Source organism: Arvicola amphibius, chromosome 10 (genome assembly GCF_903992535.2).
Source record: "Arvicola amphibius chromosome 10, mArvAmp1.2, whole genome shotgun sequence".
Classification (NCBI taxonomy): Eukaryota; Metazoa; Chordata; class Mammalia; order Rodentia; family Cricetidae; genus Arvicola; species Arvicola amphibius.
The window spans coordinates 9491458-9563546 of record NC_052056.1 but is presented as its reverse complement, the minus strand read 5'-3'; the positions used below and the strand labels follow the sequence as shown (position 1 = coordinate 9563546).

General features: G+C 38.1%; 3 protein-coding genes and 1 non-coding gene across 4 annotated transcripts; all 4 read right to left on the bottom strand.

Moving 5' to 3' along the window:
- Positions 1 to 32778: 32778 nt before the first annotated feature.
- On the bottom strand, positions 32779 to 33537 carry LOC119824560 (keratin-associated protein 24-1-like). The gene has a single exon (XM_038344752.1). The coding sequence runs from the start codon at positions 33526 to 33528 to the stop codon at positions 32779 to 32781; it is 750 nt and encodes a 249-aa protein (XP_038200680.1). The 5' UTR covers positions 33529 to 33537.
- Positions 33538 to 35402: 1865 nt separating this feature from the next.
- Positions 35403 to 35510, bottom strand: LOC119825789. Its single transcript, XR_005287264.1, has one exon. It is a non-coding gene; the product is annotated as a U6 spliceosomal RNA (small nuclear RNA).
- Positions 35511 to 48761: 13251 nt separating this feature from the next.
- On the bottom strand, positions 48762 to 49343 carry LOC119824586 (keratin-associated protein 26-1-like). Its single transcript, XM_038344809.1, has one exon. The coding sequence runs from the start codon at positions 49341 to 49343 to the stop codon at positions 48762 to 48764; it is 582 nt and encodes a 193-aa protein (XP_038200737.1).
- A 20677-nt stretch (positions 49344 to 70020) lies between these two features.
- Positions 70021 to 70692, bottom strand: LOC119825032 (keratin-associated protein 26-1). Its single transcript, XM_038345638.1, is given in 1 exon segment — positions 70021 to 70692. A coding segment is annotated over 1 exon segment (672 nt).
- Between the last annotated feature and the right edge of the window lie 1397 nt (positions 70693 to 72089).

Here is a 72089-nt window from a genome sequence, read left to right as displayed (position 1 = left end):
CTTAGTTCTCAGTGTAATATTTTTGAACAAGTGCTGTGAGCTTCTTTCATATGGAGAGTTAACTAAGTAGACTCTGATCATAGGACTCTTTGGCCTGTAACTATTAGCAGTTCAGCTGTGAGCGTGAAAATACACAGACACTATTGGTGGACAAATCCATTAGGACCCATCAAAAAAGATGCAAAACTTTGTTATGGAGAAATTTGATAAATTAAAGCTTCTTGGTCTTGGTAACACTACTAAGAGCCTTTTCATTGCATTATGTTTTCTCTAAGGTAAGACAAAATGTGACTGAACACAATGCATCGGAAAAGGACAGCACTCAGAAGGAATCTCACACAATGTTAACACACAAGCTGCTGAATCATGTAGAAAGAAGGTAAATGCAGTCGTTGTTGGGAATGCAATCTAACCTGGGTACATGAGATAGAAGTAAGAAGAGATAAAGAAACACACAGGAAACAATCAACAAATAGCCAAATAGAATGAGAGCACAGTCTCCCATGACAAGTTCACTAAGCTAGAAATGTACAAAGGGATCTGATACATTCCCCATGTCGACCAGCATTTTCTCATTGAGACATATAAGAAGGACTGCGTGCAAATTCACAAAACTCAAATGACTAACCGTGAAGTCAACATGCTTTTCTCCTGTGCTTTTTGAGAGGATAGAGCCTTCTGCCACATTCAAAGTCACAGGTGTTTAGAAGAAGTAGCAACTCCAGTTATTTAGTCACTGCATAGACAAGAAACAGACTAGATCTCAAATGGAAAAAAAAAAAAACAAGATGGTGCTAAGGTCAGCTGGGTTTTTGGTGTTCTGAACCTGTAATTGACTTGTGATGAGGTGTGATATTTACAGTGGGAAGCAGTAAGCAATACCATAGGGAAAAAAAAACTTACTCTTTCTTTGAACTGATACAGAACCTTCCGGAAAGGGGCAATAACTCTCAAAAGTAGGTTAATATGCCACAGGGTTTTGTTTTATGGTTTTGATGGAGTGGGAACACCTTTAAATCAGAGGGAGAAGTTGCTGGTGGTAGGAGGAAAAGGAATGGGGAAATAACATGAATTTTTTTTTTAAAAAGGCACACCTCATGGTTTAACAGTCTTTAATAAACAAGTTATGGCTTTGAACATAGATTTCCTTAGGTATAGTAAAATACTAACACTATATTTTTATGTCCATAATACTATCTAACTGGAGTCTAATAATAAGATTCAAATCATACCCTTTAAAATCACATCAAAATTATTTTCTCTTCCTAACGAATAGGAATCTTTTCTGGCACAGGGATTATTATGGCCACATCCTTTTCCTCGGTCTCTATCGCAGACCAGATGAACAGTGACACCGGTGGGTTCTCTGGAAACATTGGGTATGACTGAGATGACCCAAGGGTTAGCTATAGCAACTCCTGGACAAGGAAGGGCTTTTCCATATATTAGAGAAAGAGATAGTTTTCATCTTCCACCTCCCAATGGTGAAGAGTGAACAAGCAGATGTGCCAGGGTCAAACTGAGATAGGAGTATCCCGGAGAACACTAGAGGAAGACACTAAGGGAGCCAAAGCGATGAGAATGACACAGAGTTATACATAAGAAAGCTTTAATCAGTTAAATTATTAATTCATTAATTCAATAAAAACACCTTTTAGACTCTTGCCACTATTTAAGGGAAGGGAGGCTGGAAAAGGTTCCAAGTTTCCCTAGGCCTATAAGGATAATTTACACAAACTTGTAAATAGTAGATAAGCTTTATTGAGCACAATAGAGGAAGTCATCATTTTATTGTGCTAAGAAGTAGTCAGGGCTCAGAATCCTTCCCATACCTCCCGAACTTTGTCAAAGTCTCTGCTACAAGTAGTTTTTGTGTGTTTTTTTCTAAAAAAGGTATTTACTCTCTTAAATATTGTTGTCTAAAGTGTACAGTTAGATGGATGTAGCAATGTCCCTTGCATATGACACTTCTGTGCCTTATTCAACATGATAGCAAGATATTCCTATCAGAACACTACAAATGCACCATTTCATCCCAACCATGTCTTCTGAAGAGTATATCGTTTTTTTTCTGAAACTCATGAGAAGGTAAATTAAAGTTTGAATGTAATGCATATTTGTCTAAAATCACACACTGGGATGGGAGGAGTGGATGAAGGACTTGCTGCTCAAGCTTGAGGGCCAGAGAAATGATTGCCAGAACCTTCACAAAGGAACCAGGCAGACATGGAGATGTCTATAATCTTAGCACTTAGGAGGTAAAGACGGGATTCTCCTGGGCAAGCTAGCTAGTTAGAGTAGGAGCATTCAGTGAACTCCAGGTTTAGAGAAACACCTTGCACAGCCAGTAAAGGGAAAAGAAGCTAAATACCAACTTTGGGTCTCTAGAGGCCTGTGCACATATGTGCATAGGCATGTACACACACATATGGATACATACATATCACATATACATACATGCAGAAATAAAATAAATAGAATCATATAGATACTAATTGTTAAATTTCAGTATACACACATTCCTCTTATTTTTTAACTGAAATATTTGACATAACACATGGCCACCTGCTTCAATTACTTTGGAATACATTAGCTAGTGTCAAACTAGAAAACATTCGTCTCCTGAAAAAGACTTTAAGACCTTTAAATGACAACGAAAAGATTGTCAGGCCATTCTTGATCACTATGCCTAAGACAATAAGCACATTAGAAAATAGAGTGTTAAGTGGTGGTGGCATATTCCATTAATCCTAGCCTTTGAGAGGCAGAGCAGGCAGATCTCTGTGAGTTCAAGACTGGCTTTGTCTACAGAGCTAGTTCCAGGACAGCCAGGGCTATATAGAGAAGCTCTGTCTCAGAGAGAGACAAAGAGAAAGAGAGAGAGAGAGAGAGAGGGAGAGAGAGAGAGAGAGAGAGAGAGAGAGAGAGAGAGAGAGAGAGACAGAAACACAGAGAGAGAAACACACAGAGAGAGACAGAGAGAGAGGCGTAAAGAAGTGGAAGGAAAGAAGAAAGAAAGAAAAGAAGAAAGAAAGAAAAAACAGTATTTCCAGTCTTTATTCATTCCCTGGGAAAATTGTCCTATCACATTTATCAAGAGATTATGGTCTGACCTTTACAACTCAAAGTCATTGATGAAATGGAGGATGTAATCACCAGGGAAATGTCTTGTAGTTTTCCTTCTCAATAGGAGTCTCTGCTTGTGCCACTCCAGAGGTACAGATTGGTGAGCTGGGGCAAAGGTGTGGAGCAAGGGTAATAGAATACTTGTGTGCTTATGACTTAAAGGAGACATATAAAAATTTTTATAGCATTGTCTACATTTGAAGAGACATGGAAAAATAAAATTTGATATCTTAAAATACTAGATAATAGGCTGCATATGTGGCTCAGTGAAGAAAATATTTGCTATGCAAGGGTAAGGACCAGAGCTTGGCTCTCTAAAAATCATAAGTTGAGTTGGTAGCTGCCTATAACACCAGCACTAAAGATATAGAGACAGGTATTGCCCTAGCATGTTGGCCAGGAGGCTGGCCTGAATCTGTGAGGTTTGGGTTCAGCATGAGACCCTGTGAAGAGCAATCTAGGATAACAGCCAACTTTGGGTCTCTATGCACATAAGCACACACATGTACATATGTGCCCACACCCATTTGAACACGCACACATGCATGCGCATGCACACACATCTTTAGTCTTCTAGGAGCATGCTTTCTCTCTGGGAAACTACCACTGGAAAACCAGTGAAGCCCAGATTTAGGAAAAATGAGCGAATTTCAACACAACCTAGACTGGAGCTTTCAGAGACTTTTCCATGAAGTCAGCGGGCCAGCACATAGAGAGCCTTGCTAAGTGTCTTGGATAAATTAAAATATTTTGCTGGTTAATCTTTTGTAGTTGATTGTTTTTTACTCTTTGGGGGGCTGCCCCCCAGGTCCCAAATAAATCACACACAGAATCTCATTCTTGCTTATGAACGCCCAGTCTTAGCTTGGTTTATTTCTTGCCCGTTTTTCGTAAATTATCCCATCTACTTTTTGTCTCTGTACTTTTATCTTATCATTTTCTATTTCTGCATGTCTTTTCTTTTTTTTTTATTCCACGTTTGGCTGTGTGGCTGGGTGACTGACCCCTTCTTTCCTCACTCCTTCATCTTCTCCTTCCAGATCTCTCCTACTTATTCTCTCTGCTTGCCAGCCCTGCCTATCTTTTCTCCTGTCTTGCTATTGACCACTCAGCTCTTTATTAGAACAACCAGGTGTTTTAGACAGGCAAACCAACACAGCTTTACAGAGTTAAACAAATACAACATAAAAGGATGCAGCATATCTTTACATCTGTAAACAAACATTCCACAACATAAATTAATGTAACACATCTTAAAATAATATTTCACAACACTCTCTTCTCTATGACCCAAATTAAAACTACTCTAAAATGTTTAAAATTTAAGTTAAAATCATAAAAAACTGATGACATAATATTAAAAATTTAAAAAAAAAACATTTAGAATGCTCTTTGCTGGCCTAATGGAGCTTTGCATTCATCTTCAGCTCAGCTTTAAGCAGCTAAAAGGAGTTCGTTGCTTTCTCAATTATTTTGTGGACCTAAACATCTCAATTTCAGGAAGATTCACTGTCTTTAATATATTCACCACCTAAGAGGCATGAAGTGGCCATATGAAACAGAGATGTGACTACATTGCTAAGGAAACTGAGCAGATGACAAGATTGATGAATAGGGTCAGAAAACACCTCAACTTTTTGAGGTGTGTGGTTGAATGTAAGAGAATCCTGAACCCGAAAGCCTTGTTTCCATTGTAGGTGGCCCTGTGAGCAAGCATTGTCTTTTTCTGGGACCTTTCTGCTGGAAAAAGTGAAAATACTTTTCCACATTGCATTTCTCCAGGGGAGTGAACTATACCCAAGCGGAGTGTACCCTAAGATGCTCTAGAATGACTGTGCTTACTAATTAACATCTCTGGCTTGATCGATGATAAACTGTGAGTAGAGGAGCCGCCCACATTTTGATATGAATGGAAATGGTAATATTTGTTTAGGGGAAGGCTGCCTTTCAAATTAGTTACAGGACTGAATGATAAAAGTAGCTATAGGATCTCAGGAAAATCAAGATTTCTCGTTATTGGAATCCACTGCTGACCCTAGTCAAGAACAATTTATTCTACATGAGATTCTTGTCTCTACCATTAATAAACTTTAATTATAAAGACCTTGTTATATGCTAAATACCGCCCCAAATGCTTCCTTCAACCAATTATCACATTTATGTCAAGCCCAAAATAGGAAAATTATCATTTAAAAGGTGAGAAAAATTAACTAAAGTTAAATGGCCTTTCTAAGTTATCACAGTTGGACAGTAACTCAAAATGAGATCGTTTAGATCCAACAGAGTTAACGTTATGATGCTGATTTTATAAAAGAGAGCATAAAATCCATTATGCTCAAAACATGAGTTCTGGACAAACCTTGATTTATTATTTACAGTCACTACCATGTTGTTTAAAAAAGGTACATCTAAAAACTCCATGCAATATGTAACTTTTTGTAACATTTAACATGAACAATTAATGAACATAGCAACACCTCTGGAAGCTTATTCTATTATTCTATATTTATATTCTAAGTATGAACATACATTTTATGTATGACTCCATGTAGGTTATTTTTATTTTATACATTTTTGTCTTGATATCCTCTCATATTAAGAAAGAGACAATGTTGTTGTGTAGGAATTTTGAGAGACACTAACATAATAGTGTTCTTAAAGTGCTATTAAAAAATACACATTGTCAAACTCAATGATAACATTCTGTTAACTATAAAGTAAACACCAAACTGATAACTATTCATTTCTAAGATTTCTGAGCCTCTATGTATATCTTTATACTTTATGTAATATAAAATTTTAGCGTTAAATTTAGCATATTATAAATTTACCATATTTCATTTTTATTCATCTTAATGTAAATTTACACAAATATAATGTTTGTACGAGAGGAAATCTTGTGAGGAAATAATAATAACAAAATACCTATAACCAGACACACAAGTGACATCTTAGTTCTAAAAGAAGTTTTGAGGTTGGCATGTGAAAAGAGTATGTGTGCAGAACACAGCTTCGATGAAGAATCAGTGATGGCTAAGACACTTCCATTCCTCTCTTCTCTTCCTGTCTACTGCAATATCATCTGCTTTCCTGTAATTAAGTAGTCTGTGTCTGTACCTTTTAATTATAGGGAGCTTTCTTTAATGATGGCACTTAATTTTTAGCCACATTAAAAAAAATATCTTTTCAGTTGGCTCTTTTATGGGTTGGCTACATAACACAGAAGTACATTTTTTAGTCATGTACTATTTTATGTTCAAAACACTAAATCATTCTTTCCTATCATGAAAACTGCAATACTTTGGAGGAGGGAAGGTCTAAAGAGAACATAAGGTTGACCTGAGGAGATGGCTCAGTCGGCAGAGCACTTGCAATGCAAGGATAAGAACCTGAGTTGGAATTCTGGGGTTCACATAAAGCTATCCCTGTAATGTGAGTCTGTAATTCTGGTAGTCCGCCTGGGAGATGGGAGATGGGGATAAGAATGTCTGGAAGCTTGTGGTCCAGATAGCTTGTGGTCCAGATAGCTTGTGGTCCAGATAGCTTGCTATACTGTGCTCAAGCAAATGGTCATTGTCTCAGACAAGACGGGAGATAAGGACTGACACCCAAGGTGCCATAAACACTCTGTAGCATTCACATGACTACGTTCATTCTCATACGTGTATACATGCACATGCATAAATACATATCACATACACATGTAAAGTTTAGAATTAAAGAATGCAATAAAATGAATTTATGCATTTGTTTAGTTAAATAAGAGGTAAATTTACTTCAGAGCTCTGTAAGGTCAATTTGAGACATACTCAGAGTTTAATATTCTAATTGTTCTACTACTAAGAATTAATTCATTGATTTTTTTTAACTGCTACCATCCAAGCAGACAGATTAATAATAATATAGATGAGCAGAGTGCACTATGAAAAAAATGAATGTCAGGTATCAGTACATACTTGCAAATTTGAAGACTGGAAAGAGCTTTGTATTTCATCTGTAACATACAGAGCTCTTTCTATTCTTATTATTTTATGTAAATAATTTGAAATGATTATTTTCACTTGGATAACTCTCCTCCCGAAGTGGTCTATTGCATTCAATAAAATTGTAATGCACTTTAGTCTTTGACCTTTCAGTTAGAGTGAAAAACGCAATAAACACTGTAATTATGCTGCTTATATGAACTGTTACAAAATTTGCTGTTTGCCAGTCCGCTTCAAAATACTATATAGTCATCTGCCACTTAGTCACAGAGAACATGATTTGAGCAATGTAAGAGTAGGCAATTTCATTGTTGGATAAATATCATTAGTGTACTAATAAAATACTAGATAGATGGCTGAGATCATTCACTTGAAGGGATCTTCTATTGCAATCAGAACACTTGGGGAAGACAAGATGTAAGAAGCTGCTGGCAGCATGATGCATAGTTCCATAAGAAACTGTGTTTGAAAGACAGCTCTTAATGATCCTTTAAAACAATGACAAAAGTACAGTACAATAAACACATAAACCCAAAACATCATTTGTTATCATCATGCGTTGTGTTTGATACATAATTATTTGTGCATTGTTTTTTTTTTTTTTTTTTTTTGGTTTTTCGAGACAGGGTTTCTCTGTAGCTTTGGAGCCTGTCCTGGAACTAGCTCTTGTAGACCAGGCTGGTCTCGAACTCACAGAGATCCGCCTGTCTCTGCCTCCCAAGTGCTGGGATTAAAGGCGTGCGCCACCACCGCCCGGCTTGTGCATTGTTCTTATACAGTTAGCAATGCAATGATGTGATTCATGCAAGTATCACCAAAAATGTATTTTCTTGGCTTCTCTTCCGCTGCTGTGATAAAACACACTGACAAAGACAGCTTTAGGGAGGAAGGGTTTACTTTGGCTCACAGTTCAAGGACAATCCATCACTGTGGACATTGTTAGCACACCAATCATTTGAACCAGAGAATTATTTTAAAAAATTACATAAACCAGTAACATAGTTTTAATTATTACTATGTGTAATTATTATCCTTAATAAAGTCTTAGTTTACCTCTTTGCATTATAGGAGATACGAAGTTTAATGGAAATGAAAAATTGCAAATCTCACTTGCTAGGAATAAAGACTGATTATTAATTTATAGGTCTTAATATTTTCTACCATGAGGATAGAACTCACCTACCAAGACAAATGCAATCTGTTGAACAAACAAAGTGTCCTTCAGTTTAGGTCACATAACCATGCTTAATTTGATATAGCTAAACACATTAAAACAAATCAAATAAGAAAGTATGAACATTAATCTATTCTTAATTAATATTAAAAATGAAATTTTATGAAGTCATGGTTCTATAATGTTGTTTCCAGAGCCCACTATGTTAAATGACATCTTCAAAACTAATGATAATTTATAGACTGAAGTTGTGTAGGAAACAGAGAAATATAAAGCAAAAAGATGTTAAATATGATTCTAGGAATTAAAGCAGCAGCTTTAGTGGTTGAGAGTGTAAGACTGCAGTTTTGTTCCCAACAACCATGCCAGGTGGCTCACAACTACCTGCAACTCCACCTCCAAAGAGATCAGATGCCTCCGGCCTCCAGGGCACCAGCACTCATGTGTTTGCACATGTCTGTGCACACGCACGCGCACGCATACATACACACACACACACACACACACGGCAGGAGGGGGAGATAGGTAAAAATGCAGTGTGTCCTTAAAATTGTTCTAAATTATAACCCATGGCTATTTTGCTTTCCTCATATTTCTTCACTTACAAAGAAAGGAGTTTTCCTGTAGTCAAAACCTTCTACACTAAAGGGATAAAGGCCATATCCTCTGAAAGAACATTACCAGAAAAGTTTTTTTTTTTCTACTTGTCAAGGGTAGATTACCCATGGGAGTCTCTATTTCCTCTTTCTTAAGTCAATTACTTAATTTTGTCCTTGTAATTGTTTGTCTTTGTCAATTCCCATCATAACAACATAGCTACAGGGAGTTATCCTTGGCTGTACAGCTTAATTAAGAGTCTTTGAGTAAAGAATCCTGTTGACAGGCTTTATCACGAAGCCCAATTACTGGCAAGCAAACGCTTCTCGACTAGATTGTGATTTTTGGTACACTGAATCAATCAAACTTTCCTGGAAACAGGTTAACAGTTTAAGGTGACTCAAAATGACTAGGCCATTATGGCCTTAGAACAGATGCTTTTCCGAGCAAATTCATTTGACTGGAAATTGGTCAAGGTTAATAACTGATATATGGTTAAAGAGCACATATTAATCTAAGCCCCTGTGGGGATAATTTCATATTGTAGAGGTTGAAAGCTTACATTCAAATATTGTCAATGTCTGTCATTTTGTGTGCATGACTGTGTGTAAGGTACTGTGAGCTTGCTTCTGTCTGAAGAAAGATGAGTTGGGCTTATAAAGATTTCTTAAGAAAAACTGACTTCTATACTGAAGATATTAGAGAAGTTGACAAAGATTAGTATTTCAAGAGTATAGCAGAACTTTCCAGTCATTGAATGTTTAAATTCAGGATTAAGAGAAATGTCTGAGTTTTCAAAGCTTAGTATAGTCTTATAAAAATTTAAAAAAATACTAGTGTGGAGATGAGGAAGAGACCACTAAGTTACAAAAGTAATCTTAAAACATAAATTACTAATTTTGATTTGATTATAGTGGGTTGGGTTTTAGAAGTGCAATACTCTCATCGAAAATACCTTGATCAGCTAAATTAATAAACTGAATCTGTTTAAAAACATTGAGGAATGACCGCAATTGCCAGGACTTGACAATGTCCCAGAGAATAAAGGTGATCATTAGAGTGAGCCATCTGTGCCATTTTTATATTCAAGATATTTGACAGTTCCAATATAAAAATGACAATTTGTCATTTTTACATCCAAGAGAGAACGAAAGAGCAAGAAAAACCTTTTGCTAAAAGATTAAGACCAATTCCCAAAGCTTTATCATTGAAAGTGATAGTTGAGTAGCTTGGTCTCTGTGGGACTCCTAGCATTGGGATCAGGGCCTGTCCCTAAGGCTTGAGCAGGATTCTGGAAACCTGTTCCTCATACTGAGTTGTCTCTTCAAGCCTTAATACAAGGGAGGAGGTTAGTCCTACCATAACATGATAAACCATGCTTTGACACCTATAGGAGACCTGCTCCTTTCTGAGCAGAAACAGAGAAGGAGTGGATGTGGGGGTCAGAAGGAAGGTGGGGAGAGAGAATGGGAGGAGATGACAGAGGACACAGATACTCAGGACTATGGAAATGGGCAGTTGGAAGCTGTGGCTAGTTGTAATTCTTACTAAACACAAACTAGAATTCCTTGGGAAGAGAGTCACAACGAGGGATTGTCAAGATCATGTTGGCCTATGGGAATATATGTATGGGATTATTTGAATGACCTTCATGATATGGGAAGATACACTCTAAAAGTGGACATCACCAACTCACTGGCTGAACCTTGACCTGTGGAAACTTCAGAAAAGCAAGCTGAGTTCAAGCAAGCTTTCCTACACTTATTTCCCTCGGCTCTTGCTTATGGCTGACATTACTAGTTGCTTAAAGTTCCAGCAGCCTTTACTTTCCTACAATAATGGGTCTGAACCCGAAATGGTGAGATAAGACAAACCCATTCTCCCTTGAGCTGTTATTTTTCAGAACATTTCATCAAAACAATGAAAATGACGCTGTGATGTTCAAAAGAGAAAAGCAACAGAAAAGTGACCTTCAGCATCGAGCCTCACTTCCCCACAGTGCATATGTGCATTTATGAGTGAATCTATATAACAGATGCAGTAACTTTAAAACACCTGCAAGAACACAATGCAGATGTTCAATATTGAGGTAAACTAGAGTCTCTGAATAGCAATCCAGGTGTTCAGTTGCTTCCTCTGAAGGATTACATTCCAGAAGTTACAATAGAGCTAAGTGTGTTAAACTTTATTAAGATTGGAACTCGCCTGCTGGAACAGTCAGAATAACAATGTGACTTCTACGAGTCTGCCTAACAGGAGCTAGGGGAATCATTCAAAAATAATCATGTTACAGAAAGCCTCAATTAATCTTGCTTGTAACAAAAAACTGGAACACTTGGAGGTGACAAAAGAAAAGTAACAGTGAGCATACAGTCGCAGATCGTCCATGTGGCCATTTGAACAGTGAGCATACAGTCGCAGATCGTCCATGTGGCCATTTGAACAGTGAGCATACAGTCGCAGATCGTCTATGTAGCCATTTGAACAACTTTAGAAGTGCAAAACTAAAAGAATTTCTGCCATTTAAATTGTTATGCAAATATTTTAAATTCAAGGTTAGTAAATTAAATCTTGAAAGTTCCAAAAAGGAAAACATGCCATAGTAAATTTCAATCTATTCTAGTAATACAAATTTTGTGTATAATTTAAAATTAATTTTCCCATACAAGAAATACAAAGGACATGGCCTAGAATTTTCTCATCTGACTTTGTAGAAGCATTTTACAAATATAAAGACCCATTTACACAATAGGACATCATTAATTAAAAGCGTAATCTTTAAACTGATAGATATCTGCAGAACACTTATTGCAATCCTCCTGCTCAGTGACAATGAATATAAGTTGTCCCCATCGCAGGATATCATCATTTTAGCTTTACTGTTCACCACAAATTATCAATTCTTTAATTTCTGTGAAAATTTGAAAAGACAGAAACAAAGCAACACAAAGCCAAATCAGTACTTTAAAATATAAGAACATCAACTTTGTATAAATTAAGAATATCTTAGCACTTGGCCCTGATGCAAGATTATGTGCACCATTAATAGAGAAGCAAGGAATTACATAAGAGACCCAGATATATAGTATGGCAGTTTGAATAAGAGGGACCCCACATGTTCCAAAAAAATCACATTATAGAGTATCACTTTTAGGTGCTGTGGCCTTGTTGAAAGAAGTGTATCATTCTGGAGGCAGGCATTGGGGTCTCACATGCTCAACCTATCAACAGTGTGGGACACAATTGCTTCTGTTGGCTGCAGATTAAGATATAGTTCTTTCAGCTCCTTTTCTCAACATCATTGTTACCTTCATGCCACCATGGAAATAATGGACCAAACCTCTGAAAATATGAACCGGGCACAAGAGTTGCTGTGGTTATGATATCTCTTCACAGCAATAAAAACTGTAGCCATGACAGAAGTTGCTGCATAGGATAAAGTATTGCTGGAATAGGCCTGTCCCATTGTGGAATATTAGTTGAAGATGTGTTACATTCATTTATGCTGTGGAATATTTGTTTAATGATGCGAAGATGTGTTGAATTCTTTTATGCTGCATTTGTTTCACTCTATAAAGTAAAAAAAAAAAAAAAAGAATTGGCAGGCTGGCACACAGAGATCCTAAAAGGAGAAAAAAGAATAGGGAGGAATGAGAAAGGAGGAGAAGAGGATGCCAGGAACCAGGGGCCAGTGACCCAGCCACACAGCCAACTACGGAGTAGGAAGGAAAGAAAGCTGAAAGGAGTTAGAAATCTGGAGACCGTTTGACATCAGCCATGGAGATGTAGGGTTTAGAATTTGTCCAGAGGGTGTTTGGTCTTGTTTTGATCTCTCATTTCCTCACTGTCCCCCTTTTCCTCCATTTTGGAACAGTAATGTATATCCTGTGCCATTATATGTATGTGATCTGCTTTTGGATTTCGGATTTTTGTCTTTACAGGAGATTACAATTAAGAGACTGCCCAGAGTCTCAAAAGAGACTTTGAATAGGGTTGAGACTGTTGTAAACTATGGGGATTTTTGAAGTTGGACTAAATTAATTTTGAATTATTTTATGGCTAAGAGCCTATGGGGGATGGAATGTGGTCGTTTGAATAGGTATGGCTCCCACAGCCTCATGTGTTTGATTACTTGGTCTTTATGGTGTGGCACTATTGGGAGGCGTGGCCTTATTGGAGGAAGAGTGTTACTGTGGAGGTGGGCTTTTAGGTCGCATACGCTCAAACTATGTCCAGTGTGGAACAGAATTGTTTCTTGCTGCCTGCAGATCAAGATATAGAACTTTCTTCTCCAATACCATGGCTGTGTTTATGCCATGAAGACAGTGTACTAAACCTCTGAAACTATAAGCCAGTTCTAATTAAATTTTATCCTTTATAAGAATTGGTAGGGTCATGATATCCTTCATATCAATAAAAATCGTAACTAAGACAAATGGACATTAAATTTAAGGAGGGTTTCACTGCAGAGAGTGGAGAAAGAACTGTTTTTCCTAAGTAACACAATCTTACACAATACAACACAAAGAAAGCTTATTGTAGAAGTTTGAGTGCAAAGATGGATACACTAAAATTTACAAAACACCGATTGAATGAATACCTTCCTGACCTTTGAGTTAAATGGCCGTTTCTTTGGTGAATCACAATAAGGACTAATATGAAATTCTAAAGCCGAAAAAAAGAAAATGAATTGCAATTAAAAATTCAATGCGAATGATAAAATTCATGCAAAGAAAACTTCAGAAATAGAGAGAAGATAATTGTAATGTAGGTATGTATACATCTTGTTTTTCAAGATAGGGTTTCTCTGTAGCTTTGGAGCCTGTCCTGGAACTAGTTCTTGTAGACCAGGCTGGTCTCAAGCTCACAGAGATGCACCTGCTTCTGCTTGTGTGTCAGAGAAAGACACCTTGGTGATGTTCCCCAAAAGTTGGTGAGTTCTTTATTTCAAGACAACAGCTGGTTATACTAGTTTATTTACTAGTTGACAATCCACCAATCTATAATATCACAAATTTTCACTGTTCTCATCTGTAGCACTTGGGTAAAGAACGGTACTAAAATTGGTTAAAGTCATAATGTGGCAAATATTGATTCCCTTCTGGGGGGAAGAGGTCAATAACTGCCATGGAATATTAGTTTAAGATGTGTTACATTCGTTTATACTACAAATATTTGTTTAATGATGCAAAGATGTGTTGCATTCTTTTATGTTGCATTTGTTTAACTCTGTAAAGCTGTGTTACTTTGCCTGTTTAAAACACCTGATTGGTCTAATAAAGATCTGAATGCCCAATAGCTTGGAAGGGGAGGGGTAAGTGTGGCAGCCAAGCAGAGAGAATAAGTAGTAAGAAAAATATAGGTTTGGGAAAAGACTGTAGAGGAAGGAAGGAGAAAAGGAGAAGGAGAGGAAGATGACAGGGGTCCGCCACCCAGTCACACAACCATCCACGGAGAAAGAAGCAAAGGTATATAGAACGGATAATGGTAAAAGCCCCGAGACAAAATGTAGGTAAAGAAAATTTGGATAATTTAAGTTAGAAAGGCAGGTTAGAAAGAAGCCAGGCTAAGGCTGGGCGTTCATATGTAAGAATAAACCTCCATATATTTATTTGAGAGCTGGGTAACAGATTCCCAAAGAGTAACAAAACCAAGTACAAATAACACCTTTGCAATATAAACTCCTGCAAAGACATGAGCATATGAAGCTAGCTATGCAGGAAGATGTCTGGATGAAACAAAGCTAAGAGTTGGATAAAATTGCACAGATAGAGGGACATTTTCTGGGCGCAGAGGGGACTTTGTAGACTGAAGTGTAGGTAAAGAAACTTCAGAATGGAAACTTCTGGGGTGGCATTGCCTTCCTGCATTTGCTAAATTAATGGCCAGTGTTTTGCCACCGGATGCTCTTGCTGCAGTTTATCACTCCATGGTGCAGAAGCCAATGAAAGATGCCTACTCTTCATGGGGTTGATCATCCATCACTCACCCCCTGCAGCCTACCCAGAAGACCTGTGGTTGCTCATTATCACCCGGGGAGAGAAAAGGGGGATGTATCAAATTAGTTAATTAAGCTGCCCTGGCCGAAGATTGGATGGTGGGAGGAACTTGATACTAATGGCTAAAATGAGCCTGTAAGATTTAATGAAACTCATAGTCTTGGCTTCTCCCTGACTCTGTGAAGCAATCAGAATTATGCTTTAATTGGCTTTTCAGTAGTGTCTCATCTGACATACCTCTTGTACACTTAATACATTCATTAAAAGTTTTAACATACAGACTATGCTAAGAAAGTTGCACCCGCTCAATCTTTAGGAATTGGTTTCTCCAAATTATGCAAAATATGAAAAATGAAAACTACTCCAAAAGATCTGTTTTAGACTGAAATCCAGAAAGCTACCACAAAGATGGAGTGAAAACTGACACTTGACTTCTCAGTTGTGCAGCTAATAGGACTAGAGGTTTACCCAAATTTTGTCAATTAAAAATTTTAAATTACTGTGTAGATACCAACTTAAAGTTTAATAATTAATAATATTAACAGCCAGCAAGATGACTCAACTGTTAAAATCACCCGCTGCGCTGAGTGTTTGATCCACAGATCCCACAAGGTGGAAGGACAGAATGGACTCTTCAGGTGTCCATATGCATGCAATGGAATGTGTGTCCCTCCTAATAGATATATAGTTATATATGTAAATAACCCTTGCTTATTTATTACCCTATGCGATTTGTTAGAATTCTCCCCTAGACCAGCAACCTTTAAAAAGCTCATTCTGGGGTGGAGATTGTATTCCCATGTCCACTTGTTCTGCTTATATTCACCAACTCAGCAAAACTCATTGCACCCTTAGTCTTCCTTCCTGGTAATTTTATGCCTGCTAGCAAAGCCATGCTTCTCAAAGTCATGTTAATACATCACAGCCTGCATCAAAATTATTTAGTTTTCTATCATCTACCAGAGAAAAACTAATTTGTTAAAATGAGGGATACTGGAAATCTTCCAAGAAGTAGAACTTAGAGAATATTGTCATTTGATTCCAGGGCTGTACCCTGAGACGTGAGTGCTAGGTAAGTTAATCATTTTATACTTGCCTAGCTATATTGTGTATGTCAATTACACGACCTCTTGATGTGAACAAAAGATGTTATAATCAAAAGATGCATGAGTCTGCTTCCAAAACTAAGCTGCCCTTTATTCTCCAGCAACTTATTTTCTTATACGCACAAGGGTACATTCCACAATAGGAAAAAAGATTTCAGTATTGAAAATATCTTAACTCATAATATTTTTATTTATTTTCACAATCGGCCATCACAAATTGTGCATGACTGGCTTGGTTACACTTTGTGTTTGTAGACAGTTGAGTAGCTTCTTAGTTTGATTGGTTTTTAGTTTCACCTTAGGTGGTGGTTTGGTTTGATTTGGTTTTCAGTACTGGGGATTAAACCCAGTCTTGTAGCACTGAGCTACATTCCAAGCTTGTAAATTCATATTTTAGAAGTTTTATAATTTAAAAACTAAATTACATTTTTATTCATTCATTAACTCATTTATTTTGTTTGTGTGTGTATGGGTGCATGCATGCCCACCCAGCTCGTGTGGAGGTCAAAGGATAAATCGAGGGAAGTCCTTCTCTTCTTCCAAGTTGAGTCCTGAGGATTCTAGTTAAGTCATCAGCTTTAACAATGAACATCTTTACACTGTGGTCCCTAAGTGTTTTTTTAATTTTATGCTAAAGCCAAGTTGTTGAATTTGTGAAAATTAAGTGTACCTATGGATATATGTTATTTAATACATGTATTAAGTCCATATACTCAATTATATTTATATTTTATTTCCAGAATTTGGTTAAGAGCTACTACTTAATTTTTTTGACATGGCATATATCGTGTGATCAGAAACAAATCTAATCTAATTATTTAGATATTAACGTTTTTCTCTAGGAGTCTTCTGTGTCCCAAAGCTAAAAAGCGCAGGCCTACATTCTCATATTCTTAGCATCCCAAACTAACTTTATCTCCATTTTCCAAGTATTTCAGTTTTCAAAGCCCTCACCTTCACTGTAAACCATCATTCTATTCTTGATCAAATAAAACATTTCTCTGCTCTTCATACCCCAGGTCTGATGCTTGGCACAGAGGCACACATCCTGTCCAACTTATACCAAGGTAGGCTCACCATTGCCCCCTGCTGGAATATGTGTGCATATTTAGAAAAGCAAGGCAAGCTTCCATTTGAGGTATTATGCAAAGTATCTTTCCTTCCCAATGAGACTGGGGCCACAGAAACAGGGCATTATGTCATCCTGATACCTGACCTCTGAATTACTCTCTGGGTTGTGTTTGTGTTTCAATTTTAAATTCTGATTTGGCCATTCTTGCTACATATCCACTCAACTGAACGTGGCTACATTCAGACAAACCTCAATCTGGACATGTATTGACTCTACCATAAATATTATCTGGATTAAAATATTTCCAAAAAGTCTTTGTTTTTTAAATATTGAATTCTTATGGGTCCTGTGAAGAAAAGTTGGAAGGATTTCAAGAGATCCTATGGTCTACTCTCTGACATGTTCATTGGCATCTTCAAGATTGGATGTTTTCCCATCTCCTGGATGTTTTGTAAATGGAAAGAGTTCTTTTTTTTATTAAAAATTTCTGCCTCCTCCCTGCCTCCCATTTACCCCCCTCCCCTCTCCACTCCCCCTGCCTCTCCTGTCCAGAGAGCAGTAAGGGTTCCCTGCACTGTGGGAAGTCCAAGTTCCTCCCCCCTCCATCCAGGTCCCGGAAGGTGAGAATCCAAACAGGCCACCCCCTCCCCCCCCCAAAGCCAGTATGCATAGTAGGATCCAAATCCAGTGTCATTATGGACAGAGTTCTTAAATCTTGCCCCTTTCCTAGGACTAGGAAATGATTAGAGAGGTCTTGACTCTTCTGCCACTGATGACGTCAAGCAGGACCTGTAACTCTTCTTAGTGTAACCTGAGCAGACATCATCAGTAAAGTAGGGCAGCCTCTCTTTGGTCAAATGCATCATTTGTCAATGCTTGCTAACACTATTTTAATTCATCAAGTGCAAAGACTAGGATACATGTGAAGACAGGGAAGAAGATAGAGCTGATAAAAATAATGTATTGAACTTTCCAGCTGGTTTTAGTATAATCTTGACATTTTCAACCATGGCAAGTTAGACAGGTAGATCAGTGATTAAAAGCATTTGTTCTCACAGAAGAGCTGAGTTCTCCATACCCACATGGTGGCTCACAGCTCCTCTGACCTTGGGGGGAACCAAGCACGTATATGATACACATACATACATCTAGGCAAAACACTCATACACATAAAATGAAATAAATATATCTAAAACCTTTTTTGAATCACAGTATTCCAAACTCAGGCTACTTCACTAGAATTCTGAAGCATTCTTTAACAGAGATACTGAGAGTGAAAACATAACACTGGGTGATATTGTTAAGCAAGGAATGTTTGGTTAGTGAGATGGCTTTACACATAATGATACTTGGTAAAAAGCCTAGGGGATTCTTTTGTAAGTAGAGCAAACCAGTTCAGGTAAGTTTCCTACTAACTTCTATGTGCTTTCTCTCTTTGTCTCTGTCTCTGTCTGTCATTCAGACTCATATACACAAAATCAAGATAAATACAACAATAATGTAATAAAAATGGGAAAGAAATACAATAAGGATGAAATATACTTGAGTGTTTCAACTTTGAGATTGAATGCTTACTTATAGTTAGTATAGAAAAAAAAAGTGTGTTATTTGTCTCTGCTCTTGGATAACAAAATGCAGGCCTAATGGAGTGGTGCATTCCTGCAATTACAGCATTTAAAATAATAAAGTAGAAGAATTGCAGCAAGACTAGCCTAAGCTCTCAGTAAGTTCATAACTATCCGGAGTTATATAAAAAGGCTGTCTTAAATGAGTAGAAAGAATGAAAACCATGCTTAAAATTTCACACACAAAAGTAGACCTTTGATAAGTATGGAACAATGTTAAATGAATCAAACCAATGGAATAGCATTCAGTATTTAAAACAAAAGAAACATAAATTTTTATACATTGATATATGTGCAAGATGTTTAGTATTTTAGACCCCTTCACATTACAAAAGTTTGACCTTTCTCTGTATTATAGCTATAAAACTAAACTGACATGAAGACTATAATCATGTTTTCGCATTACCCAGTGTGACCAGCTCTATACTGTTGGAGACAGACGAAACCTCGTAGACGGTGCCTCTTTCTTCTCTTGCAGTCACTCTAATGCGATGCATGTGTGCAGTAAACATTTGTTCACCGAGAAGGGGAATCTGAAAAAACAAAGATCCAGCAATAGATGAAAGCGAGGCTTTGAATTACCAAGGCAAAAGTGTTGAGAGCAAATATTTTTTCCCCAAGTTCCAGACACACGGAAAACAAGTGAATGGGCAAGACATGAATAATTTGTCAAGTGGTGTAGTCCCACATTGCAACTTTCCTCACTTCTCTGCCTCTAATGAGCGCCTGTTCCTCCATTTTGAAATTACTCTTTCCAGTCATTATGGAATAATCCTAAATAAATTATATTTATTTAGTAGAATTATTTTTCATTTTAAGATGATTTGTCATTATTAACTTCTGTATCCTGAAATGAAAAATTAAAAGCATCTGTCTTGTTTGAAACAAGACAAGGGTTTCTAGGCTTGATGGCCTTTGACCTGCTTTCCTAAAGTGTTATCTGCTCCTGAAATCTTTGCTTTGCTTTAGGCACCAATTCTTAGACTTTGAGCACAGACATAGGGTGAAAAAATCATTGCTAAATTTTAGTGACACTAGATAGTTCATTCACTCAATGCCTATGATGAAGATCTTGGAGTGTCAGATTATACACAGAATTTTGAGATGCCAGAAAGCAAACCAGTCAGTCGGGGCAAACATGGTTTAGTTGAGTGGGGTAGGCAATTCTTGGCACTCTGAGACTACTGTGTGTGTTTAATAAAAACAGAAGAACGGAAGACTGAATATATCCCAGAATGAAATCTTGAGTTTCCCTTGGTTGTTGGAGCAGATTGACGGCATCGATGGTAGTTCACGGCGATGTAGAAGATTTCATACAATTTTCCATAATGGTGCCAAAATTCCTATTTATAATTCTGAAATCAAACTCAAAAAATGATAAAAGGTAACATCCTCAAGAACCTAAACACAATTTGACCTACTGTTTTATTCATCTGTGACTGATTGTGACAAGATACTCTCTAGCTGGTTTTGACTTTTATGTTCCGTTGGCTTCTATGAAGGTTTCAGGCTAAGGCTGCTGAATCCTCTTGTCATCGGATAGGTGATGATGCTTCCAGGACATTAAGGAACAAGAGTAATCCAAAAATAAATTAATGTCTTTGACTTTTTTTTTCCTTTCTCCCTATTTCTGACACTGGTCCTTTCCCCCATAACATCATTTTCCCATACATAGACAGAATCACCTTATTTTCCAAAGATTTCAATGTCATCCCTATTCTTCTCCAACCGTGTTACTATGGATGATTTTGAGGGGTGTAAGATGTATCTGTCTTCTGTAGTTCTCCTAGTGTACACTACAGAACTGACAGAAGATTACTTGCTGCTGACCTCAATGATAAATTTTCAAACATGTATTTGGTGAATATGTTTACATATTCACCTACACTAATAGATTTAGTAATATTAGTCATAGTGGTGGCTTGATGCATCACATATCTAGGCATTATAAATTTGATGGAAAGAGAGAAAGCTTGCACTGCTTTCCCCAAGAAATGGAAGAATACCAGTATTGCCTGTAGCAATTGCACATTGTTAAAGCACCATAGACGTAAGCGTGTATTCTGTGCTTACACATTTGGCTGACAGATGGAGATTTTCTTGCCTGGTAAGTAAATCTGGCTAAGAACAGGAGGTGACTCACCGAGCATCCACGCTCTTTCTTCCTTTTAGCTCTGTTCTGCTCTGCTTCTCCCTTAAAGGCAAGGAGGCCTCCAGTGGTCCAGGGTGGACGATTAATAGATTCTTATCTCACTCCATTCATCTGCTATGGCAAAACTGACAAGATTAAATATAGTGTTAAGAAGAGGGAATTATTATTCATAGTGCTGAAGTCTGGGATGTTGAAGATGAAGGTACTGATAGAATTAGTATCTGATTTTCACATCCTGATTGCAATCCTCTGACATCTTGTGAGGGTCAAAGCAGCCTCCTTAATACTTGTTACTAATTGTAACAATTGTCCATGCAAGACAACCCCTTTATTGTGATATATTTATCTCCATAGCCTTCCATAGCATCATCTTGGGTGTTGAAATTTTGTAGAAAGTCTGCAGAAACAATTCAGTATATTTGTTTCTGAAGTTAATAATAGCAGGACCATCTCTTTCCTACAGAGAAGCTTTTGTCTTTAACAGTAGGCATTCTTATAGACTAAGGAAACAGTTTATTTTGCTTACTTCATCTTATTTTTCAGTTACTTTGAACTTGTTAAGGAAAGAGGGTATTTTACTTTGGGCCAACAAATGCAGACAAGTTACTGTAAGAACAAATGTTTCAGCTGGGTGTAATGGTGCAAGCCTTTAATCCCAGTACTTGGGAGGCAGAGAGAGGCTGATCTATGTGTGTTCGAGGCCAGCCTGGTCTACAGTGGGAGTTCCAGGACAGTTAGGGCTACACAGAGACCCAGACCCCCCAAAGGAACAAATGTTTCAGGCATTGTAGAGAAATGTAGGAGAAGTTATACCATGGAAGCTGCACGAGCTGATGGTTTATGCCATACTTCTCTGAGTTGCTGCCTAAATTGTTTGTTTATTTGCTTAATTTTAGCAATGGACTAGCCTTGCTTTTGAAATACGGTGCTTTTCATTGAAATGATGCTATCATTCCTCAACAAGGGATTATCATTGATGAATGTCCTAAAACTCACCCAAAAATTTCTATACAGACACAGTGATGGAGAGGTGATCTACAGCATGGGTCTTTGAAGCATTATAATTAAAAAGAAAAAAATTATGAAAAAATGAGCAATACTATTATATGTGCTTATGATTTCCCAGTTAAAGTCGAAAATGAACAAGAAGTGTGTAGCATACAGCGAAGGACATGAAGCGGTGGTTTCTTCATTTTAAACCTGTCATTCTGGAATAGGCTTTGGCAAGTTCTGGCTAAGACTCTGGAAACTGCCTTTCTTCTCTGCCAGTACCTTCCTGCGAAAGTCTATTGATGGGGCCCTTGACAGTGTCAAGGGAATAGGCAGGGCAGATGGGGCCAGATGCTCCTTTGAGGGAATAGGCAGGGTAGATGGGACCAGATGCTCCTTTGACTTTTTGCTCTTTTCATGTAAGGAGAAGAGGTGGAAGAGAAAACTATATCCCCTTGCCTTACTGACTTATCATTCTCCAGAGTTGTTTAGCAATTCGAATTTACATAGACATTAGTGCAACTGAAGAACGGTTCCCCGTGTTGTTTCTTCTTAGTCCATAAAAGACTGCAGCATTTAAAAACAATCGACCAAAGTCCTATGATTTCCTACCTGCCCCGTTGATCGGTTTGCAGTCTGGCGCTCTATTTACTGCGTGCCTCAGGTTTCTAAGAATGAGCTAGCCGTTTGCTTGTCGTTTCTTTGTGTTTTCTTCTTTTTATTTTATCACTATAGAAATAAATAGCCACTATCTCTAGAGCTCCCCCACCCCTTGGCTCCGGAAAGACTATATAACTTCATAATCTTTCTCAAACACTGTTGAGAATGGTCCGGATCTGAACACAACCCAAATCTAGTTAGCAAACTGCTGGTGAAGCAGCATCAGGAAGTTTTATTCTAGTCTTTTAATGGTGTAATAAGTTGCAGAGATTAAATGGTTGTCGTTAGCGAGTACCTTATTATTACCTTATTATGGCGTTTAGTGTTTTCGGTTATGAAATCAGATCCCCAGACTGGGGCTTGTGTCTAGGGAAGCACTTTAACGATAGGGCCTCGGGGCCCAGGCAGGGTTTTACTACTGTACTTAGGCACTTGCGCTTTATAAGCGGGTGGAGTCTCTAAGTTGAAATGTTTGCTATTTGCAGCTTCTTTAGGAAATTAGCTCCAGCAGGAACTGCAGATAATAATGCTTCTCATGGCACTTCCTTTGTTTGTCTACCCCGAAACATAAATACACAGCAGCCCAAGTGCCATGTCTTAAGGAAGTATGTAAGTTAGGAATATGGCTTCCATTGCACCCATTGGCAGTTGAATAATTAAGGTGTAACCGAACTAAATGCGTCACTCACAATTTAATAGTTTCTTTGCGACATGAAATTAAAATGTGCCTATATCATTAAAAGACATTGGCTAGGCTTGGGTGTATCCTGATAAGCACTTTGGGAAAAGAGGAACACGCAGAAGGAGGCATAGTTAAACACTATAAATAATTTTCACACATGTTGTGCCAGAATGAGCAAATCCTCATATTGTAGAGGTTTACATGCTCATTACGTTCAGCTTCCTTGTTTTAGTGGCAGGGAGCTGAGACTTAGAGAGGAAATCTGTTGCACTCTTGGCCTCACAGCTCTTTAGTGAAAAAGCAGAGCTAGGGAATGGTCTCTTCGCTCCAAGTCGGGTCACCCTGCTATCAGGTGTTGCCCTCTTTGTCACCAGCCAGTCGTTTAACTTGGCTCTGTGAGCAACCCTACAACCTCCACATCCCACAAATGTGTCTGTCTCTCAGGTCACCACCAGCACATAATTTTTTTTATTATTTACACAGAAAATGTTCACTTGAACCCATTTAACAGTTTTGTAGTTTGGACACATTCACTTGAACAACTCTGCTTAAGTGCTTTTCTTAAGTGCTTAAGTGCTTCCCAGGATGCAGAGGGCATGCAACTCTCCTTGAGATCAGATTCTCACCCTTGTTTTGATGGAGACTATGAAGCCTCTCTGCCTTTAGTAGCTCACATTAGATCAGGTTGCCCTGGTGTTTCTAAAAGTTCTTGCACAGATATTATTGACACATTTCCATATGCAGAGTTATAAAACTTGGGAAATGGTGTTGGTTTCCTGAAGTGTTGCTCAGTAGTCACCGAACGCATCAAAGCATCTCACTTTAGGACTCAATTTGATTAACAGATGATGCGAACCTACATTGAAATAGAAAGAATAACGTTGAGCCTTGAGTTTAGCCTGGAGAAGAAAGACTTGAGCTGCTTTTGTACCTGGTGAATACTTCATCACAAAGACTCATTGTTTCTCTGTGTACTTCTGGAAAATGTTCTGCCCGGTGACTGTCAGTATAACTTACCCTCCCGTCGAAGGGCCTGATTGAAGCTGTCACTCCTGGGCTTTGAATTAAGGTGAATAAGGGAATCTTCTTGCCAATAAGTCTCTTCTTGCTTTGGAAGGAACAGGGACTGTTTCCATGAAGTGTATAAAGATTTCTGTCCAACAGAGCGGTCACATCAGTCGCTATCCTGCTAGAGCTTCAGGTTATGTTTCTATTAATAACATTCTGTATTTTGTCTGAAAGCAACAAGGAATGTAGATGCTCTTTGCCTCAGGCTAATGGCAGTTATACTAAAATCTCTTGCACCTATATGTTAAGAGAGACAAACAAGAAAGGGAAAAAGTGTTCTGATGAGGTCTGCTTTAATTTTCAAGAACTTCATTCATGGAGATATGATATACTTGGTTATTCTAGCCAAGTATTAAAAAGACAACTTAAAAAGAGATAAATATTCCCTCCTGAGCAATATAACTAGGCCTTCCAGATACATACATAGGCTTAAGAATCACAATTATAGAATAAAAGGGGTTGCCACCCCCATGTATGTGTCTATACATATCTATAAGCACATGGACACATTCTCAGTTATACTTTGTTAGCATACTCATTACTCTAATGCGGTACCATGATAATATCCACAAAATATATTAATGCGTTTATAGGAGGTAGAATTCTGAATGTTAGATGTGGCCCATCATAGCAAAGAGGTCCCAGGGAAGGGTAACATTTATTAGTTTAGCGTTGATGGCTTCTTTAATTTTATGTTGGTTTAATTTAACTTTAGTATTCAGGATGTAACTCTTCAAATTAATGCTTTGTGCATAGAGACAAGAAGTGTTTCTGGAAGATAATCTTTGTCCCTTACTTTTTGGCTCTTCCCCCTTTTAATCTTGTCATTTTGCTTCTATTAGGTCTCACTCTTTAACCTTTGGCCCACTTACTTCTCCCCTTTGTAGAGGAGGGCCCTCTTGTTTATCCCAGCTGCCCGGCTAACTTAGCCTCGAAATAACCACACAGAAACTGTATTAATTAAATCAGTGCTTGGCCCATTAGCTTGAGATTCTTATTGGCTAACTCTTTTTTGAATTTAACCCATCTTTGTTAATTTGTGTATCTCCACATGGCAGTGGCTTACTGGCAAAGATTCTAACGGACGTCGGTCTCAGGTGAAGGATCCATGGCTTCACCCTGCCTCCACCCTTCTTTCTCCCAGCATTCAGTTCTGTCTTCCCTGCCTACCTAGGTTCTACTCTATCAGCAGGCCAAGGCAGTTTCTTTATACATTAATAGAAATCATAGCACACAGAGAGGACTCCCACATCACCCCTTCTTACCTCTCTCACTATTTTCCCAAGATCCTTCTAGCTGGTGGCAATAATATATGCCGTGTGTTCCAAAGTGGAAATTATAGACTCTGTTATTTCAAGTTCAAATTTTCCTTTGATAATCTGTATTTGTTGATTTCTGTCATAGACAATTTATACCAAATATACACAGGATTAGATGCCCGTTTTCTGTTTTACAGTTCTACAAAGTTATCTTTAAAAGCAATTTGACTTTAGTCTGAATCCATATTTTAAATGTTTTTCATTCATAAATATTACTTCCATTTGACTCTTCCATGAATTTGTTCCTCTTTTCTCTACTTACTGTAGAGTATAAATTCTCATGGCTTGGTACCTTAGGAGAAATTCTTTGCCTGGAAAGAAAGATTGTATGCACCAACAACTGCTTTTGGTTTGTTTGTATGCTTTGTTTTGTTTTCTTACCTTCAATTTTCTTTCTTTTTTTTTTCCTTTTTGGTTTTTTGAGACAGGGTTTCTCTGTGTAAAAGTCCTAGCTAGCTTGTCCTGGAACTTGCTCTTGTAGGTGAGGCTGGCCTCCAACTCATGGAGATCTGCCTGCTTCTACCTTCCAAGTGCTGGGATTGAAGGCATGTGCCACTGCCGGCAGGCTCTGTTTTCCTTCTTCAAGGCATCATCAGACAAGTAAATGGCACAATCTGGTTTTGGAGGAAGTATTAGACAAATATTTTATTCTCACTTACTTCGTGTACTTGTTTCATCATCTATTTCTTTTTATAACATTAGACTAAAAAAATAAGGTCATGTTTATATTGTGTGACTATTTTCCAATTTCATGTTCAATTCACTTTGCATGTGTGATAAGCACAACAGGAAAAATTGTGAGAATGAAGTGTTCTTGTGTGATTTACTATATACAATGAACTCATTTTAAAATGAGCACATTTTGGTTGTATTTCATAGAACTTATCTGTATGGACTTGTTATTTTTGAGTGCTCAGAATCTTCCCTTAAGTGATGAGCTATTGATATACACCAGTAAACAAGTCACTAGGGTTCTGACAAACTTTCTTATTCTTCTTCCTCTTCTTCCTCTTCCTCCTCTTCCTCCTCTTCCTCCTCTTCCTCCTCTTCCTCCTCTTCCTCCTCTTCCTCCTCTTCCTCCTCTTCCTCCTCTTCCTCCTCTTCCTCCTCTTCCTCCTCTTCCTCCTCCTCTTCTTCTTCTTCTTCTTCTTCTTCTTCTTCTTCTTCTTCTTCTTCTTCTTCTTCTTCTTCTTCTTCAATATCAATACAAATTCCCACTTCCTCCCCTCCTCCCACTTCCCTCCCACTCCCTCCACACACCTTCCCTCCCAACCCCCTCCAATCTTTAGAGAGGGCAAGGCACCCTTCCCTGTGGGAAGTCCAAGGCCTTCCCCACTATATCCAGGTTGAGCAAGGTATACATCCAAAGAGAATAGGATCCCAAAAAGCCAGTACATGCAGTAGAGACAAATCCCAGTGCCATTGTCATTAGCCCCTCAGTCTGCCCCAACTGTCTGACAAACTTTCTATTTATATTTACTTTGGAATGGAAAGACATTGCTGGTTTAGAGCGTGCCATTGTTTTCATTATTGAAGAATGCCAGGTTGCAGACGTGTATCAAAGCAAATGAATTCAAACTATAGAATTCAGTAGCTTTGCCAGAGATTTTCAATCATACTAACAATGACAGCATTGGGACTGCCTCTTAGGCAATGTGTACGTGATGAATAAAAGGCGCTCAATTATCCTCACGTATCTTTCATAAAATTTGGTTCACTTCTGTGGAGCTGGTCTGAATACAGGGTTTGAGAAAATCCATCAGTGTTCAGGAAAACATAGTCTTATGTGTGAAATGTAACAGTAGAGAAAATCCTACATAGTGGACTAGAACAAAAGGAGTGGGGATTGTGGTTCTAGCTTCCCAACTAACTGAGTAACTACTGTCTCATCACACCCCCTATAGAACCAAAGCTGTTAACTTGACGGCGTTTCCTGTCTGTTTGCAGTGGTTCATACACCACATGATTGAATTCTTAGGAAGCTCTCAGTCCATATAGCTCACATACTCTGTAAGAGGGTTAAGTGGCAGTTTGACTTGTGTAAGCATTAATGTGTTGAATTAGAATTAATACTCGAGATCAAATATGATGTCTTTGCCCTACAATATGTGAACAAAGAAGCACTTTTCATATTTCTCATCTTTCAGTTGACAAGAAATGCTTGACGTTATTCATACTGCAACAATTCTTCCCAAACATGACAGAGGTCCCCTGTGTTACCCAACATGAGAGAAATTCATTGAAATAAAGATGTTTAGCCCTTAAAAACCAGCGGGCAAAGATACGTAGTAACAAGATAGAACCGACTCTTTATTAGCATGTTATAAACTTTCCATTCTCAGCGGTTACATTCTAGATGATAGTCTACTGTCCAAACTTGCAATTCTGACAAATTTATTGATTGCACCAGAATTATTCCTTAATAGGGAGAATTTTGTACTTAAAGTAATACTCTTTCCTCAAAAATTCATTATAGATTTATGATCTCTATTTCTCAAAATATATATTTGACATAAGTATACTTTTACTCTCTAATTTAGTATAGAATCTCACTATTTAACCAGGTTGCCTTTGAACCCTCATCTCAGGGCAGAGACATGACGTATACCATTATGTTTGTATTTACCATGCTATAAAAAGGCACAGCAAATGGTTTTATAGTATATTCTATGCTGAGATAAAATTCACCTTGGCAAATCTCAATGAATTATTGCATATTGGGATTTCCTAGAAAGCATTACACTGTAGATAACAGGGACCTATTTCCCTTTGGTATTTAATTAATATTGTCATTAAAAATATGGCATAGAGTGCTGGTGATTACATATTCTCTCCATTCAGAGGAAGCAATAACTTTATTTCTCAATACTATTTTCCATTGTTTTTAAATTATAATGACATTCTTTCTTACTGAATCTTTAACCCTTCCTTATTTTTGAAATTCTCCTCAAGGCTGACAAGTCTTTACATTTGTTGCATGTTAGTAGGTTCTAATGTGTATATTATACTATATTAATTAGATGAAATATATATTCTAGAGAGGAATGTTTATTTATGTGGTATAAATATGCCACAACATGAATTGTTATTGCTCTTCATTTTTATTGTGAAGTTTGCTTTTTACCATACTAACTTATACTGCTGTAAACCACTGCTTTTAATTATAAAATACTTTAAATTATTAAATGTTTATGTGTTATGACTAGATTATACTTTAGTTGATAATTTCTCATAGATTGATTTTTCATCTATTCCTTCTTACATGATTTTTTAATAAAATAGATTGGAGTTTTGTTTTACTTGGCAGTGTCTGGAGACTTGCAGAGGGCTGGAAAGAATACAACAGTCCTACTTTACTTAGGGGTTAAACTCCAGGACTTCCCGGGGATGCCTGAAACTTCAGGAAACACCAGATACTGTATTTATTATATATTTCCTTACAGCTGTATATTAATGTCAAAATCTAATTTATAAATTAGACCCATAAATCACTGATATCATTAATACTGAACTATAAGAACATGCACTAAGAAAATTCTGCCATCACTCTTGTGCTTTAGGGATGCTAAGTTCTGCAATGCTCTGATTTTGATTGTCTTGTTTGACAATCAAGGTGGGTCCTGACTAACAAGAAGGTCACTACACCACGCAGATTTGTCAGACACTAAGATAACTGACATCCCAAGCAGGACAGAGTGACAGTTTGTTTCATTACTCATATTGTTGTTCAACATAAAACATAAAGTTGTTTCTTTCTGGAATTTTCATATTGAATTCATGGACTTTATATGACAGCAGACAAGTCTACAGAAAACAAAGCAATGAATTTTGGAAACCATTTTACTGTAAGGATCTAAGTCAAAGGACTATTGCTTTGGGAGAATTTCAGATTTGGAATTGCAGATTCATAAGTAAAATTTAGGTTTAACAACTGTGCTTTTTGCATGTAATTAAAAACATATCCTACTTTATGACTGGATAGACTGTATAATCAAAAACACCCTACTACTAAACCTGAATAGCAAAGTGAAGTAGGCATAGGTTTGTCCCCTGCTGTAGACTTTCCCAGGAGACACTTCAAGATGCTTAATTGTATCAACATTCAGCTGGTGCCTTTGCAGCCCTTATGCCCTCACAGGCTCTACTGATCTCCACCCATACCTGCAGACTGTGAAATGACATATGTAATTTAACATATTACCAACTTATATATGTTCGACAAAGAGAGGCTAGCAAGAATATCTTGTTTTCATAATGAAAAATTACTAATGAAGTCAAGCACACTAAACAGTTTACAGGCAATTTGTATTTTTATTAATTATCTGTTCATATTATTTGCCTGTTTTTCATCAAGACATTTGTGCTTTTTTACTTTGTTGCTATTAAATAGTTAGGGAAGTAGATTTTGGAGCACGTGCAACGTACTTTATCTTAGGAATTTGTATTATTTTTTCAGTTATTTCGCTTTATTAATAGAGATTTGCTTTGGGCTTACTGTTTACAGAAAACTTAGGTGGTAAGCACAAGTTTCTCACATGCTCCATCACCTCCCTTCATTTCTCATTTTAAAATGATATCTTCCATTATTAGGCATTTTTAATTTTATCAAGGTCATATTTATAAATCTTGTATAATTAGCTTGTTTTTTATTGAAGAGAACCTTTCTTATCCACGACCTTAGCTCTGATGTCCTGTATTTTCTCTCTGTTCTCCACACTGGTGATATATTTTTGCACCCCTCCTCTAGTCAAACACAGTGCCACATGAGTGCACATTAATTTGCCACTTCACCTTCCTTTACTCATCCTTGAGTCCTTAGAACCCTGTCCCTTAAATATTCAGACATCATTCCAAGGTCATTTCTTTCAGAAAGCGCTCTGCCATTTTTCCAGTTAGAAATGATCTGTCCCTCCTTTAAAAGTTGTCTGTTGTTAAATGGTTAAGATAGTACTATGTTTGTTCCATCTGAACCATTCTTCAGAATAGTCAGTCCCCTTAAATCTTCATGACCACAAAGAATCCTGTTTAATGCCTCAAAGAATAGGTTTGCCTTCAGAGTTTGCAGAGAAAGAATACGTATTTAGTTGAGATACTGAGCACTCAGCTAAAGCACACAAAACTATTTTCAAGTACTTGAACACCTATGCTGTGTTAAAAGAATGAAGTGAGTCCTATTTAGTCATTGTTTGGTTCCTAAGAATAATATTTTTGTAACTTATGATAGAATTCTTTGAAAATTCAAGACACGCACATGAATGAGGAAAATCAACACCCAATACATTCAAGCAAAATCAAGACATTAATACTCTGAAGCCTTCACTACACACAGTAGGTGTGCACTGACTGTTAAAATGCTAATCCCATGTGTACAGTTTGAAAGTTTTAATTTTGGACATGGTGGCAGTGTGAATGAAAATGACTGCTAGCCTTCCCAGGGGACTGGTACCACTGGGAGGTGCAGCCCTGTTGGAGTAGGTGTGGAATTGTTAGGAGAAGTGTGTCACTGGCAGTGGGCATTGAGGTCATTGTTACTTCCTGATGCCTGCAGATCCAGATGTAGAACTCTCAGCTACTTCTCCAACACCATGTCTGTCTGCACACTGCCAAGCTTCCCACCTTGATGACAATGGACTAAACCTCTGAACTACAAGCCAACCACAATTAAATGTTTTCCTTTATAAAATTTGCCATGATATGATGTTTCTGCATAAAAACCCAACTAAGACAGATGCTAACTGTTTTTGAAATGCTACAAGTAAAATTCAAAGTCTTTCAGGCCAGGCAAGGACTCTACCTTAGAGTTTTACCCCTAGCCATAAAACACTGGCTGTCAGTACTCTTGATCTTTCTAAACATTCCAGTCTCCTGTTGCATTCACTTCCACAAAACATTTCCCTTTAAACGCGTTTCAGCATTTAAAGAAACACTTAGGCTATCGATTATAGTATTTTTACCACCTAAATTAAAAGTTTTATTTTCATTTTCTGAAGTTTATAAACCTAAAACTACTTTTCAAAAGATTCCATATTTAATTACTGAGCTTCTCAATAGTATCTATATTTTATTGTCATATGCAGTATATATAGAAATAAGTACTTTCTATGAAATTAATTTATAAACATTCCTACCAAATTTTTTTATTTGAAAATTTAATCACAGACATTACAAGATGAATAAATTAAATGTTTTAGAAAGAAAACATCACAAAAACAAAATACCTGGATTTCATAGTCAATCTTTTTTACAATTTTGCTTAGATTATGCAATTTTTACTTAGACTATAAACCAATTCTAAAAAAGCAAACCAAAACACCACCCCAACAAAACTAGCAACCAGCAGTTGTATGCGTACTGTGCTCAATAATAACCAAACATCAGCGAACGTGTCATGAACAATAAGGAAAGACATGGGTTCCAGATAGAAAAGTGTTTATTAATCAAGAGTCAAGGCATTTTCTAGAATTAAAATGGCATAATTAAACAGAGCAGGATTACAGAAGAATCCAGAACATAGATAAATTCTGGGAGTCATAGACAATCTGCAATAGCAGTTTTTCTTTGTTTTGTCATATAATTTGTATATTTCAGTCACTTCTGAGGGTTTCTTCCAAGTGTCCAGGCCAAAACCCAACTGTCAATCAACCCTGGGCTTTGTGTCTTCTTTGAAAGAGTAAATTGCTGAGGTTTTCTCTTTAGTCGCTATGCTTGTTGTTAATATTTGCTCATCCTTATTATCAGTCAAGAGGGAAAGGAAGAAATAGCTCCATTCAGAATGTTTAAGGCAATATTATTTCTCCCTTCTCTGGCAAGATGCTCATCAGGCAGTTAAAACAAAATAAACAAACAAAAAATTCAGAACAGTTGGAAAAAGCTGTTGAAATCAACCATCAAACCAAGATAGAAGATCACCACAGTGGCAGGCAGGTGACAGCCAGAGTAAAAAAGTTGATGATTGTCCTTCATGTGGAGTCTCTTCAGTGAATCCATTCTAGTGAGTTTTAAAGCTAACACTACCATCATAATCAGATTTTTATACAGGGAGCACTAACCAAAGACAAACTACTGAGTGGTTAATCAGGTCTAGGGTTACACTTGAGGCCAGTGCAACAACCCTCTAGAGATAAATAAATCAAAAAAAAAAATTAACAGAATAATAGAGACCTTAGAACAGGGTAGAATCTGCTTCATCGGCCTATCCAGAACTCCCGTGCAAGCTGTAAGTCCATCAGTAGCAATTCAGAGGTCTCCTATTGCTGCATAAATATCTCAAAGGCGGAAATGCACTATGTATGTAGCTCAGAGACTGAAAATTTCTACATGAGTAGCCCCGTGATGGGAAGCTTGAAGGCCAATAATTTGAATACTGGCAATATCTCATTAGGTAGTTCGGGGGTTGGTAGCTATTGGTAATGTAACAAGATGGGGAGAAGAAGCCATTGGTGATGAATCCAAAATTTCCGTAGCTTCTATATCCACTGTTGCCAAGACCACAGTGACGTAGCGTTTGGAGATTTGTAGGGAAGGAATTAAATTGCCCTATGAAGCAGGAGCCATTTTGAGGAGTTTGGCAGGCTTTAGATGCAAGTCGAGTAGCTGTGGTACAATTGGATACATACCCTTTGGTCCCGGTACAGGGACTGCAGCTGGGTCTGGATCTGATGTTGCTAGTTTCGCAGGCACTTACAACTTGATTTGCAGATGGGGAATTGCAAGGCACACAGGAGTCCGAGGGATCACCAGCTGGAGAACAAGTCTTGGGGTCATGGCTGGGAGCTTCGCGGCAAGGTGCTTCACAGTAGGAGTCCTGGCAATGATCCAGAAGCCAGAGATTGCCTTGGCAGCTGCTGGGTGTGTGATGTCTGAAGGCCCGGTTTACATCATCGGAGCAGATGGTGATAGAAGGTGTCACGGGGATGTAGCAGTGGTTTCTATGGGAGGTAGCTCTGCAAAGTCCAGGATAGCCCAGAAGAGACATGGAGACTGAGTGCAAGCAAGAAGCAGTTGCGTCGGTATGGCCCGGCTGCAGTTGGAGGACTCTTTATATCTTCCCTGGTGACTGCTAGGGACATCTCCAGACTCTTCCTTCTCTCGGTCTGACACAATAACACAGAACGTCTCATTACTGCATTGTTTAGCTACAGCTGCTCGTGTCTTCAGGCTCGTACAAAAATAAGTTTGTTTTGAGTCTTCAAAGTACCTGTAATCACTACTCTGACCATTGCCCAATGGTCAACTTCTGTAGACCGCAGCTATAGTGAATAGTGATTTCAGTGTTGCTAGGAAACTCTCATATGCCAATTGGTGATTAACAAGAGTTCATGTCTCTACAGGATTCTACAGCATAGTTATTAAAGGGTTAACAAGGTTTCAATAAAGCAAGGGCCTATATTTTTCTACTCTTTGACTCTGAAAAAAAAAAATGCTTCAGGATTTGATCACACATTCTTCAAAGGTGAATGGCTTGGCTATCTCAACACTGTCACTTGAAAAAGAAGAGGTTTATCTATTAAATGAATCATTTCCCCCAAATATGTGTTATGTTCATTTTTCCACAAATATGTGTTATGTGATAGGTGAGACCCTGATGACAACATCTCCGCTGATGTGTTTGGAGAATTCCTTATGTGAGACTCACAGTAATCCTGGTGACATTTGGTGACCTATTATTCCAGACTAAAAATGAAGTGGTCCCCATGCGTCAGTGGTTGCTAAGCAACTGAAGCTTCCATGAAATCCCCTCCTTAAACAGTTTCTACCCCATGTACTATCAAAGAAATCCAGTTTGTCAATACTGTAGTTTATTAATTGACTAAGATTATGCAACATGTGCCCTTTGCCCATGTTGTAAAACCTCTTGGCCATTAGATCTAGAACATTTTCCAGCAAATGGGATTTGCTTGTCCTTTCCTTTTTTTGAACATTGATTTTAGTGTAGCTCTGAACTGAAGTTATATTGGGTCTGTGGTGATAAAATGCAATGGCCATGTTGAAAGGTTTCGTTCGAATAATCTGTGTGCTTGCTACAAGGCACTACACAGAGTAAATGCTGTGCTCTACTCCTCTGAGATAAGGCTACAGGAATTCTTAAGATTTTAATTTAAACTTAAGAACCGAGAGTTTGTCCTCAAAAATGAAAAATCTATGCTTCAGATTTACAGACTCCATTAAATTTAAAAGAACAACATGTGTATTAATAAAATACAACATTACAACATGCAAAAAATTACAACATGTGTAAGAATGATGCATTCAGTCCGCGAGCAGTGCCGACTTCAGGGAAGGTAAACAAGGACAGGGACAAGTGCTAAAAGACACCATCCTCTCTTGTATCCAGGATGTATTTGTTACTATTTTATGCCTCTCCCCTAGGTTTTTAAAATTGCACCTAGAGACATTGTGTAAACATTTTTACAAGTCGTTATTAATGCCTTTCCGGTGTCTATTACAGAACACAGCAGTGGACAACTCTCCTTCAACATGTTGCTTTTCCTGCTAGAACTGCTTTCACGAGAGAAGAGTCACATCGGTTGGCTGAGGAATTAGATGCGTGAGGCAACTGGTGCTGAATTGTCCACTGTGGATGAGTCCTGGTGTTGTGATGTTCAGGTGCTGGTGGAGCCTCACGTCACTCTCTTTGTCTATCATTCTTCCACTCCTTTCAGCATTTCTCATTGTTTTTATCATTGGCGCCTGTCCTGGAACTTGTTCTCTAGACCAGGCTGGATTCAAACTCGTGGGGAACCACCTGCCTCTGCCTCCCGAGTGCTGGGATTAACGTCATGTGCCACCACTACCTGGCATTTTTGAAATTGTTTACACACACACACATGCACTCATGCACACACACACACACAATGAGTTCTTTTCGGGGGATATATGTGTTATCTTCATGCAGGGGCCATGCTAATCTTCAGTGTATCATTCTAATTTTCGTCTAAATGCTGCTGGAGAGAGCACTAGTATCTCACGTCAGGCTTCTTTGTAACAGGCTCAAGGGAGACAGAAAGAGCGAAATGAGCTGTTTAAGACAACAACTCTACCCTAACATTGAATACAAAAGTATTTTAAATGGAAATTATTCATAAAAGTGGAAGTTCAGAAATACAACGTAGAATGTCATGCGATATAAAAAGTGTTCAAAGCCTGGGGCTTTATGATGTGGTAGCACAAATAGTGCTCACTCAGCTTCTCATCACCTTTTGGGTTTTCTCTCCTCCTCAGAATGTCATATGTATACACTAAGCTCTCCTGTCCTCATTCTTTTCACGGTTTCATGAGTTCTTCCTTTTACAAATACAAACTGTTTTCTCTCTCAGTCTCCATCTTTGGAAGACACCGAACAGCTATCAGAGTTTGAAACCAGCAGGCTTCCCCAACCCACAAATAAAGACTATTGTTATTTATATGGCTCGGTCTTCTGAAAGTTTTGCAGACTCATTATTATAACTCTGCTTCACTTTACTGCTGAAAATGTCATTCCTTTAATCAATTCTTCTCTGTTTAATATTTACTGTATTATTGTCTATTACCTATCTCCTCCAAAATGCCTACCTTGGGAACCTCTGATTGCTACCTGACATAGTAAAAGGAACATCACAGATATGGATAAAGTAGCTCTTCAGGCAGATTCATTTGGAAAATCCTAGTGTGATCATATGCTTCTTTATCTGTTGAAGGGAGCAACTGAAAGAGAGAGGGAGGGGGGAAAAGGAGGACACACACATGAGAGAGAGGGGGGACACATACATCAGAGACAGAGACAGAAACAGAGAGACAGAGGGAAATGTGGTTTGCAGAAAAGGTTTTAAATGCTTTTGGCCCCAAACTAAGCAATGCCAACAACTTTTAGAAAATGGGAAAAGATGGGCATATCTTCCACTAGACACACTATAGGGAATCAACACTGCTGACACCATGATTTTAGGTCAATAAAAGTGAGTTTGGACTTTTAACCTCCAGAACCTGAAACAAATAAGGTTCTCTATTTTAGTCTGCAAAGTGTATGATAATTTGGTGCAACAGCCAGAGAAAATGAATACTCTATAAGTAGGTATAAAATGTAACCAATAGTCTTTCCAGGTCTGTACAGTTGGGGTTGTGTATTCTGAGCAGTGATAAGGAGCAAGGAATAAACTTCCTTAGCTACTTAGACAAAAGAAGGATGTCATCCAAGAGTCAGAAAAATGCTTCCTTTAATGAGCCCATGCAGTCTTTTCAACTCATTAAAAAAGAGTTATAGAACTCCTTCCCATTTTCCCCAAAGGTTAACATCCTTTAGGATAAGCACAGAGCAAAGGAAACTAAATTTACACTAAGTAGACTTTATAAGATAGAATGGTGGATGCCTTATAGTCTTCAGGTCACAGGAAATTGCATCTTTCCTTTCCTTAACTGTGTTCCAATCCACTTGCTAAGGTGCTGTCAGAGAAAAGAGCAAGCTCATGATTTAACTAGCAAAGGCACTTACACATCCATACTCGTGAAGAAATTGAACTGTGTAGACATCGAGTATAACAGTGCTCACATTGAACAGCATTGCCCTGGAAAGCTGATGCCCTTGTGACTTCACATTGTTGGTTTGACTTCTCATTAATGTTTTCAAAAGCTCAAGGGCAGATCCGAAAACTTAAAGTTGAAGGGAAGAAATAAAAGAAATACAAGGGAAAGACAAGCATGTGAATTTGATTTGTGCTTAACTTTTCAGAGAAACAAGGAATGTATACAACTCGAAGCAGCTTTATTAAGAGCTAATCACTGTGGGATGTGCAGTCAGGGCTGTGCATTAATGAGCTTGAATCTATTATTATGTAACATTTCTATATTAGGTGTTAACCTTGGACAATTTCTTTCTTAGTTCTTCAGTACTTTCTCAAGCGTACCCAAAGTTAATTGTTTATACTTTCCAAGGATATGCAACAGACAGAATAGAAAATACATATTAAGAAAGTGCATCACAAATGTTAGTTAAACATCTTTTTATAATTTTCTATTGTTCTAAGTTAGGGAATTCTACTCATTAAATACACTTATGAAATTATTGTCTTTAATTTTCTTTAGTATCACATGCACAGATATACAATCATATCTATCCTCTAAAAGTTAAGTGGAAAAAAAGAAAAGAAAAACTTCCTTAGACAGTGAAGAAAACTAACTTGCTTGACAGCAGGTCACTAGGTCACCAATCACTTCTGTGCAAGATCCATAATCTTCTAGGTTTGGCGTCCTTGAAGTTTTTATATGTAATTGCTTCAAGTAAGATTTCAATATTCAGGTTTGCTGGATTACCTCTCTGTTACCCAGACAAGTACCAAGTGCTTTGAAACTTAATATCTATGTATTTAAAATGGAGTTAAGTGTGGTGTTTTATTTGTGGGTGACTGTGAGGATTAGATGCAATAAAAATATAATCAACATGTAGTTTTTATTTGGTGTTACAGTTGATTATCATTGGCCTACAGCATTTGTTAATATCCTTGTTAAATAGTATCATTTTCATTATAAGTATTGCATTTCCTCTAAACTCACTACATTCTGTGAGAGGATATATGTGTATACATCGCATACGAGAGAGAGAGAGAGAGAGAGAGAGAGAGAGAGAGAGAGAGAGAGAGAGAGAGAGAGAGAGAGAGAGAGACAGAGACAGAGGGAGAGAGAAAGAGGGGGTGACAGGGAGGAATGGAGGAAGGTATGAAGGAAAGAAAGAAAAATGTTGCAAGGTAGACAGCTAGGTAGCTTGCTTTAAACTGTGTGTTGATCCTAGAGAGTCAAGTTTTAGGAACTGAGTGTTTTGAAGCAAGCTTTGTCTCTATGTGAAGTACAGTTCCCAAGGAATTCATAAGGAGATATCCCATTAAAGTCAACTTACAAGGGAAGGGCATGTTGAGGTGCTTGCAGAAAGAAACTTGTTTTATTTGCGGTTGTGGATGTGTCAGTCTTGGGGTTGAAGATTACATCACAATCAACATGTTATTGGCAACTTCATCATGGCTCCCAGCTGAGTCACCAGTTGAATGAAGGAAGCCATAGATAATGGAATGATAAAGAAAACCTAATGGAATCTTACTTATGTGAGTCTTTGAATAAGATGTTCGTCTATTCGAACTTTCTTACTCAAACATATTATACTGGGCCTGGGCAGATGAGGCACCTAAAAATTGTCTATAGAAGATTCAGACATAGATTCCTTGCAGGAACAACCCCTAAACCCAAGGGGGCAGCTGTTGCAACATTTAGTTCATCTTGAGGATTTCAACCATCCATAAAACAAATGTTCTTGTTTCAAAAACGAAATAAAATAAAAATGAAATAAAATAATGACTTTATGTGTTCAAAGATTATTATTAGTATTGATTATAGAGCTGCTTGCTTGACATAAATATGCAATTATAGTTACTGTAGTTTCTGTGATGTAAGTAGTTGATGAAATGAACAAGTTCCCAGCTGAGCACATAAGAAAACTGTATTAAGTAGTGACTTTCATATACATTTGCCAAAGAGAAATAAACAATGATTTCAGGTGATAGTGGCCCATTTTATGCAAGAATTCATGAAGATCAAGAAAAAGGGCATCAGAAGTTTAAAGAGAAAAAGGAAAGGAATGCTTTCAACTGTCAAGAACTATAATTCATAAAAATCCCTTGTGTTATTTTACTGTTGGTCAGGATAGACACTGTACCTTTCTCTCATTCCCACTCATGGTTTCTAGAATGAGAAGGATTTTTGAAGCTGAGGCAATGGTAGACCATTTTAAATAAAAGCTTGTGGAAGTTTGGAATCGTTCATCATGACAGCATGGCATGGTCTATTCCAATTAATGAACATATATAATTTCTTAGCAATTGCTAGTAATACAGCTATGCTTTAAGCACTCACGTAGAATCCTACCCTCAATCGGGTTCTTGAAATCGTGTGCCTTGCCTTCTTTTCTAGATATTTGCTTTTCCTTTTGTTATGTTTTTAATGGAAGAAGAGCATCTTTTTTTCCTTGAAGATAATACAGAACAGTTGAATTTATACAATTTGCAGCGAGTTTATTTAGAGATCTGTGGAGATACCTTTATGTCTATGTGAGGACAGACTGATGATACAGAACTGAAGGAGTCTTAATAACAAGGACACGCTAGTGAAGGAACTGGTAATTACAAAGTAATTCACCGTACCTCGAAGTGTATCAAAAGCAGCAGCCGCTGAGCTAGAAGCACCCTTATTTCTCAGTCTGGAAAAAACTCAGCAACCTAAAGGTTATGTTTACTTACCAAGGTATAGGTAAGATCCTGGGATGAGAAGTCAATGTGGTGTGATTACTGGAGATTAAAAACACCAAAGGAAAAACAAGTTGGTGGAAAAGGACTAAGTGTGTGAGAAACAGGCTGAAAACTCTTAAGCATAGAATCCGGGCTCAAGAAGCTTTGTAAGAAACATGATTCAGAGAGACTAACAACCACAGGAAAGATAGCTCAAAGGACGGCAGTGCTGGGCACAAACTTTAAAGTTCAGTGAACTTTAGAAAGTGGAGGTGAAGCAGAGAAGGTGGAAGCAATGACAGACGGATTTGGGATAGAAGCTCTTTAATGAAGAACCCTGGCATGTGTCAGGCCTTTATGGTTAGCAGGGGTTTGAAAGGTAATAGTTGATGATCGAGTTGCACAGTAGGGTTGGAGACACGGTAAGAACTGTAAGGGGAACAAGAAAATCTGGACACAGCACACAGCTAGAGGGTTAGTTTCTGGAAGGTTTCACACCAGAGAGAGGGCAGTTGTCTGTGAGCCAAGCGCAGCACCGACGGGTCAAGTAACAGAGAGAGGCGCAGTGGATAAAATCATGGAAAGATGGCATTACTCCTAAGAGAATGGGGACTGAAATTTACAGGATACTATGATTGTCTTACAAGCATGGTTGTGTTAAGTCAGGCTTTCAGTTAAGAGGCAAGAAGGCAAGGAACAGCTTGCCTAAGCCAATAAGGAATTAGACCGTGTTTTGCTTTTAGCTTGGTGGATCTCTTCCTATACTTATTTCCATCTATCTGCTTCATATCACCTCATTAGCTTTTTTTTTTTGGTTAACTTTTTGTAGTGCTGCCTGTGAAGACGACTTTCCACCCCCTAGTTAAGCAAATCCACTTTGTGTCTTCTCTATGTTGACAATCTTAATTTTGTTTTTTCTTAATAGACTTGAGAGGCAGTGACACAGTTTGTCACCTGTCACCTGTGCACTGTTTTGGCTTTGCGTCTGTTCCCACTCACAGTCATGCTTGTTTAAACTAGTCCATTTGCATGACTGTGCGTCCTATTCATCACCTATAAGAATGTCACAAGCCATGGTCCTCCTCTTTCAAAAGTTCCGATATTGCTGTTCCTGGATGAAGTGTTGACATCCTAAAATGGTGCCCATAGGTCAAAATTTATTAATTTACTAGAAAGAAAATGCCATGTCTTTATTTTCTTTTCATAGTCAGCTGAGAATCTAGGTATGTGATGTTCTCCACACATTTACCTTGATGACACAGCATCTTTGAGTACATGTTAAAGAATGCTTCCCTGACAACGTTGTAATATTTAGAACTTGGGTTTGATTTTCAGAGACCCAAGGAAGTGCCATACTATAAACATATAGTATATGTGCTATTACTCATGAAGTGTCATACATTACTACTCAAGCTTTAGGAGATAAACATGAAATGAATTGCCTTCGGCTTATACACTAATATTATAGAATTAATAGAGGTTTTCATCCAAGACCATTACTGGGAGACTTTTAACTTCATGAAACTATATTGAACCAGTATCAAGAATAATTTAATACCACATAAAGACATCTGTCACTTTGCAACAATTTTTAAAGCTTTGAGCTTTTTTTATTTTTACCCACCCCAAGTTTTGAGATTTTAATTATGATTGCATTCTTTCCTGCTTTATTCTTTGTCTGCCAAACCCTCCCATAACCATATATAGTTACATGCATAAACACATATGCAAATATGCAGCAACAATTAAAAAAATAAAATCTCATAATTGTGCTTGTGTGAAAGCCGAAGGAAAACTTTCTTTAGTCTCATTTCAGAGTCTTCTCCATGAACCAGCAAGTTAATGTTTACAGAAGTCTCTATTCTGGGGACAGATATGTTCCAGAACCACAGTACCTCTACTCAAGCTTATCCCAGTGGGTCAAAGGTGCATTTGATGAGAATCAGAGTAAATTAAATATTTCAACCAGCCATTCAGCATCTTAGTACATCATACAAGAGTCATTTGATTGTTGTGGGAATGCCACTTGTTGGTTCCTAGCCACTTAGCCCCAAAATAATCACTCAGAAACTGTATTAATTAAATGACTGCTTGGCCCATTAGCTCTAGCTTCTTATTGGTTAACTTTTATATCTTAATTTAACCCATTTCTAGTAATCTGTGTATCGCCATGAGGCAGTGGTTTACCAGATAAAGTTCTGATGTCCTTCTATGGCGGGACTACAATGGCTTCTCTCTGACTCTGCTTTCTTTCTCCCAGCATTCAGCCTAGCTTTCCCTGCCTAGTTCTGTCCTGCCCTACTATAGGCTCAAAGCAGTTCTTTATTAATCAATGGTAATCATAACATGCAGAGAGAAACCCTACATCATGTGATGAGTGTTTTACTATTGTATAAAAATCCTCTTGCTTCTTTTACTTTTCAGTGAAGAGTTAGGGAGACTGGTGTCCCATCTCTCCCCTTTAGAAAGAAACCAAAACTTATTCATGGAGCTTGTGTTCTTTTCCAGAAAGGTGAGATGATTTCATGTATCATGGAAGCACACACAAAGGAACACACCATAAAGCAACATTTTAATATGTGTTTATATGTTTGTTTTTAAAATAATGATATACTATGCCATTGAAATGTGAGGGACCACCACTGTGGATTTGAATTGTTTTTGTTTCCAACAATAGAAGAATTGCTTGACTTGTCATACTTGAAATTTTGAAGTCAGCATTCTCAAAGAACTCATTCTTCTCTGTCTCAGATCACTGTGTGGTCCATTTCTGGTAGAAAATCAAAGAAGACATTGAAGCCACTGGGGTTTGAGATTTGTGAAATCTTTCTGACATTTCTTATCTGTTGTAAGAACTTCAAAGACTCTAGATAAGGTAGACTTTTTCAAATTCTTATGCTCTTCCAAAGATTCCTTCTTGCCTTTATAACTGGCTTCTGAAGACGTTGACATGTGTACTTTGTCTGAAAACTTTGTGAGAGTTGAAGATTCTGCTCACTTTGTTGTTCTTTGTGATTTGTAAACAAGTGGCAAGCACGAATCTACGAGAGCTCTTCTGTGCTGAAGGAGGCGAAGGATCTACGAGAGCTCTTCTGCATGGAAGTAGGCAAACTACCTACATTTTTCTTTTTAGACAACAGTAAAAATTTTGTCTCTCTACCTTGGCTATTGAAATGTATCAGGTAAGTAGAATAAAATAGGGGCAAGAGTTTCATAAGTAGGTAGAGTCCTACCATTGATCATCAGTAGTTAAGGCATCTATTGGGGTTATCACATAGCTCTTCAAGAAGATTGATATTATCAATCAGCTTATCACCTATTGATGACAAGCACAGGGTTGACTCACTATGCCTATCTGACATGTAACCTAATTTATCACTTATATTTGTGTTTACAATCGCTTTCTATCTCTATAGTGACCAACTCTTTATTTTTATATGTAGATCATTTATGTGTGGGTGTCTGGCCAGTAGCATGAAGTTAAGATGAATATAAGTTATTATGTACATTGTTAGAAATTGTTGGCGGGGAACATGATGAAATACACAAAAAAGGTGAAAGCTGTAGTTGACAGTGAAATACATTGATTTTTCTCATCAAGTTAGAACATTAAATCTTATTTATAATATGTCTGAATCACCCTCTATGCTTTTAAGTTTGTTTAAACATAAAGTTTCTATGAATTCTGCATCGTATTCAGCTTTGTCAGAGCTTCAGTAAGGCTCTCTCTTATCCTTTCCCATATATCTGATTTTTCACTTTAATTTAAATGTTCAAAATGTCATAAATAACCACCTTTGAGTCTCATGTATTTTACACTAGCTTTTCCCCTTCTGTGCTAACTTGATATCATTGTAAAAAATACCTTGGATAACCAAGTTATGAAATAAAAGGTGTATTTTGGCTCACAGGTTTGGAGGGTTCTGTCCATAGTACTTTGCCATATTACTTTTGATTGTTTGTCAAGGCAGCACATCCTGGTGATAAAATAGAAGATATGGTGACCAGAAAGTGAACTGAGAGGAAGATCCAGGAGTTCTAGTTCCTCTTGAAGTCTACCCTCTCCAATATTTATAAGTCCTCATTGAGAGAAAACTCTTCCATGTGTTGTATTTTCTCACATTAGTCCCAATATATATTTTGGAATTTCTTTGTTTTTGATGTTTCCTCATTCTCCATGAATGGAACAAATGAGCCTATGCAAAGTTGATAACATGCATATCCTCATGTTCCAAGCATCTAATAATTTCAGTAAGTGTAGCAGGAAAATTGCCAACTCAGGACACTGAAAGCTCCCCTTATCCAGTTTTCATCCCTTCTGTGCTTTCTATCTTCTGTAGCAATTTGTTCTCAAATTAATGCCCTTATTATTACTTACTAGTTCTAAGATATTACTTCATAGAGAGAGCAGGCAATGTGTAGTCCTTATGAACATTTCTCATAGTCAGTTCTTTGAGAAACTTAGGCAAGCTACATAATATTTTGAATATTGGATAAATAAAATAACTTTTAAAAGCTAATTTTATTTTAAATTACAAGCTTCCTACTTTGTATTTTTCTGTATTGGTTTGTTTTTTAAATTATCTCTTTCCTTATTTTTTGATAGAAAGACTGGTCTTGAACTGCAAGGTGATCAACTATAGCCTTGAACTCCTGATTTTCCTATTTCCACATTCCTAATGTTGAGACAACAGACATACATCAACACACTCAGCATGATTTTTATTACTATTTTAAACTTTTTATCCAAAATGTAACTCTTTATTTTACTTATTAGTTTTACTAAACTTTGTTTTTCCCTGTCTTAATGAGTTGAAATTATTTAGCTAGTTTCTCAAGATAAAAATCAGTGCTAGCCGGGGGTGGTGGTGCGTGCCTTTAATCCCAGCACTGGGGAGGCAAAGGCAGGTAGTTCTTTGTGAGTTCGAGGCCAGCCTGGTCTATAAGAGCTAGTTCCAGGACAGGCTCCAAAGCTACAGAGAAACCCTGTCGGCAAGTAACAACAACAACAACAACAACAATAATAATAAGTGCTGATATTAATTCCCTCACTTTTCTTTACTTCATTTCTTATTACTTCATGAATGAGAAGCAAATACTAACACTCTTCTTGCAATGTCTAACATGCATTCTACTTCCCAACCAGCTCATTTGGATTCCACCATACATCTTTAGACTAACAACTACACAGCCTACTTGTGAAAGTCCCTGTTTCCCATTCCAGTCTATTCCTTGCATGATGATCAAGCTCTTTCTTTTATGCTTTTCTTTGTTCATACTGATCTTTGGTATTTGATGCCTCTAAAATCTCTTGTTCATTTACACTATCCTCGAACCTCAACACTCCAGCCAGCTAATCATCTTCCTAGTCTTTTTAATTTATCAAGATTATTTTTCAATTAGTCATGAAAATATATACAGTTTCCTCCCTTTGCCCCATGCATTTCCCTCTTTATTTCCATTCTTCAGTGTGCAGGAAAACAGTTCAGATATGATGTCATGACATAGCCCAACTAATTTATAGCCCCTCTGCTTAACTTTTATATTCTCTGTGAATAAACTCTAATTTTCCTCTCATAATGACTAGTAACTACCATAATTCAGTGAGCATTGTTTAAACACGGTATTGATAATGGGTACCTTATTTTTCATCACTTCTCCCTCCCTTAACAGGATCTTACTGTATATCATAGGCTGTCCTTAACCTATGACCTCCCAGGCTCAGCATCACGAATTCTGGGGTCAGAGGCATGTGTCAACTTATCAGTTGGGAAACATCTTATTAACCATCTCTTCAGCATTTTATATATGTATAAAACTTAAAACTCATCTAGTTGACATGAGTGATTGCTTTAGATAACAAAATGCAGAGAGAGATGGGACTTTTGAATAGTATACCTAATGACTAAAGCTTTCTGAAACAGTTGTTACCAAATTAAGTTATTTCACAGTGAAAATATCTTCATTTTTTGCTTAGTATGCAGAGGTTCTTCCCTATATGGGCTGGTAATTTGTAGTTATAAATGAAACGTGTTTCAAATAAGTGTGTTATAAAAGTTTTGGCTCATTTTTTGTAATGATAAGACATGTTTTCCATTCATGCAGACAGGGTATCTCACATTTATGTTGTTTCAATTCTCATTCTTGCTACTACATAATATTTACTCCTTTAAAATATTTCTTGGAAGAATGATCAAAATGCACTGGAATATTTACTTCTGTTAATAGAGTATTATTACAATTCAGCTATATATTATAATATCAATAAACTGCTTTGAAGTGAAAATGAGTTTCTTTCATTAGCTAGTAATGATCTTATAAGAGGATTAATTTCATTGAACCTATTTCTGCATCAATAATATAGAGTTATTTAGTATTTCAATTCATAATAAAGATTAAGGTTAATGTCAGTTAAGTATTATGCACCAGAAACATGGGAAGCTGGATAGATGGCTCAATGATTAATCAAGAACTTAGTTCCTAGCACCAATGACAGGTAACTTGCAATCTCCTGTAACTGTGCACATAGATACATATATAAACACATAACTAAAACCAAAATTAAAAATATAAGTGTATGTATCAGAAATGTATGAGGTTTTAATGTCACACTATTTTTCTATATTTTTTCTTATAATATAGAATAAAATTCATCTTAAATATTTGAAAATTAAATAATTAAAATAAAATAGACACGACAATGTCTTTCAAATATGTCCTTAAGTGACCATTGATCTATCTATCTATCTATCTATCTATCTATCCTATCTATCTCATATATATATATATATATATATATACATATATATTCATATATATATGCATACATATATGTATATATCTCCTAGGCATAGCGATATGTGGATGCATAGATAAATACATAGAAATTTATATCATAAAATTTGCTTGAAATTTCCAAACGCAGTCTTTCTTACTTGTAAAATTATTGTGACTTTATTTTAGTATATGAGCATTGCAGAGAGCTGTCAGTGTGGAAACGCAGAAAAAGACCCTGTTATACAGGATTTGCTCTCTGTGATCCTGATAGAAAAGTGAATGCATGTTCATGATGATAAGAACCCAAGTCATATTCCCTGGTTCTGTATGTCACCTTGATTTGGAAAAAATATAGAATTTTCAAGTTGAAAGGAACAACTGATAAATTAGCAATTGAAAAACTGTTATTTTAGGCAAAAGAACTATAGTCCACCATTATTTTATCCCTTGAAAATGAAAATGAATGTATATGGGATTTGTTAAAGCAAAGCAGGAACATGAAGTATATGGGCCTTGCAAAATATTACAGTGTTCACATCAGAACTCAGATAGAATTAATGTACTAGTGAGTAAGCATTTTCTGTTTTCTTTCTTTTCTTTTAACCCCTTAATTCTGTCTTAGGTTAATCCCTATGCCAGGTTGTTGTATGTTCTGCAATTTCTATATTCCTGTTTTTCTGGACTTAGAGAATTGCCTAAGCTGTAATAGCCTCTCTTACAGACAGGTAAAGCTACAGAGATGAGTTCCTTGCTGACTAAGCTGCAGGGAGTATTCCCAGTAGGTCCCTCTTAGTAGCCACATCATAGTGACATCTCTGTCAATTACTCTTTAAATAACTGCATGAGGATCCTAATTGGCTCTGCCAGTGATTTCAAAAGAGAAACTTGGCAAATCAAAGCTAAATCTTTTTTGTGGATTTGAAGTACCATAAATCTGTGGACTTATAACACTGTTATTAGTATCATCATATCAGAATGAAACTTCCTGCTTCCTGAAGGGCTATTTTTGCGTTGTTTTGTTTTTGTTTTTGTTTGTTTTTTTTTGTTGTTGTTGTTTTGATTTGTTTTTGAGACAGGGTTCCACTTGTATAACAGCCCTGGCTGACCTGGAACTAATTCTATAGACCAGACTGACCTCAAGCTCAGAGATCTACCTGCCTTTGCATCCCAAGTGCTGAAATTAAAGGTGCATACCATCATTCCCGAACTCCTGAAGGATCTTAATATCATGCAACCACATAGCACGCGGACATGTTTACAGTCACTACCTTACAATGATTCGTTGAGTTTCCTCTTTTTAAAAAAAGTCCCTCTCTCTCCCTCTCTGTCTCTCTCTCTTCCTCCCCTTTCTCTCTTGTCTCTATCTCTCTCTGTCTCTCTGTCTATGTTTCCATCTCTCTCTCTGATGTAAGTGTCTGTTGATGCATACCACATGTGTGAAGCCCAGGGGACAACTTCCTAAAGTTAACCCTTTTCCTTCTTTTCATAGGTTCCAGAGTTAGAACTCAGTTCATCAGTACACAGCAAGCCCCTTTGTGCACTGGGTCAGTTTGCTGAGCCTTACTCTCATAGGTCTTTTTGACTTTTTGGTTTTTGGAAACAGGTTTTTCTCTGTACAAGAGCCCTGGTTGTCCTGGACCTCACTCTGTAGACCAGTTTGACTCACAAAGATCCACCTGCCTCTGCCTTCCAAGTGCTTGGATCAAAAAGACTTGCCAACACTGTCTGACTTTTCTCATAGTTTTAATAAATTTCTTTTTAAATCTTTTAAAAATATTTCTTTTACATAAATCATTAAATACTTCTGGAAATATTTAATATTCTCCATAGTTAATCCCAAATAATCATCATTTTCACCTAAAATAGCTATTCTGTAGCTTCTACAGAAAACCAGGGGCAAATTAAACCTATGTAAATGATAACACAAGATAAGCATGCGAAGACACAATTTAATTAGAATGGACACAGAAGAAAAACATTTTATCAAAGTAGAACAATTTCAAGATTTGCAAAAATACTAAAGTAGGGGGTATACATGCCCAAAGCACCAAGAAGTCCAGTTGAAGAGAATTACTAGAGAATGAGCACAGACAACACAGCCCCATGGAACAAAAGCCCTCCTTGTGATGTTGGCTGGTCAATCTTGTAGTTAGAAGCATGAGGGTGCTTCAGCTACTCATGAATTTCTTTAGTAAGGATAATGGCAACCACTCAAGGAAGAAGAATATGGTTGAAACCTGCCGTATGTATAGCTTGTGGGCCTGTAGTTGTCAGGCATGCAGCTGAAAGGCTGGCATCCATAAGTCAGGTTTCTCAGCGGTGGACGATCATAGGGAAGATAGCTCAGTGGTTGACGGCCATAGGTCAGGTAGCCCAAGGGTTGATAGCCATAAGACTGGCAGCTTGGAAGGAAGCAGCTCCAAGGTTGTCTACAGGATGTTGGCCGGCCAAAGCTGGAATTGCGGGATGTGGCAGGAAGACAGCTGTTTCCTTCCTGGGATCCAGATATCCCTGAAGTAACTGGAGAGCTGGCTGAAGGGCTGCCAGTGCTCCTGTTGCAGCTGGTTGATTGGCAGCTCCTATGTTCACCACAGGGCTCATTGCAGTTGTCACGTGGTGTGTTGCTGCCCAGGCTGCTAGTAGGAGAGCAAGGGGCATCTCTACACCTCATCTCAGTGGAGCAAACGCCAGTGGGTGAGGTACAAGGAACGTGGCTGGAGTTTCTTGGAGAAGAAGAGCTGCAGACATCTGAGCAGCAGTTATTGGACATGATAGCAACAGAAAGACAGCCAGGCTTCAACTAAACTGCAGAGAGCAAGTTGCTGAAGTGCCTTTGTTAGCTGATAGGCTTCTTTATATACCCTGGGTGTTGGGTGTTGGTTCTGTCTATGGTCCATCCTCTTGGCATCTCATTAGAATGTTCTTTAGTTGCCTACTAAGCAGTCCTCCCACTAACTCATAAAAGATACGTGATCAGTGTCACATCTTTCAAATGACTCTCATTTCAAATTCAATCTGGTCCCCCTCATCTCGTTTCTAACAGGAAGCAATTTTCCTTCAGCAGTTTTCACAGCTTCTTAAAGCTACTGTTTAAAACCCACAATGCCTCTGGATAATTGGTGATACTTACTTAAAGTCACTTATTAATAAAATAAAAATGAATATATCTTAATGGTTAAAGTATTATTAAACTATTGGATAAGTAATAAATAAAATTGAGAAAATTGATCTCAGATACCTAATACTGCTTTGGTGACTTAACCTAAATTCAAAACTCACAAGACCACTGGGAAGTCTGATTTAGATTGTTTTCTAGTGTATCTTTCCCAGCAAGGAATGGTGACCTGAAAATCCTTGCTAATTTTTATGAAGATCCACACCCAAAGAGTATCACACCCAAAGGTAGTCACTGCTCTGTCTTTTATTAGAAAGAAACTGGAGGTTTTAGCATACATCTTCTGATAGATTAGATTCTGCGTACCAGAAAAGACACATGTCCTTCGATGCATACCTATGTGAGTTTTAGAATGACACTGGAAATAAAAGATGTGCCCTATTTCTAGCCAGTTTTCCTGCAGTTTCCCAAAGAGTGTCTTCTCATACACAAAATATTTCTAAATAACTCATGTTTTCCATATTGTTTAACAGGAAAAGGCAATTTAGCTTCTTTTTCCTGTTGGACATTTAGAGTCACAACGTATGGTTGGAAAGGAAATGAATCTTCACTTCCATTTATTCTGCCAATCAAAATTATGCTTGCAGCTTAGCTGTATCACTGCATCCTTCTACTCAATCTAGGCCATGCCATTTAGATAAAAGGTCTCTTAGTGTTCCTGAAAGGGCTTCATTTCAAGAGAGAATTTGCTTACCTCATGTACTCTGGAATCAGGCTCTTAGTGGTACCTTTTGGGATGAAAACACAAGAGAGTTTAGCGAGCTTTCTTAGTCCCATGTTTCAGTTTAGCCTTCCTGAAGCAATGAGAGTCAACATTTTTGGTCAGAGAGACGATAAGCAGAACTTGTACATTAGCGACTGTTCAATTATTATATCCTCACATGCAATGTTTTTAAGATTTAATTCTTGCATATAAAAACACTATCCCATGTCAAACAACCTCACCAGTATCTTCCAGGATTTAATGACAAAACCTAAGTGGGCAGTTTGGGCAATAATTTATCCAGGAAGTCCACAGCAGAGCTGATTACAAGCTTCACGTGAGGCTCAGCAATCCAGTGTAGCCAGCACTGAGCCTTGTTTCTGTTTTTGTTTGTTTTTGTTTGTTTGTTTGTTTGTCTGTTTTTCACAGATGACTGTGGTAAACATCAACATGAGCATAAAACCTATCCTGTCTTTTTTTATGGAGGAGAACATTCCTTTGCGATGAGAACATTCTTAGCTGACTTTTCTTGTGAGGATTCCTAAACGTTTTCAGGATTTCCTCATTAGAATTCAGTAATTCGTAACGCGTCTTTCCTATTTGCAATGTCAGGTAGCTGGCACTCATTTACGTCTGCTCAGAGTGTGTATTTCAATAGCCCATTTATTTAAATCCCTTTAATACCGGAACACTATAAACACACATTTTATGATTCTTCAATAAACCAAAAATGGGCTGAGTCAGATTATAATTCTCTTTATTGAATAAGGAGATGACTTAGAAACAACATACCTTCTTTTCCATGCGATGGAACTTGGAGATTTTTTTTAAGAAATTTATTTCCAGTTTGAGAATTTCATACATGCATATATGTACTTTGATTAATTCCAGTCTACAGTCTCTCCTCTCCAATATGTACTCTATCTCCCCACCTACTTTATTATCCCAACTCCAAGTGCTTTGTTTTGAAACCAACTGACTCCATTAAATGTTGCCTGTTTAGACATAGCTATAGGACCATCTACTGGAACACGTGCAGGTCCCCATACATGGACCATCTACTGGAACATGTGTAGATCCCCCAGACATGGACCATCTACTGGAACACGTGCAGGTCCCCATACATGGACCATCTACTGGAACATGTGTAGATCCCCCAGACATGGACCATTTACTGGAATTTGTGCAGGTCCCCTGACATAGACCATCTACTGGAACATGTGCAGGTCCCCAGACATAGACCATCTTCAGGAACACGAAGTTTGTGTAGAAGACCTGCATAGACTAGATTTACTTTTCTTTACACCAAAAATATTCAAGGTCTTAGAAGCAAATTAAATGAAAAAAAGGCTAATGAAGAAGGAACACAGGGCCTAGTATGAGAAAGGCTGAAAGTGTATATTTGACCCTACAGTTTTAACAACCTTGGCAGTCAGTTAACATTAACTGGTTTAGGGGGAGGGCAATGGCATGTTACCTCGAGCCTCTGGGTAGATGGTTAGTGAGCAAGTCACAGCAGGAATAGCAGGCACATAGGGTCGTAATTCCCGGGGGATGAGAAGAAACAAGGTAGCATAGTTTTTCCAGGCTGTGGGGTGGCAGGGAGTATAGTCAGTGATAGCCAAAGTGAGAGGAGCAGCGTGCGATCCTACTTCCCATCGGCACTACTGCGATTTTACACCATAAATTTGGAAAGCTCGTAGGTACCTACCTCTATTGATGAATTTATTGTTTTAACGTTCTTTTTCTCTGGGTGTGACTTTCCTATGTCTTTAGTTTGTTAGTCTCTTCCTCCACAGTGTGTGATCTGTGGATGAGATTCAACATTCCCCACCTCAGTTATTGACGTTTTATTTATGAAAGTTTGATCTGGGTCTCTCTTTTTATCTTTCCTATCTATATTTACCATGAGTATATTTCTTCTCACTCTGTACGTAAAGAAGCACAGTTAAGCTTGCTGTTCTAAGGTTTCTCCTGGATAACCTCAGCACTGGCAGCATCCGTGCTCTGGCTTTGATTGACTTGTGTTTGAGTGACTTATAGTAGGAGTCTTATTTTCAGGTTCCTTTCAGTGCTTTGTAAACATCAATGGGATGCCAGGTGTTGTTATTTAACCTTTTGCCTGGTGTATATTTTTGTGGTCCTGTAAACATTCCCAAGCTTTGTTCTGGGGTAAAGGTGATTTGCATGGAAACAGTTTGATCCTTTTGAGTGTTGCTTACAGGGAACATTAAGCGGAAATTCAATCAGTACTTAATCTATGATTATTTTTGCCTAAACAAAGGATCCCTTTGATTTCTCTGCCAACTTTCTGCTGTATCTGGAGGGAAACTAAATGATTCCCTGAAATGTGAGTTATGAGTTCCTTAAAGAATTCTTTCGGGGGGCTCTTCTGTAATGTCATAAGTTTCCTTCACCTGAGGATTGATCATTAAACTGCAGGGAAGGTTTTGGTGAGCTTAGCACATCCTGGCAACTCTCCCCGTGTCCCTCTGCAACTAGCCCCCTGTCTTTCTGAAGTTGTCCCCAGCCCCTTTTCAGCTCTCTCCCTGTCCTTCTACAACTCCCCCCCTGTCCCTTTACAGCTCTCCCCCTGATGACCCTCTGCAACTCTCCAGGACTTGACCCTTTACCTCCCTTTTGCTGGGCACCTTGAAAAGATACCTGTCTCCTGTACTTTGTCCAGTTTCGTGATTATCCTGACACACAAATGCTCCTACTATTCATTTTGTCTAGAAGCAGATATTCAAATCAATGTATTTGAATCTCTACTTTTGTATGGGTAAATGCCTGTATGAGAAAGAAAACCAATTCATCCTATTTTTGGAGATAATTAAATATAAGTTCCATATTACAGCAACATTTCTTCCTAATGCAATGACCTAGTTTGTCCCCAATAATTACTATTACATTTTACTTTAAGTCTCTTTTCCTAGTTATATTTGCATGGAGAACATTTTATCAGGGTTCTTTTAAAGGAGGATAAACTACTTTAGAGCCAATAAGCTCACTATTTTAACTTTTCTTATTAAATATGTATCTGTTTTCATATATAAAATATTTTTCCCCTGGATTATGAGAAAGATCTCAGCTAAAAACTTCTGAAGTCAGCATAATATATAAAGACTAACTCATCGGAGTCTCCATTGGCTCACTAACTATGACCAGTATAAATACCAATATAATCTATTACTAATAGATGTATATTAAATAGAAATATTTATTCCTTTCACAAGCTTTCTATCAACCTGAAACAATTGTAAAATAAAGTGTTTAAGTGTGAGCAATGGGCTAATGTTTTAGCTATGAACAAATCACAAAGGTTTTTTATTTAGCATCTTTATCAGTTTCTCCAACTACAACTCAAGTAAATTACAATTTTCTACACTTCTTGTGATTTGCTCTGGTTTTATTTTGAGACAGGGTCTGATAGAGCCCAGGCGGGACTGAAACTTGCTCTCTACCCAAGGCGGACCTTGAACTTCTGATCCTCTAGCTCCCATTTCCCAGGTTCTGGGTGGGATGACGGGCGTTGCAGCGCCATGCCTACTTTGCATATACCCGAGGAAAGCACACTGACAACTAAGCTGTGCCCCATCTGCTAAGCTAGGATTCAATAATAATCGGTCTCAACACCATCAAGAACTTTTCCATATTTTTAACCTTACTTTATTTGGGGAAAGTATCTGGGACAGGAATCCAAGTTTGTTGGTTTCTTTTTCCTATTTTCTTTTGCCATTTGTTTTTTTTTTTTTTTAATCTATTTTCCCCCGTGTAAAGACTCATTTCCAGCTCTACTCATTTCGGTCACAGAATTAGTAAGAAGTAGAGCTGAGTCCATTTCCCAGCTGTTTGACATCTTATCTGGTATTTCTTGGTGTCTTCCTTAAAGAAAACCATGTCCAAGGGTAGAGATGGCTCAGTTGTTCAGTTCCCTGAAACCAAGCCTGACAGCCTCATTTCCACCTTCAGAGACACCAGGTAGAACAAGAGAACAGAATCCCATAAACTGTCCTCTGCCCTCAATTTGAACATCCTGGCACAACCACAACCACTTGTACAAACACACACACATACATACACACACACACACACACATACACACACACACACACACACACACACACACAAACAAGGTAGAGAAAAAACTTTAAAAATTTTCTAATTTACTTTTTAAAACAATCTTTTCTCATTTTACATACCAATCTCAGTTCCCACTTTCTCTTCTCCTTCTACTTCTTCTACCTCCCCCCAACCCACCACCCATCCACTCTTCAGAGAGGGTAAGGCTTCTCATGGGGAGTCAACTAAGTCTAGTACATTACTTAGAGGCAGAACCAAGTCCCTCCACCTATATCTAGGGTGAGCAAGGTATCCCTCCAAGGAGAATGGGCTCAAAAAAGACAGCTCCAGCAGTAGGGTTAAATCCTGGTCCCACTGCCAGCGGCCCCACAGTCTGCCACAGTCATGCAACTGTCACCACATTCAGAGGGCCTCGTTTGGTTATAGGTTTGTTCCTCTGTTGTCCAGAGTCGGTGAGCTCAAATTAGCCCAGGTAAGCTGTTTCTGTGGGTATCCCATCATTGTGATAACGCCTTTGCTCATATTATCACTCCTCCCTCTCTTTGACTGAACTTTTAGAGCTTGGCCCAGTAAAGAGCATATACTTTTGAAAATTAAAATATTCTTCTTTTCTGTGATAGAGGGTAAAATTCACAACATTGTTTCTTAATATAAAAAGCACCATTGTAGTTTGTAAAAAAAATGGCAAAATATACCTTCCTCAATCATCCCTCATCCCTCACACAACTCCACTCTCCCAATTGCTTATAGCATTTCGTATATTTTATTTCTTAGGAATTGAAGTGAATGCAGTATATTTAATGGTGAGAAATTTTTCCACTATTTCCCTGCATATCATGAGGCAGTATAGACAGGAAACGTGACAGTTCTGTGGCTCGGTTTGTAAGGCATGAATGGAAGATGTGCACAGTGTTTGTGGCTGGTTTCCAAAGTCTTCTCGAGTTTTGTCATCTAATCCATACAGAAACAATAATTCTTGATCTTAACAAGATACAAAATACAAATACATACTGAGCTCTCAAGGTCCTGATGAGGAGCAAAAGGAGGGAGATCATGAGCAAGGAAGCCAGGACCGCGAGGAGTGCTTTTACCCCTTGAGACGGTGGGACAGATCTAACGGGAGACCACCAAGTCCAGTCGGAATGGGACTGATGGAACAGGGGACCAAACCAGACTCTCTGAATGTGGCTGACGGTGGAGGAGGATTGAGAAACCAAGGACAATGGCAATGAACATGAACTCTACAGCATGGACGGGCTCACTGTGAGCCTTGTCAGTTTGGTTGTTCACCTTCCTGGACTTAGGGGGAGCTGGGAGGACCTTGGACTTAACATAGTGAAGGGAACCTTGATGGCTCTTTGTCTTTGGAGAGGGGTGGAGTGGGAGTATGGGTGGAAGGGAGGGGAGGAAAGAGGGAGGAGGAGGGGAGGAGATGGAAATCTTGAATAAAAAAATGTGAAAAAGAAAAAAAAATACAAATTCAGGATCACAGCCCGTAACTGGGATTGTAGCATTTCTTCTAGTCCACTCACTGGACTCATTTTTAGTAATAATTAATAAAAGAATATTAAAACCAACAACCATAAGATAATAATTGCAATCAGAACTCACACATACTTACAATTGGCACAGTTAATTAACTCTTGAATATACCTTTAGTATAATTGGATTCTTAACAACAGGGACGGTTGTCATTTCTAGGAACGGTGCAAAAGGGAAGCTGACATCACAGACGGTTCTCTTCACTGACACCGAACAGGCTGCGATCAAGTCACATTTAGTGTTGCCCATCATGGTCTCAAAAAGGTTTTTAAAAGGTTTTTAAACAAGTTTTCATGAGAATATCTATTAAAACCGAAATGGTCTTAGAAAGACCAACATCTACAAGAAACCAAACAGAACAATACAGCACCTGGCATGATTTTAAAAGTCAATATTAATTAGGAAATTAATTAAGTGGTTAAGAAAATTGGCTGTTCTTGCAGAGGGCTTGAGTTTGGTTCCCACCAACCATGTAGAGGATCTCAACCATGAAATTCCAGTTCCAGGGATCTGATGTCCTATCTGACCTCCTCAGTCACTGCACACACATGTGCATAAGCATACATGTATAAAAATAAAGAATAAAAAGAAGAAATTATGTTACTATAAAGCAAACAAACAAAACAACGAAGTTCTACTTACCATTTTCTATCCAATGTGATGGTCTCCTTCAATTGTCAACTTGGCACAACTTAGACCCACCTAGGAAGGCTGTTTTAGTGAGGAATTATGCAGATTAGGTTGGGTAGTGGGAACACCTGTGAAAGATTTTCTTGGCTTACCTGGATTGGAAAAAGCACCCTGAATATGGGCAACAACATTTATGGTCTGGATCCATCAATGAATGTAAAGGAAAGTGAGCTATGTACTAGCATGCATGCATTAATATCTTACTCTTTCCTTTTTAAAGAAAGTTTTTAGATGTATTTACTTAGGTTAAATGTGTCTGGGTGTTTTGCCTACATGTATATCTATGCCTAGTACCTTTGGTGCCAGAAAGGGGGTTGGATGCCCTGAAACTGGAGATACAGATGATTATGAGCCACAATATGGTTGCCAAGAACCTGGGTTCTCTGGAGGAACAAATGAACTTAACCACTGAGCTGTCTCTGGCCCACACCTTGTCTATTGTGGACACATGTGGCTAGCTGCTTCAAGTCCCTGCTGCTTTGAATCTGCACCATGATGGGCTGAGATCTGGAGCTGTCAGTCAAATAAATTCTCCCTGCCTTGAGTTACCTCTGCCTTGACATTTAACACAACGACGGGAAATAAAACGAACGCACTGAGTGAGCACAGCTCTCTTTGTGGTGGAAAGCACCACAGATTTACCAGAATTATGAAATGAAAACCATCAAAAACATACACGTAGACCTCAGGAGTTGAGAAAATGTTTTTTTCACAAGCTACAAGGCAGGAAAACAAAGCTTGATGTGGACACTAGGCTGTCCTGCAAAATCTTTTAACTACTAGTACAAATGGGAAATATTTTCATGGGGAAGATTTAAATTTATTTTATTATACTAGATTACATAAGGCCACTTCAATACAAGTATAAATTGTACTAGGAGCATATTCTCCCCCCCACCTCACTACCCTGTCTGTCTCTGCCCTTCCCCTCTGCCATGTAGCCCTTAGTTCCTGAGAGTTTATAATGTAATGCATTGCAAGCAAAACGTTCTGGTATTAGACACAAATCCTATATTGATTCTGCTAAACCAGTGAATTATTAGAACATAAAGGCTATGTACTCCCGAAATATTGCAAACTTTAGAAAACCTCCAGGTGTATAACCCAGAGCTTTAAAGGTACATGACAACTAGATTAGTAGTTGGCTACTGCTTTTCACACAGCCATGGTTACATTAAGGAGACAGAGATCAAAGGGAAGCCACTAGACATGTAATGCATGGGCTAGAAAACCCAGAAGAGGACTGAAGAGAAGGGAGATATTAATTGGAGACCTTGGGCATCTGGTGTCGGATGATAGGCAGCCTGAACTGGGGCATGGGGAATAGCAGGAAAAAGTGCACTCTTGCCAGGACCTGGAAGAGGTCAGCAAGAGGTTACCTGGCTGCTAGGCCCATGTTGCCCAGCTGGCAGCTGGCAGATTTACCACAGTTCTCTGGGCAGCAATCCAAGACCAAGACAAACAAGCACTGAATAAGCCGAGAACCCATCTTCCGTACAGAGATCAACAGAGACGAGGAGTTAGTGAGGATTCCAGAGAGCTTGCTGCCATGTCCAGAGGAGTAGCTGGAAGACCTGCGGTTAACACAAGCTTCCAAAGATTCGAAGATGCTTCCCCAGATGTGACCAGTGCTTCCCGGGTACCTTTCCAGGCTTACCTCCTCGCTTCCCAGGCATTCCTGGCACACATTCATTTCTGTGTTAGTGTTTGTTGTACCTTCAGTATTCCTTGCTAGACATCCCGATGTCAGTGAAAATGCTCTACATCCTCCTCAGAGTCTAATACTGTTTCACTCCAGTTACTAATACGCAAGCATAAGGGGTATATGCAGTGGTGTTCTGGACTATAATTAAACTAGAATTCCTTAGTTGAGCCTGCGATTGCAGGCCTGAACAGGAGGCAGAGACAGGGCAGGATAAGTCCAAAGCCCGCCTGGTCCGCAGAGTCTACAGTCAGCCTGGGTGACTTAGTGAGAACCTGTTTGTACTAGTTTCTCCTTAGACGCTCTGATAAAGTACTCTGTAGAAAGCAGTTTAAGCGAGAATTATTTTGCTTGCCAGTGCCAGGATATATCCTCTCATAGTAGAGGATGCTAACAGGATCGTTAGGCAGCTTTCTGTATTGCATCCAGTTGTGAAGAAGACAGACATGGAAGCCGCCGCTGGGTAACCTTAGATCTTTCAGTCTTCAAAGGACTTGGCCATGGAAGTGGTGCTGTCCACATACCCTATTCTTCTTAGTTCAATTTACCCAGTCAAGAAACTTCTGCATAGATATGCCCAGAGACAGCTTAAATCTAGATAGTTCCACACAGGCGTGCCACGAGTCTCCTTTCCTAAGGCTCTATGCCTTGTTTAACAGATGATGCAAACCATCATGCGCCTCCAATAAAAGGTTAGAAGAAATGCTGCAAGGGCCTAATAGACGGTTCAGTGGTCTTAAGTGTTTGCTCCACAGCCTGGTAACTTGAGTTTGATCCCCAGATCCCATGGCCAATGGGAGAACTGACTCTCCAAAGTTGTCTTCTGACTTCTGCTGGCACCCTTTGGTGCATTTGTGCCCACATTCACATAGCAAAGTTGTTTACCTGGCACGCCAATGCATCGATCCATATTCTGTGATTGTTTAGAGCATCAGCTCTTGTACTATTATTGCTGCCCTGGTGGTTCTCCACCCTAAGGAGTAATCCTTTGGCTCCACATGTGTTGGGTAAAGATTTGACCCCTGGGTTAGATCTCTTGCCCTACTGTTTGTGCCTTGACTGTAAATTTTTAAATCATTTCTTAAATACCTCCTATCTATCCTAGAACTCCAAAAAAATGAACATTTTTCACAAAGGATAGTTTCAAAGGAGTTTTCACTGCAAGCCATATGTTGTTTTGAAAACTACATTGAAATTTTGTGAAAAACAATGAAGCACATATGCGTGCTTATCACTTAGTGGTTCAGACTCACACAGCTTTAACTGAGTCCAACAAGCCAATTAGCACAGGCCAGAATTCACTGGATATAAAATTTTGCATTTTATATTCCCAAACTCTTTGATTACATATATATGTATATATGTGTGTGTGTATACACACATGTGTGTATTCATATAATACATATACAAATATACATAAACACACATATGTACATATACATGCATACACACATATACATGTACATATATGAGTATATATGTATTTATACCAAATATTGCATTCTGAAAGGCATTACAAATGGAAATTGATTTTTTGGCATTTCTTATGAAACTCTAAAATTATCTTATTTTACAGAAAACACTCATGCTTCAAATCAAATTCCTTTTCCCATTTCAAGAAAAGTTGCCAGGCATCAGTTGCTGCTGTATACAAAGCAATGGCATGCTGAAACTTGCAAACTGACTTTTTAGAAATAGAAAGATGCAGAGAATAGATGCCTGTGTAAATGTTTTTTTTCTGTTTGCTTGTTTGTTTGTTTTGTCCTGTAGAATTGTGTTCACTGTTTAATGGACATTATAAACTGTTTTTTTTAATAAATGACGCAGAATGAATGTGTTTGTAGGTTCAGTGTTAAACAAAAGCATCACGTGCTGTGCCTATGTACTTCCAGACTCTCCCTCTGAGTTGTTGTTGTCGTATGGGTGTGTGTGTAACTGTTACTTTTTTGGTTCAAACCTCTCAGTTATTTCTTCTCCTTCAATATACAAATGTTTGTGGGCATTGTTTGGAAAACTTTGGTCTCCCTGCATTCTTTCCATAAGGAACTGAGCAAGGATGGGCAACTGGTTGCTAACTTTACACTGAGATTCTTCCAGCACGATGCTCTAAGGAATTTCCTTGCTTCTGGGGCCTCAAAGTCCTCTTTCATTCTAATAGTGAGAGTGGCATAGGGGAAAGCGAGGTTTCTCTACGGGAAACAAGACAGCAGGTGAGCTTTAACATACAGCAGTTTGTTCACGCAGCAGTTGTCATAGCTCTGTAACCAACTTACAGGTCTGTGTTGCAGGTGTGTCTAGAAGGCAATCATACCCCAGAGATGTAGTTCAAACTGAACTGATAATACCTGGTAACTTTTTGCCAATAAGAATTTCATAAGAAGATGTAACACATTTTTCTACTGCAAGGAAGAATGGGGGCTCATCAGTACAACTATACACTGGAGCAGGAGTTGCACTTTGCGTGTGTTTGTAACATTTTCTTGTGTGCCCTATCTTTCCCATCACGTATTCGTGTATTTAAGTCTGACGGTAGGCCGCTTACATTAGCACTCCAACTGCGATCGAGGATAGAATATGTGACGTCACTAGCAATACTTCGCGGTAGAGGCAGCACAGTGTTGTTTTGGAGGGTGTTCTCTCAATCTGTCTTTGAAATCATTGATCTTAAGTATCCAGAGACAACCTAACTGCACCACTGAATGTGTCACAAGAAAATTTACTAAGAAAATTTAACTTCTTCAGGTCATGGAAATAAAATGATTTCAATGCTTTCCATAGAGCTACCATCTGAAGTTATTAACTGATCGGTTCTCCTTCTTGGAAAGTTACCCATATTGAAGACTTATTATTAATTTTTTAAAAAAAATTGATAAGACATGTAGACAAAGAACACAATGCATTATTTTTTGAATTGTTTCAGGAAATGCTAATATCTTTAAACTTTGGATGAGAAGAAAATAAGATAATGAAAGCCAAATTTCAAAGGTCAACTCTTGATGATCTTCAAACTCTGTAAGTTAATGGCAGTGGCCCGCTGATTATGGTCAAAGAAGTACATCACACAAATTAGTGGGTAGAACCTCTGAGTTCCCATAAGTGCTCTCTTTATATCTAGGTCTTAATGAATAGCTGTTTTCTATGTTTATTGAGTGAGTGTTCCCTGATTAATGGGCCATGTTTCATACTGCCATATAATTTCCCATATATGCCGTGATAGAACTTGTCAGCATTGCCATAATTAAGTCATCACCTACTGTAGCAACAGAACATTTGTTGATGTGTATAATAATCATTTAGAAGGCTTGACAGTCTACTATGTTCTTCAGGGAAGCATTAAATGATGATACAGTGTCAACAATTTACTTTATAAGAACATTAATTTAACATGAGGGTTTAAGAAATTTACTGTGCAGGTCATTGGTATAAAGGTTATATTAAATACAATATGAATAGATTTGTATTCTGATTCTGAAATGTTGAGCTTCAGTTGAAATAAACCACGTATCTAATGTCCATTTGCAGCACTATTTCTCTGTGCTTAAGTGAGGGACCTCTATTAGACTGATATGAATGATGTTGTATTTGACACTGTCATTAGAAATGGGCTGGCTCTCAGTCCACCCTTGTTTGTGATATTGTGATTTGAAACTTGAAAGTTCTGTGGTAGTACATTCTGTGGTCTCTCTTTTGCAGTATTTTCAGTGCATGGTGCATTTTATGTGTGTCATATGCTCATTAAACTTAACACTCCTGATATTCTTAAAACTTGGATGTCACAGGAAGAGGAGTCACCACATAGAAAAAGGTCAGTGTTCCACAACACAAAAATATGACAGTATGCATATATAGCAGAGATACTTTCACTAATACAGAGGAATGTCATCTAATTATTTACGTTTATAAAGGAAATTGTTCGATGCCTCAACAGATAAGCAACTGTGAGCTTTTAAGCCAATTTTTAGTTTTATTGCCAGGCATATCTTTCAACACAAATTAGATTAAAAGGAGAAAGCAGCAAGCTTTTGTTTCAGTGTACTAGCCAAACTTTGAACATTTTATTTTTCCAATAGTAACAGAGAATTTTTCCTGGTTCACATGTTAGCAATAGTTACTATCCTTATTCATTAAGAAAAATGCACTAATTTCTGAAGCACAATTAATAAAAATTCAGATCAGAAATCGAGGTTAAACCTGAAGATAGAAAAAGCAAAACAGCCAGCCAATGGCCTTACCTCAACCTCAGTCTGAAATAGTGATCCTGTGTCCCAGAATCTCAGAATGAGACTGTGTCTAAGAGTTCTCCCCACTGCCTGCCACCCTGGTGTGGGAAGACCTGTATATGTTTTGCTTTTATTGGTTAATGAATAAAGAAGCTGCTTTTGGCCAATGGCTTAACAGAATATAGCCAGACTGGAAAAGATATATACAGAGAGGAGGTGGAGTCAGGAAGAAGCCATGTAGCCTTGCCAGAGACAAACACCAGATGAAACCTTGTTGGTAAACTATAGACATGTGGCAATACACAGATTAATAGAAATGGGTTAAATTAAGTTGTAAATGCTAGCCAATAAGAAGCTAGAGCTAATAGGCCAGCAGTGATTTAATTGATAGTTTCTGTGGTTGTTTCAGGGCTGAGCAGCAGGGAACAAACAAGCTGTCTCTCCCAACACCACCCCCAGTCTTGTATTCCTCTCTAGGGCTGAGATTAAAGGCATGCACCACTGGGATTAAAGGTATGCACCATCCAATTTCTATAGCAACGAGGGTGGCTACTGGGATTAAAAGATGTGTTAGAATAATCTGGTCTGCAAGGCTGACTAATGTGACTGTTTTATTCTCATATCTTCAGGCAGTCTTCATTTATTAAAATACAATTGAAATGCCACTACATTTCCCCTTTTTTTTTCTTAAAAAAGAATGCTCTAACTAATACAAGAAAACTATATACAGTAAGTACAATGACTATATACAACATATGCAGGCATCATATACATCAACAATTTCTAGTCCATTTGCATTTAATGAATTCAAAGAAAATATTTTATGTTTATCCTATCTTGGTGACTCTAAAGTCTTATACCTATTTTATTTTCTATCATAACATGCTTTCTGTGTCTGGTAAACTATAACTATAGCTATCTAATCTTCAACTCGCACAGAGACCCAAGAAGAAAATAATATTAACTGAGTAAGCAGAAAGTACAAATAAGTGACTTCCAAAGAAATGTAAGTAATGACAGAAATAGTTAGTTGACTGGACAGTCACCCAAAGTCTTTCTGTAATGTTGGGGCATGCATCTTCAGCCTACATGCCTAGCATATTTGACAGAGATTTCTGTGAAGCAGGATATTTTATGTCCTGCTTGTCTAATTAGAACAGCATACTGTCAGCAGTCAAGATAGGGGCATTTTCTTGCCCAGTGGCTTACTTTTGCCACAAAGAAAGTAAACTCCCTGTGGAGAGTCTTTGATGCCCATTATCTTCTCTGAAGTAGATTGATGCTGCCAGGAACAGACATTTCTCTCTGTAATAATAAATGAAGAACCTAAATAATTAAAAACATCTTGAATGCCATATTCTGTAGATCTCTGAAGTATCTGAAGATGATCTATCAAAATTTACCTTTATTTGACCTTAAAAACATACCTAATGTGACAAGTTAGATTATACTATTAACCTATATTTCTTTATTATCCTAAACAGTTGCTAACAATAATTTTCAAGTTCTAGAAATTTGCATTACATTTTTTAATGAGCTATAGAAGTACAATACTTAAAAAAAATAGAAATTACAGCCGGGTGGTGGTGCTTGCCTTTAATCCTAGCACTCAGGATGTAGAGGCAGGCAGATCTGTGAGTTCGAGGCCAGGCTGATTTATGAGAGCTAGTTCCAGGACAGGCCCCAAAGCTACAGAAAAACCCTGTCTTTAAAAACCAAAAAAAAAAAAAAAAACAAAAACAAGAAAGACATGTATGTACAATATGTTTTAACAAAATTAATCCGAAATTTGTATCTGACTGCCACACGGAGGAAAAGATACCTCAAAACCTGACACACTTCCTCCAACAAGGAGTTGGCCACATCTGCTAACAGTGCTACTCCCTTTTTGGGTCATTTTCTTTCAAACCAGCACAGTCCATTTGGTTTATAATATCAGTTAACGTCATCATTTTTCTGTTCGTATGTTTTCTCTATGACCAGTCTCTCAGTGAAAGTGTGAAGGATAGAGTGCTAATGCCTCCCAAGATCTGTGTGTGAGGGTTCTTATGTAATTTATGTTCTAGTACTGTTTCTTTTATGAACATGAGTGTGATCATTTTCATCATAGTTTATGTTGCTAGGGCTTGTGCATTGGGTACATTTTTAAAGGGTATTATACCCTTCAAGATATGCTTTGTTGGTATTTGAGGGCTGCATTGGTGCCAGAGCCATGATGTTCCGTGTGACCTACACTGCGACCTGGGACAATTCAGATCCAGGTGCTGCCTGGAAACATGTCTGGATCTGTACCCCTGCTGCAGGTGGGGTCTGTGCTGATGTCTGTGGCCCATGTCACCTCAGGGGGCCATGGGGACAAATCTGGATGAAATCAGAAGGCCCTACTGAGTGGGCCCACCCTTCATTTGCCACAGAACAGCTGACCCTGAATCTTAAACAACATTAGGGCAAGAGAACTGGTCCTAATCCTTATGGTAGACCTGTACCCGCCCCTGCCCCAGCATTCAGGAGAGGCAGCCTCACCCCCACCATAAGCCAGGGAGAATTAACACTGATATTATGGGCATAGGGTAGCTGGCTCCACCCCTTAACTGAGGGGGATAACCCCAGTGGTCTTGATTGATAAGCTCAACTTCTACATAGGCCCACAGCCAGGCTTGGGATTGACCTCTTCTAACATTTATCCAATCTAGGACCTGTTGTAACTCACGAAGGGACTAGTCCTGTGGAATATTACCAGCAGGATCTCCATGACTCAGGTGGCCATGGGATCTCTGAGAGGCGATCCTGTGACTATGGTGTACCAGAAACAGAGGCCTTGAGCAAGACCAATGACTCATTGCAATGAACACTTGCAAGTAAAGCTGACTGGACACACTGTTGACTCCAGGATGAATGAAGAGGTGTTGGAGAGACAGGAAAGATGGAGGATCGAAGAGGTTTTATTTGTTTGCTTGTTTTGGTTTTATTATTGTTTGTTTGGTTGCTTGTTTCATTTTTGATTGGTTTGATTTCTTTTTAATTTTCTTTAGGGTGTACTGCATGGGTGAGGGGAAGACATGGAGGGACAGGGAGGTGAACAGAATTAGGGTTTACGATGTGAAATTCCCAAAATTTCATGAAAAAATATAGAATATTACAAATAAATAAAAAATTAAAAAATATTGAACAGAAAATATGGTCTCAGTTTGCTGTATCTTCTATTGTTTGATTCCTCTCAGTAAGACCATTATTTTAGCATTTGGATTTTTATGTTACTTAACTTTTAGATGCAAATAAAATTAACATGATATGACATTAGGCATATATTTTAAAATTAATCACAAAACTATGATCAAGAACACTAAATATTATTAGACTAAATAAAATGATAGTATGTCTGTGTGCATGAGACACAAACACAGACAGAGAAAGAGAAACAAAGACAGAGATGTGTAACATGACAAAATGCTTTAAATTTCTAAGTGACCATGAAATGAATGTCTTATTTTCTCCAACCATGGTACTTGGAAGTTGTCCTGGGTATAGTAGTCTGGACTGGCATCTCTCATCTCTTAGGTTCTTGAGGACATCTGTCAGTTTCTTCTGGCTTTTAGAGTCCCCATTGAGAAGCCAGATGTTGCCACTCTTAATATTCTTTCTTTGTACCATATATTTAGGTTTTAATTGTAGTTTCAAGAGGAATTTCTTTTCTGGCCTAGTGCATTCTTTTGTGGACTTTTTGGCAATTCCTCATTTAGGTTAGGGGAATTTTCTTCTTTACTTTTTATTGAAAGAATATTTTCTGTGTCTTTGAGTTGAGAATCTTCTCTTTCCTCCATATCTATTATTATTAGATTTGGGGTTTTTTTTTTCATATTGTCCTAGATTTCCTGGAGGTTTTGTTTATGGAGATTTTTTTTTGGTTAAACTTTTTCTTTGACTGACATATCCATTTCTTTTATTATGTCTCCAATGATTGAGATTCTTCTATCTCTTGTATTCTGTTGGTGATGCTTGCCTCCGAGATTCCTATTCAAGTTCCTAAATTTTTCATTTCCAGATTTTCCCAAGGTTATGTTCTCTTTATTGATTCTGTTTCCACTTTCAGTTGTTTTATTAATTTTTTCTATTGTTTGTAGTTTCATAGATTTATTCAAGGGATTTATTCCTTTCTTCTTTAAGAACCTCTATTATACTCATAAAGTTTTTTTAAGGTTTTTTTTTTTTATTTTTCTGCTATCTTGCAATATTTATGGTAGGGCTTCTGGCCTCTAGTAAAGACATTCTGTCTTGGTTGTTGTTGACTATGTTTTTATACTGGCATCTAGGCATCTGGATTGGAGATGGTTGCAATTCTAGGTATTGATTTCAATGTGCTTGGCACTAGCATCTGGAAGAGAGCTTGGCATAAGGAAAGAATCTCTTGTTGACTTAACAATTTAGCTTGCTGAAATAATTTCAAAGTATGCAAGTGTGTTTATGAGATGAAGCAGTGACATACTGTCTATGTTATCAGCCTGAAGAGTCTTTTTAAATACACCTTCCTGGTCATTGTAAGGAGGACAGTGCAGCAAAGCAAAGCACTATGATGATTTAAATAATGAGGTGACATTGACGGGGCTGGAGAGATAGCTTCAGTGGTTAAGAACACCGGATGCTCTTCCACGGGGTCAGAAATTGATTCTCAACACCTGTGTGGTGTCTCAGAACCATGTGTGATTCTAGTGCCAAGGAACCCAAGGCTTTTCCTTACCTCTGTGCCTACCAGGCATGAACCCCTCGCAGAGACTCACATAAAATAAAATAATTTCATATGAAAAAGAATAGGTCAGCAAGAAAGCATCATATATCACATTTAGTTAAAATATCCTCTTGTAGTTGTGATTTCAGTAAACTAATTTGTTATAGCTCCTACCTACTTCCTTTGAAGAGGAGGGTCTCGCTCTGACTTCTGTAGTTTGAAATAGTACACTCATCTCATGTTCTTTTTGGTACGTTTTAAATTTCATTTGTCAATGAGTATACATTACCTGTACTTTCAGAATTCTTGGTTTGCTGGGTTTTGTTTCAGTTTGAAAGTTCTTAGCCAATATTACTTAACTATGTCTTTCTTGTTTCTTGTTCTGATTTCCAATGTACCAGGAACTTTCTTTCTTTGTGCTATGCCATGGTCAGCCTGTAGCTATTTCTTGAAAGCATTATGTTTATGTTCTTACCAGTTATACATTGAGTAGCTTTAGCTCACGGAAAATAAAGGAAACTGATTATTAGTTCAAATAAGTTGGAAGAATGTCACATAAATCTTAGTTAAAAAATGCATGACAAGTGCTTTTGGAAGACGTGTTATAGTTTTGAAAAAAGGTAAGATGAGTACATGGATCATTATTCACAATGATATCTTCATGTGTTCTAAATCAACTTTTCTCATTTTAAAATGATATCCAAGTATGCACTTTAACCACATCAGCAACAGCTTCCTGTCTGACTTAGAGGTGGACTGAGCTATGCGACAGTCAAGTGTCAGCAAAATGCCATGACAGTATTCAGAAACTGAAGGTGCAGATGCCATCAACTCGAAACACCCAGAAGGTTGGGGAAGTTACTGATTTAGAATGGACTTGACAACAGCACCAGTAGGAGCATGGCAGACACTGTTCTGTCATTCTGGAGCTGGGGCTGCAATGCGCTGATAGAGATTTTATGTCACATAGAGGGGAGTTTTAGGTGCACACCCAACATTGCAAAATAAATAAATACAAATAAATAAATAAAATTTCTAATAGGAAGAACGCCCCTTCTGTGTTAGTGTTGAGAAATTTATAGGTAGGACAAGAACTATGAAACAGAGACACATCCTTTGCCTGGGAGAAATGACTTCCAGTTATTTTCTGGTCCTCAATATTGTGAGGGCAAGTTCCTCTGGGAAGATATGGCAGAGAATATGGATGTTCTCTGTAACCTCAACATTTTGTCTTCCGCTTTTCATCGACCCATGTTTTTGGCCTCTTATTTCTCAAATAGTTCTTAGTATCTTAAAAATTCAGTCTTACTGCAATTTGATATGCAATGTTTTGTTGATATTCATGGAGGACCTGCCCTTTCCTGAACAGAAATGGAAGAGGAGTGGATTGGGGTAGGTGGGAATGGGGATAAGGTGGGGAGAGGATTGGAAGGAGAGAAGGGAGGAGAAATTGTAGCCAGAATGTAAAAGATAAATAGTAGATAGATAGATAGATAGATAGATAGATAGAGATAGATAGATGATAGATAGATCGATAGGTAGATAGATAATAATCCTTTTTTGAATTCCCATCTCTCTGTTTTACCTTATTGTTTTTATCATAGCTCTGAAAATACCCATGAGAGTAATTTTAAGACCCTTTCTGATAGTTCTAGCATCCATGCCACACTTGAGTCTTATTTTGATGTTTTCTCTTTCCTCTTTTAACTTTTGCATTTAAGAGCGTCATTTCCAGAATCTGTAACAGGTCAACTTCCACATACTTATATAGCTTCATTTAATTAATATGTTTTAACTAAGATTTATCCTGTAATGTGTGTGTTTGGGCAAACACTGATAATTCATAATAGATTGTTTCAAATCTGTCTCTTTTGCTTCTCCAGAAAATAGAGAAGGACAAATGGTTCTTGATAGTGGCATATATAAAATGGTAATGATTATTTAAAAAGACAAGAGTGCAGGAGCATGGTGTTTGCAATACTGAGTAGAAGGGGTTAGATACAAAGAAATAGGAGGGAAAGGGGCAACAAAGGAAGCCCTTATCATGTCGTCCAGGATCAGATCAAAGGAAGCAACATAGGCTTAAGTAAAAGCTTATTGTTGGGTTGGTTACTGGAGAACATTCTGTCGGAAGTGTGTGCCCTAGGAGGCAGAGGGAAGAGATTACCATTGAGCTCCCCTTTAGACGATAACTTACATACAGGCCGTTATTTCATCCCTCATCGTTGTCAGAACTCGTTATACTCTTCGAATGCTAAACCACTGCTAAGGTGTCAGGTAAGAGCAACTGGTACAGCATCACCCGGCAAGCATTTGAGGGTGCTCATTTTTGCGTCAGAATGAAGTAATGAAAGATAAATCAATACACTGGATTCTTAATTCAGAATTAGTCTCATTTATTATAATATGAATTATATCCGCTACATAGTCCTCCCACTTGAGAAATATTAACTATAATGTGGCCAGAGATTTTTACAGCAAGGAAAGATCAAAGCAAGTCACAACGTGAAAGGAAGTTTAACTCAGACACAGTACAAACAAGAAAAAGCAATTAAAACTCAGAAGGAAGGAGAAGTCCAGAGGGTTGCAATTTCAATCTTGGCTCTTCACTACTGCTGTTCCCTAGAACGAGGTGGCGGCTGCCCTCATTGTGCAGAGCAGGATGGACGACAGGTGCCGAAGACGGGAGTCACTGGTTGGCAACCACCAGAGACAGGCTGCAGAGGTCTGAAGCTATGTGACACAATGTGAATGGTTTGCGGGCCATACCCCATACAACCGGAAGGCCTGCATCCATAAGGGACAATGCCCACGGGTCGGCAGCTGTTGGATACGCAAGGGAGTGGGCGGTAGCTGCCAGACCCACAGCCCACAGGCTGGCAGTTGTTGATGAAGGGACTAACCGGCCGGTAGCTGCTAGACACAAAGCTCACAGGCCTACAGGATGCTGGGTGGCAGACACCAGAGATGACGGACGAAGCCGGAAAGTAGCCAGAGCCCTGACAGGGTCTGGGAACATAGCATCCAGAAGAGCAACAGGTGTTTTCATAGTTGCTGGCTTCATGGACGGCCGGCTGGCCTCCGGAGCGTTCTCCAAAGGTCTCCGGGCAGTTGTTCATGAACCAGGTATGATCCTGACAGTTGCTGGGTATGCAGAAGACCTCTCCACAGCCCATGTTTGACGAACAGAGGGCAATGGAAGAAGGGGTAGCCGGGAGGTGGCAGGAGTTTCTGAGCGATCCTGAGCTGCAGTTTCCAGAGTAGTTGTTACGGCTAGTCATGGTGAGGGTTGGAGAGCGTTGGAGGTCTTAGAGAAGACGAGAGCTGCTCTGTGTGATTCTGACACTCATTCGTCCTGTCTCTTTATATACTCTCAGAGAGTGGCAGTTCTGTATACAGACTCATCTTCCTTGTTGTTTGAGGCTGCATCTGAACTCTATTATGTACAGGAAGTAGGGCTCCTACCTCTCATAAAACTGGATGATCCCTGCAATCCCTTCCATCGATTGAGTATAACTATAAATCAGAGTGACTGGATTTTAATGGGGTCCTTGGTAAAGTCACACCAACCCAAACAGACACTTTGGAAGGCTACGGACTCTAGTTCTAACCACCAGTGCACAAACATTTTTCTTAGCATTCTCTCTTGGAATTGCCTCTGAAAATTGAAGCAAACTACTCTGAATAATGAAAAGTTATACATAACTCACTGAATAGTAATTCCATTCTTTTTGTACAATGGCAAAAATATTTAGTAAGTAAGGGTTTTGCAAATTAAATGAAAATTTTTTCAACTTTTATGATCAAAGGAATTTTAAATGCCATACAGGGAAAGACTCCTGTGTGTTTTTCCTTTATTTCAGTGTCTGAACATAAAATGGATACCCCTGAAAATATGTTTATTCAGAAAATGAGTGCTTGCTTCATTAATTTCTGTAAATGAATAAACAGTCATTTGAGATTGTGCTTTGTCTGTGGTTCTTTTGAATATAGGTAATGAGGTTGAATTCAGTTAAAATGATAGATTCCAGTTTGAACAAGAGCAGGGAAATAGAATTCCATCAAGAAGGCTGGACAAAATGGCACTCATCATGAATTCAACAGGCTCCATGTGTTTCAATGTTATTCATGCTACCAATGAAAAAAATCTAGATACAAAGAAAAGAGTCTATTATTATGACCATAACAGTATCCTGTTTTATTTCATATATTACATCTGACCTCAATTTCCAAAATGGACTTCATGCAAGGGTTGGCATAAATAATAGCATTAGACTAAATGTAAGGCTGTCCTTAGGTTTGAGTACTTTGAAGACTGTTTAGGAACGTGTATGTCTCTGCAAACTCGTCTTAAACGCATGAGAGTGGTCAGCGTCCACTACCCCACTGCATTTATCGCCCACTGGCATATCCAGTAGCTCCATTGGCTATTTTAATGGGAATTTAAATTATCTTTTGAATCTCAATTCCATCCCCTTTGGCTAAAAATTCAATTTAAATCAGAGCAGTTTCTTCTATTTTAATGTCCCATGGTCATGGCCACACTTATCAAGTCTCCCTATGCCCAGAAAAGTAGGAAATATGAAATAGTGCATTGGCTTCTCTACAGCAACACAGGTCTCTTTTACCGGGAGGGTTATGTATGAAGATGAACTCATATGCAATCTGAGGTCTTATA

What these genes read in the sequence shown, in the direction of transcription:
- LOC119824560 (XM_038344752.1), bottom strand. Translation starts at nt 33,528, where the DNA reads ATGTCTCTTCTGGGCTATCCTGGACTTTGCAGAGCTACCTCCCATAGA.
- LOC119824586 (XM_038344809.1), bottom strand. Translation starts at nt 49,343, where the DNA reads ATGTCCAATAACTGCTGCTCAGATGTCTGCAGCTCTTCTTCTCCAAGA.